Here is a 72089-nt window from a genome sequence, read left to right as displayed (position 1 = left end):
ACAGTGGGGTATTGAGATCCCCTACTACAATTGTATTTGTGCATATATGCCTTTTCATGTCCATTAGTATTTGTTTTATATAATTGGGTGCACTAGTGTTTGGTGCCTAGTTATTTATGATTGTTATCCCTTCCGGGTGGATTTTTCCCTTTAAAGATATAGTGTCCTTTTTTGTCACTCATAATTAGTGTTGGTTTGAAATCTACTTGATCTGCCAAGAGGATAGCTGCTTCTGCTTTTTTGGGGGGTTGCTGTCAAATGGAGCATTGTTTCCACCCTTTAACTTTCAGTCTATGAGTTTAATTTTTAATTAAGTGTGCTTCTTGTATGCAGCATATTTCTGGATTCTGCTTCTTGACCCATTCTGCCAGTCTATTTCTTTTGATTGGTGAACTGAGATCACGGATATTGATGGTTATAACAGATACATATTGAGTTATCGTTGTCATGCCTTTTTCTTTTTGTTGGATTCTCCCCCTTTACATTTAATTTCTTGTTGCATCTGATGGATTCATTCTGCTGTGCTTCCTGGGGTTGTGATCTTCATTGTCTTTTCTTGGGATATTGTCTAAAAATATTTTGGAGTGCTGGTTTGGTATTCACGAAGTTCCTAGGTGCTCTTTGTCATGAAAGTATCTTATTTCTCCATCAATTTTGAAAGATAGTTTTGCAGGGTACATCAATCTGGGTTGGAGGACGTTTACCTTTATGGCTTGGAATAAATCACTCCAAGCTCTTCTTGCCTTGAGGGTTTGTGTTGAGAAATCTGCTGTGATTCTGATGGGTTTTCCTTTGTATGTGATTTGTTTCTTTTCTCTAACTTCTTTGCAGAACTTTCTTCTTCTGTTGGGTTTCTGGGCTCTTCACAATTATATGCCTATGTGTAGATTATTTTATCAAGGCTAGTTTGAGTCCTATATGCCTTACTTATCTCTATGTCAACTTCTTTTCCCCAGCTTGTGAAGTTTTCTGCCATGACTTCTGTGAAAAGTTTTTTTTATGTCATCTGCACCTTATCCTGTTTCTCTCTTGACTCCAATCAGTCTTATGTTGTTCTTCCTTGCATCATCTAGCAGCTGCTGGATTGATCTCTCTTGGTCCCTTACAATTTTGAACCAATATTTCTTTTCCTGGTCACTAATTGCAATCTTAACTTCTATATCTGAAATTCTGTCCTCACATTGGATCATTCTGCTGTGGAGATTTTAAATGGAGTTTTAATTTCCTGGAAATCTGTTTGCATCTGTTTTATGGATTCCATTTGTTTCCTATCTTGGGATTCCACCATGTTCCTCAGCTCCTTTCTAGATTTATTAATCGAGTCTTGCACTATGAGCACAATCTCTGCTGTTATCTGAGAAATTATTTTTGATTTCATTTTATTCAGCTCTTCTTTTGTTGCCAGTTCAGGGAGTCCAAGTTGTTGAGCATAACAGTGTTCCATCTAATTTCCCTTTGGGATTGCTGTAGATGATCTGCAAGTTTGGTTTTGAGACTTGTTTGCATGTCTTTTCATTCCAATGGGGGACGGGCTGTGCTATTGTCGCCCAAGCAGCTCATCTCCTCTGCACTGGTAGTGGTGGAACTGTGGCCCAGAAGTCCCTTCCTCTGTGCTTGGAGGGGTCAATCCCCAAATATATATTTTAATAGCTGTATGGATGCACTCATTCTTTATTGGTGTGCTATGGGGTGCTGTTAAAATGAAAGTGTCTTCAGCCAGCAATATTTGCCAACGTAACTGGAAGTAAGGGTCATGCAAGGAAAGACTGAGAAGTAAACTGGTTTTCAACTCTGTTGTGGTTTGAGTATTGCTTTACTGCCTAGTGCTGAATTTAAACTTACTTGGAAAGATTTACAATTAAATAATTTTGTACACCTGGTGGCCCAGGTGGTAGCACAAATAAATATGAATTGTGTTTCCTCAGTTAAAACAAAACAAGCCAGAGTACAGAATGAGAACTTGGACAAATGAATGTGTGAAGACCTTCCCAAGCTCTTCAGTGCTCCAGGATAAATCCAATCTCCTCCTCCAGCCTTGTAGACCCTGCCCAACTGAGCTCTTCATCTTCTCTCCTTTCCTAAGCTACACACCAGAGCTTTTTACTTTCTCAAATGCACCATGAAGACTGCACCTTCAGTCTCCGGGCCTTTTCACTTACCTCTGCCTGGAATGCTCTTCCCAGTGGCTGATCAAGACTCACACATGAGGTTTCAGCCTAGAAGCCAGTTTCTTAGATAAGTGTTTCTTCATCAACTCGCCAAAATTAGTATTTCCTATTTTGTTGTCCCCAAAGCCATCTTTAGAGCACTTGTTATGACAAATAATAGTATTGTCCCTGTAAGAATTTGTCCCAGGCAATCCTAAGTATACGGTGGGCATTACATGATTTAACTATATCATCATTTGTGACTATTTGATGAATCTCCATCTCCCCTACTGCACTTTACATTTTCTGGGTCAGACTCTATGTGATTTGCTTAATGCATTATCTTTAATCTCCATTAAGGTATTGGCTTCAGAGTAATGCCAATAGATGAGGTTTGCTTGGTACTATTCTCTTTAGTTTTCTTTTTTTATTAGCATGTGTTTTTAGTACACGCAGTTTACTATCATCTTGACGAATGAGTACATGTACATAGTACAGCTTTGTTCTTTTTTCCATCCTCTTCTCCTTTCCTCCCATTTCCATCTCTCCTTCCTCATTTTTGTTCTTCTTGATATTATTAATTATATCTCACTTTTATGACCTATAATGTTAACATTCATTTTGGTTATTGAAATTACTAGGTTCTTACACATGGCATATGTTTATTCTACTTATTTCCCTGCTGCAGACCAGCTGCAGTCGATGCAGGGTAGGAAGGGGAGAGGTCTCAGGCCAGCGAGTGAGAAAAGAACCTTTGCAAGCAATGTGCAGGTTCCCTCTCAGAAGTCTCAGGGTCTGATTTATTTTTATATCTTTAAGCACTAGCTAAGGAGCATTGGGCGGAACATGTTTACATTTTAGGTTGCCTTAGCAACATCTAGTGAGATAAAGGTTATTTTTACTAAACAATATATTTTTCTAAGCTGATTCATATCATCGAACATCATGAATACATTTCTTAAAAATCACAATTGTCCCCTTATTTTCCCATACCTAAGTAGAACAGAATGTAACTTAATCAAAATCTCCAGAGGGTAACTTAATTAGAATCTCTATAGCAGTAGGGGTACAAGCAAGATTTAATTAATTAAATGTCAAACTTGTGGTCACCTGCTAGCCCTTGAGAAACTGCACAACAGTTAATATAGTTTGTTATTAGCTCTCTACCTCTCTATACCTCTATTTATCTTAACTGTCATTTGGGTTCATAGTTCATGAGCAGGAGATATTTTCAGTACTGTGAGAAATATTGAATAACTTGCCTCCTTAATGTATTTACCTGTCCCAACTTTCTCTCTATTTCTTATTTCTCACTATTTCTTACATCTAAAGTCTGTCCTATCAACCTCTTCATAAGACTCCTTTAGTAATAAGAAGGTCAGCAATAAGAGGGGGTAGTTATAGTAGTGGGAAAACAGAGGGCGTTTCAGGAGAGGTTTCTTTAGAAGTGGATGTGGCAATAGAACTAAGAGAAACTGGAATTTTGGGACTCTTGAGCCAGATCAGATTTCAATACATTGTCAATTTGCCTTATGGAGAGTTTGTTGTTAGTCACAAACACAATGATTCCTGTGACCAGAGTAACAATTTTAAACATTATGGCATAGAAAAAAAAAAAATGAGGGTACGATGTGTTCCACCCTTCTTTTCCCCAAGCTGGAACTTTGTCAAGCAGCCTTGGAGGTCGGTTGGGCTTCGCCATTTCCCCTTCCCCTCATATTTCCCTTTGCCTTTGGTCTCCTATACTATTTCCCACTTCCAAGAGATCTATCCTCTGTTTTCTTCTATCCATCTTTTATTTTGCTCTTTGTCTGTACTTTGCCTTACTCAAATGGGAGACACATATATTTTTGACTTAGAATACTTTTCAGTACTAAGAAGTGAATCCAAGTCTTTATGCATACTAGACAAGCAGTCAACCACTATGTGACATCACTAACCCCTTTTTATTTTGTTTTGAGACAGGGACTTGGTAAGTTGCCCAGGCTGGTCTTGGACTTATAATCCTCCTGCCTCAGCCTGTCAAGTAGCTGAGATTACAGGTGTACATTGCTATGTCCATTGGGTTTAGAAATTGTGTACTTGCCAAGGTTCTGCTTTTCAAGATGTGTCTTTAGGACATAATATCACACTCAAGTCTCCTCAAAGGCTATAGTGAAGATGGACCTGGGTACTCTGGTTAAAGCAAGTGGAATACATTAAAGAGCTCAGTAAACAAGTGCTTGTTATCCTTTCTCTCAAGGACAGAAAGGGAAGCACCCTCTATTGTCTGGGAGATGGGTAATAGGTCAACTTACCTATGGAGAAGGGCATAAAGGCTTCACTCTTCTTCAGTGCCCCCTTGGCATCCAGAAAATGATCAGGGTAGAAGGTGTCTGGTTTTTCAAAGTGACGTGGGTCATGGAGAGCAGTGGCCAGGACTGGCAAAATTTCAGGGCTCTGAGGAAAGGTTACAAGATCAAAAGTTATTGCTATTGGCCTGAGGATATAGCTCAGTGGTTCTGTTGCCTGCCTCACAAGTTAAAAGTCCTGAGTTTGACACCCAGTACCAAAAAAAAAGTTATTGCTATTTCCTGACCTCCAGATGCAAAAACATAAATGCATAGATAGAACAAAAGAAAGCTGAAACAAGCTTTCTCTGTTGAGATACCAAGAGGTTGAGATGGGGGTTTAGAAAACAAAAGAGGCTCACACAAAGATGTGGGAGCCCAGCTAGGCTCACCTTGGGGATGATGAACCCTTGGAAGTAAGTGTCTTTTCTGACCATGTGGGGCAAACCAATAGGTATCAAGTCTGCAAATCTCTGAATCTGACAGATGACTGCCTTGGTGTTTGGCATCTTGGTTCTGTCATCCAAGGCAGGCTGGTGGTGTGAGCCAATCACCTGTTTAATTTCCTTATGGATACTCTCAGCTCAGAAAAGGAGACAACGAACACCACATCACAAAGTCCCTTCAGCAATGGCCTTGTTTTCTTTGGAACAATGAGCCAGAAAAACCCTACAGAAGAAGCAATCACCTGCAGCTGAGGGAAAGAGGGAAAAATCAACAAGAATGCTCACCCTTTAAAATCTATTGAATGTTACAAATTATCTCTGCACATCCATAGGTACACACACACACACACACACACACACACACTCCCCACAATTTTGTGTGGAATTTTATAAGTACTCCAAAACTCCTCCTCTAAAATAAATAAGATATGAACTAATACTTATTATGCATGGAAGTGGGTCACTGCTATGTCCTAAAAACTAGAACACTGGAATAAATCAATAAAGTAATCCATGAAAAACCAGATGATAAAATGAATCCATGAATCAATCTATCAATCAATGGGTAAATCACTAAATGAAAAGACTGGTGAATGAATGAAATGAACAAATCAGTGAATGCATGTATATATTCGAGAAACCTGGAGGTCACCAGTCACGCTAAAAACACCGAATCAGCCCACTGCAGACAGGCAGGTCTACAGACACGGTCCTGAGGTTACCAGTCATGCTGAAAACACCGAATCAGCCTGCACCCCCAGCAATCCACTGGAAAAGCGCCCCCCCTGCACCTATGGTCTCTTCTCCGTACATCTACCTGGTTCCACACTACAAAGATGCAGATGACACTGGACCACCAGAACACTGTACTGCAGCTAATCAAGTTCTCAGCATTTAAAGACTTCCTGCCCAGTGGTACGGGCTTTTGGGCAACCATCCCACTGCTCCTGGTCCAGAGAAAAGGGCTTCTGGGCCGCAAACCATCCCGCCACTCCCAGACCAGAAGAAGGGGCTTTCAAGCCACCATTCCTACTGCTGATCACAATCCCTGGCCCACCTCTCCCAGCTCAGAGGAGGTGAGCCGTGTGGGTGCCAACAGCACCCCCCACAACACCCACAATCGAAATGAAAAAACATGTAAATAAGTCTCAAAACCAGACTTCCAGATCACCTACAGAAAACCCAAAGGGAAATGAGATGGAACACTCTGATACTCAACCACCTGGACCCACTGAACTGGCAAGAAAAGGGAATCTGGAAAAAATGAAATCATAAATAATTTCTCAGATAACAGGAGAAATTGTGCTCCTAGTGCAAGACATGATTAAAAAGTCTAGAGAGGAGCTCAGGAACATGATAGAATCCCAAGATAGGAAACAAATGGAATCCATAAAACAGACACAAACAGATTTCCAGGAGATGAAAAACTCCATTGAAAGTCTACACAGCAGAATGAGCCAATGTGAGGACAGAATTTCAGATATAGAAGATAAGATTGCAATTAATGACCAGGAAAAGAAAAATTGCTTCAAAATTATAAGGGAACATGAGAAATCAATCCAGCAGCTGCTGGACGATGCAAAGAAGAATAACATAAGACTGATTGGAGGAGAGAGTGCAGATGACATAAAAAATTCTTCACACAAGTAATGGCAGAAAACTTCCCAAGCAGGGGGAAAGAACTTGACATACAGACAAGTGAGGCATATAGGACTCCAACTAGCCTTGATCAAAAAAAATCTACACATAGGCATATAATTGTTAAGATTCCAGAAACTCAACAGAAGAACAAAGTTCTCCAAGTAGTGAGAGAAAAGAGACAAATCACATACAAAGGAAAGCCCATCAGAATCACAGCAGACTTCTCAACACAAACCATCAAGGTAAGAAGAGCTGGGAGTGACATATTCCAAGCCGTAAAAGAAAACAGCCTCCAACCCAGATTGATGTACCCTGCAAAACTATCTTTCAAAATTGATGAAGAAATAAGATACTTTCATGACAAAGACCACCTTAGGAACTTCGTGAATACCAAACCAGCACTCCAAACAATTTTACACAATATCCTAGGAATAGATATTGAGGATCACAACCCCAGGAAGCAAAGCAGAATGAACCCATCTGGCAGGACAAGAAATTAAATGTAAAGGGGGAGAACCCAGCAAAAACAAAAAGTCACGGCAATGATAAGTCATTACCTTTCAGTTATAACCATCAACATTAATGGACTCAATTCACCAATGAAAAGAAACAGACTGGCAGAATGGGTCAAGAAGCAAAATCCAACAATATGATGCATACAAGAAACACACTTAATTCAAAATTAAATTCATAGACTGAAAGTTAAAGGGTGGAAAACAATACTCCATGAGACAGGCCACACAAAAAATACAGGAGTAGCTATCCTCTTGGCAGATCAGGTAGATTTCAAACCAACACTGATTAAGAGAGACGAAGAAGGACACTACATCCTTGTAAAGGGAACTATCCAAGAGGATGACATGACAAGCATAAATATCTATGCACCAAACACTAATGCACCCAACTATATAAAACAAATACTAACGGACATGAAAACTCATATATGCACTAATACAATTGTAGAGGGGGACCTCAACACCCCACTGTCACAAGTAGATAGATCAACTAGACAAAAAATAAGTAATGAAATACTAGAACTCAATCGAACTCTTGAACAAATGAATTTAACAGATGTTTACAGAGTCCTCCACCCCACAAAATCAGAATACACATTCTTCTCAGCTTCACATGGGTCTTTCTCCAAAATAGACCACATACTCACACATAGAACATGTTTAAGTAAGTGCAAAGGAATTGAAGTTATCCCCTGTATATTATCAGACCATAGTGCGATGAAATTGGAGATCCATAGCAAAAGAAACTCAAAAAATTTCATAAACACATGGAAATTGAACAGCACACTTCTGAATAACCAATGGGTCACAGAGGAAATTAAAGAAGAAATCAGTTCCTGCAATTAAATGACAATGACAATACAACATATTGGAATCTATGGGACACAATGAAAGCAGTCTTATGAGGGAAATTCATAGCAGTGAATAAGCATAGTAGGCAAACAGAACAAGCCCAATTAAACAACCTGATGCTGAACCTCAAGCTTCTAGAAAAAGAAGAGCAGGACAACCCCAAAGCTCATACAAGGGAGGAAATTATAAAGACCAGAGGAGAAATCAATGCAATGGAGACTAAGAGAATGATACAAAAAAAATCAATGAACCCAAGAGTTGGTTCTTCGAAAGAATTAACAAAATTGACAAACCTTTAGCCAACCTTGTCAGACAAAGGAAAGAAAAGGCTCAAATCCATGCAATTAGGAATGAAAAGGGTGAAATTACAACAGACTCAGCAGAAATCCAGAGGATCATCAATACCTACTTCCAGAACCTATACTCCAATAAGATGGACAACACAGAAGAAATGGACAGATTCCTAGACACATATGAATTACCAAAGTTGAACGAAGAAGACCTAAAAATTCTGAACAACCCAATATCAACCAATGAAATTGAAAATGTAATTAAAAACTTATCAACTAAGAAAAGCCCGGGCCCTGATGGCTTCACTGCTGAATTCTACAAGACATTTAGAGAGGAACTGCTGCCACTACTGTTTAAACTCTTCAATGAAATTGAAAGGGAAGCAATACTCCCAAATTCATTCCTGGAAGCAAGCATCACCTTCATCCCAAAGCAGAGAAAGACCCAACTGAAAAAGAGAACTATAGGCCAATCTCACTAATGAACATAGATGCAAAAATCCTAAGATAATGGCAAACAGAATGCAGAAGATCATCAAGAAGATCATACACCCTGATCAAGTGGGATTCATCCCAGGGATGCAGGGATGGTTCAATATACGAAAATCAATTAATGTAATACACTATATCAATAGAGCCAAGGACAAAAACCATATGATTCTCTCCATAGATGCAGAAAAAGCATCTGACAGAATCCAACATGCATTTATGATAAAAACCCTACAAAAAATTGGAATAGATGGTCTCTACCTCAAACTGATAAAAGCCATCTATGAAAAACCGACAGCCAATATCATACTAAATGGTCAAAAATTGAAATCCTTCACACTAAAATCAGGAACAAGACAAGGATGCCCACTATCACCACTCTTGTTCAATATAGTTCTGGAAACATTAGCCATGACAATTAGACAAGAGAAAGAAATAAAAGGAATAAAGATAGGTAATGAAGAGGTCAAATTGTCATTATTTGCAGATGACATGATACTCTATATAGAAGACCCCAAGAACTCCACCAAAAGTCTTCTAGACTTAATAACCAAATTCAGTCAAGTAGCTGGTTACAAGGTCAACACACAAAAATCAATTGAATTTCAAACCAACATTGATTAAGAGAGATAAAGAAGGACACTACATCCTTATAAAGTGAACAATCAAAGAGGAAGAGATGACAATCATAAATATCTATGCACCAAACACTAGTGTGCCCAACTGTATAAAACAAATATTTTTTCCCATTAACTTTATTGGAACATTTCAGGTATAAAATACAGTTACATTCATCATTGGGATCTTGTACCATTACATGAGTATCTTGGTTCTTGTATTTTTTTTCCCCTTCCTTTGCCCTCCTTTCACCCCCTCCACCCTTCTCTATTTGCAAAGACTTTGTTTCCATTTTTTTTCCTCTTCTCATATTTTTTCCTTTCACTTTTTTCCCTGCTCCTACCCCTCCCAATTCCCTTGCTCTTTTAGACCTTTTCTTCCTGTTACACAATACCAGTTATACATTTTTTAAATTACAATATTAAGATCTAGGAGACATTACCACAGATTTTACAGAATTTAAAAGGATATAGAAATCATATTACAAAAATCTTTTTTGAAATAAATTTGACAACTTCTAAGAAGTACCTTGGAAGACAAATTAATGAAACTAACTCTGGAGGAAATATAAAATTTGAATAGCACCTATTAAAGAAAGTATATTCTTAGCTTGAAAACCTACCTATATGACAACAGCAGCCTCATAAACATTTTAACTGATAAATTATATCAAACAATTAAAGCAGAAAAAAGAAGGAACACTTCTCCCCTCATTTTAGGAGCTCAATATTGTGCTAATCCTAAAACTGGATAAAGATAATAGAAGAAAAAAGTATGAACATAGATAGAAATTTGTTTAACAAAACAAACCATTGGAAGTCAGATCTGGCAGGATGTAGAAAGTGGTTTTGTTATAGGGATGGCAGTGTTGGTTCAGCATTGGAAGATCCACCCCCAAAAGTCGTCATTTAAACAGAGGAAAGGCAAAAGCCATATGATCCTGTCACTAGTTGGAGAAAAATTATTGGATTAAATTCTACAGCTGTTCATGGTAAAAGCTATCAGGAGACTAGAAGTAGAACAGAAACTTCTCAACAGATTTAAGTCATGTACTCCCCACCTCCAGCGAGAATGCCTTATACAAATGGAGAAGAAGATACAATACTTTCTCCTTAAGGTGGGAAACAAGGGCAGATATGCCCACTCTTTGTCCATTAAACTTTGAAACCCAGTCCCCAACAAAATAGTCTGGCAATAAAATGACACAACTAGGATAGGATTGGCACGGCAGAAGCAAAATCTTTATATGTAGATGAAATGATCATCTACAGAGAAAATACTAAGAAATCTCTAGAAGTCCCTAGAACTTGTACTTGAATTTAGCAGGATTAGAAAACACAAGGTATATATAAAAATTCAGGTCGGTGTATACTTGCTATAAATGAAGAATTGGATATTGAAATTTAAAAGTTATGTAGGAGTACAAAGGACCTAGAAAAGTTAAAAACAAAAACAAAAACAGTGTTGGAAGACGTTTAGTACCTAATTTTAAGACTTCTTCTAAAGCTACAGTAATCAAGGCAGTGTTGGTGTAAGGAAAGACATATAGATCATTGGAATAAAACAGAGAATCTAGAAGTAGAACCACACATATATGGTCTACTGAGTTTTGAAAGATTATTTAACATTAACATTTTATAGAATATAAACTCAATTCAAGAGCCAAGGAAGAGATAGTGTTTGCAGCAAATGGCACTAGAACACTTGGTATCTGTATACAAAAAATTAACCTCAACTCTTTTTTTCCATACAGGAAAATAACTTGAAGGGATCTATGAACCTAAATAAGAAAGCCTAAAAGTGTACAACTTTAAGAAGAAATTATAAGGGAAAACATTTATGAATTCAGGGTAGGCAAGAACTACCTAGGATACAAAAACTATGATGTATAAAAGAAAAAACTGATAAATAAGATTCCATCAAAATTTAGAACTTTAAATGACATCATTAAAATGAAAAGTAGTCCTAAAACAGACCATATTTACAATGCATATAACCTATGACCAGAATATATAAAGAATTCTTAGAGCTCATTAATAGACAACCCAATTAAAATGTAGACATAAGAAGATGACAAATAGCCAGTATAGCACGAGGAATGGTGTGCAACTCTAGAATCAGAAAAATACTAATCAGTACAATAATAAGACTGAATTATACACTCATTAGGGAGATGAAGTCAAAACTTTTAAAAGCCTTGTCAGGACTTTTTCTTTTCGTTGGATTCTCCCCCTTTGCATTTAATTTGTCACGCCCAATGGATTCATTCTGCTGGGTTTCCTAGGTTTGTGATCCTTATTGTCTTTTCCTAGGGTATTGTCTAAAATTTTTTGGAGTGCCGGTTTGGTATTCATGAAGTTCCTGAGGTGCTCTTTATCATGAAAGTGTCTTATTTCTCCATCAGTTTTGAAAGATAGTTTTGCAGGGTACATCAATCTGGGTTGGAGGCTGTTTTCCTTTAGGGCTTGAAATACATCACTCCAAGCTCTTCTTGCCTTGAGGGTTTGCCTTGAGAAGTCTGCTGTGATTCTGATGGACTTTCCTTTGTATGTGATTTGTTTCTTTTCTCTCACTGCTTGTAGAATTTTGTTCTTCTGTTGGATTTCTGGAGTCCTAATTATTATATGCCTATGTGTAGATTTTTTTTGATCAAGGCTAGCTGGAGTCCTATATGCCTCACTTATCTGTATGTCAAGATCTTTTCCCCTCCTTGGGAAGTTTTCTACCATCACTTCTGTGGAGAGATTTTTATGTCATCTGCACTCTCTCCTCTTTCTTCATTGACTCCAATCAGTCCTATGTTATTCTTCTTTGCATCGTCTAGCAGCTGCTGGATTGATTTCTCATGTTCCCTTACAATTTTAAAGCAATTTTTCTTTTCCTCCTCACTAATGGCAATCTTATCTTCTATATCTGAAATTCTATCCTCACATTGGTTCATTCTCCTGCGCAGACTTTTGATGGAGTTTTTAATCTCTTGGAAATCTGTTTGTATCTGTTTTATGGATTCCACTTGTTTCCAATCTTGGAATTCCATCATGTTCCTCAGATCCTCTCTTTTTTTTATCTGTGTCCTCTCTAGATTTATTAATCATGTCTTGCATCATGAGCCAAATCTTTGCTATTATCTGAGTAATTATTTCTGATTTCATTTTTCCCAGATCCTCTTTTGTTGCCAGTTCAGAGAGTCCAAGTGGTTGAGTATCAGATTGTTCCATCTCGTTTCCCCTTGGAGTTGCTGTAGGTGATCCAGAAGTCTGTTTTTGAGACTTGTTTAGGTGTCTTCTCATTTCCAAGGGAGGAGGTGCTTCTGGCACCCATGTGGCTCACCTTCTCTGCCCTAGGAGCTTGGGATGGCATTGGGGAAGCTTCCTTCTGTGTTTTGGGACCGGCTGAGCTTCTCTGCCCTAGGAGCCTGGGATGGAGGGGGGGAGCTTCCTTCTGGGTTCCGGGAGTTTCTCATTCTTTGTGGCTGAGTAGTATTCCATTTTATTTTTAAAAACCACATCTTCTTTATCTAGTTTCCAGCTGATGGGTACTTGGGCTGTTCCCAAGCTTTAGCTTTTATGAACTGTGCCACTATAAACATGGGTGTACATATATCACTGTGGTATGATTCTTTTAATTCTTTTGGGAAGATACCCAGCAGGGGAATAGCTGGGTCAAATGGCACCTCTAGTCCTAGTTCTTTGAGGTATATCCATACTGATTTCCACAGTGGTTGCACCAGTCTGCACTCCCACCAACAATGGAGAAGAGTTCCTTTCTCCCCAAACCCCTGCCAGCATCTGTTATTTGTTGATTTCTTGATAGCAGCCATTCTTTCTGAGGTGAGGTGGAATCTCAGTGTTGTTTTCATCTGCATCTCTCAAATGACCAGTGACGCTGAACATTTTTTCATGTTTCTCTGCTGCTTTTACTTCTTTGCCTATGAAATGTCTTTTCACTTCAGATGCCCATTTTTGAATTGGGTCTTTGAATTTGAGGGGTATGATTTTTTTCAGTTCTTTATATATTCTAGATAGTAGCCCTTTAGCTGAGGTACAGCGGCTAAAAAATTTTTCCCACATTGTAGGTTGTCTCTTAGCTCTGTTGATGGTTTCTCTTGCAGTGCAGAAGCTTTTTAATAAGATGAGATCCCAGTTGTTGATTCTTTGTGCTAGTTCCCACGCTAGTGAGGTTTTGTTCATAGTCTTGTCCTATGCCAGTGTCTTCAAGAGTTCTACCTAACTCATTCAAGATAAAATTTTTTAAAAATTAAAAATATAGGGCTGGGATGTAGCTCACCAAGAAGGCCTGGGTTCAATCCCCAACCCTCCCCTCACAAAAAAACCCCACCTCTGTCTCTTAGGAAGACGGCGCCCTCTAGTGGCAGGAGGGGAAGCCTGGCCTAAGACTACACGAGTGAGAAAGCTCTCACCTTTGGTCATATTTTCAAGAGTTTTCTCTGTCATCTCTCCCGAATTTCACAATCACCTGGACAGGTAAGACAAGGACAGTGAAGAAAATGCAGCCCCACAGAAAGGGGTCCACAAGGGTATGCACCAAAATCTACACTAGCCAATTTACATTGTTGTCTCTGAATCGTCCTGACAACTCGGAAGTTGTCTCCATTTTAGAAATGAATCAAATGATGCTAGACTAGTAAATGTCTCAGCAAAAAGATAGGAAAAGAGCTCAGTGAGGCAGAGGCAGAGCCGTTTTCAAGCTTTTAGGGTTGTCTGAGACTGAGTTCCCGATGGAGCTGGGACATATCGCCACCTGCTGGTGATTTGTCTGCACTGCTTCTGGACCAGAAGGATGCATGGAGAAACAAATGTTTTTTAAATTAATTTTTTTGGTACTTTTTAGGTATACAATACAATGACATTCATTACTGGAAATTTGTACCTTTAGCTAATCTATCTTGGTTCTTATTTTCCCCATTCTTCTGCCCTCCCTTCAACCCATACACCCCTCCCTATTTACAAAGACTTTGTTTCCATTTTTTTCATTTTCTCATATTAATTCAACTCCCTTCTTTCCCTTCTCCACCCTTCCCACTTCCCCTTCTCCTTTGCTTCTTTTCTTTCTATTTCACAAATTCTAACCAAGGGGTGGAAGAAGGTGTAGCTCAGTGGTAGAGCACGTGCCTCTACAATGCTGTGGGTTCGATCCTCAGTGCCACAGCAAAAAGGGAAAGAAAAAGAAAACTCTTTTCAAAATGTGGTGATTCACACCTATAATCTTGGTTTCTCAGGAAGTTGAGGCAGAGGATCACAAGTTCAGACCACTGGGCCATTTAGCAGACACCATCATCAGGCAGACGATTTCAACTTCTTTCTTTGGAATGGGCAAGGTTTGAGTGCCCTAAACTTTTTTTTCAGTACTGGATAATAAACCCAGGGTCTTCACACTGAGCTAAGTCTTTAGTCCCCCCTCCATTTATTTCTTGACCTAGGGTCTCACCAAATCGCTAAGTTGCCCAGGTGGGGTTCAAAATTGCAATCCTCCCTCAGCTGCCTAGGGTACTGGAATTACAAGAATGCACCACTAAGCCCTGCCCAGGTTACCTGTTGAGTTTAATCCCCCTGCCTCTGTACTCAAACATCTGGGTCTCCCTAGCCACTATTTCTCTATCTATCTGTCTATCTATCATTCCAAGGTCTTACTAAATTGTCCAAACTAGCTGGTCTTGCACTTGCAATCCTCCTGCCTCAACCTCCTGAGTATTTACTACTACAGGCATCCACCAACATACATGGACTTGAATTTGCTCTCTCCTTGAATGCCATTTTCTCATCTGCATAGATAGAATAAGATGGTTGGCACAGTGCAAAAAAACAAAAACAAAGCATCAAGCAAAAAATGAAAAAAAAAATTTAAAAACTGTTTTCCAGAGGGCTGGGAACTGGCTGTTCTTAAGATCTTATTGTATCCACATGAAATGGTCTGAATCTTGTGACTCTTTGACAACTAGAAAAGTCCTACAGTGTTCGGTTCTAAACACTTAACACAAAGACTAGAATTGTAGAGTTACCTGGATTTTTCCCTTTCCTGCAATTTCATCTCAAATTGGGGTCTATGGGTTCAAGGGCCGTATTTATGAACCAAAATTTAGGACACATACACTAAAGTTACCGGTATATTCCCAGGGCTCATGCTAAAAAATCCAGGATACCTGGCTGTTGAAACTATAGCCCTCTCAATGAATCTTGCAAGAGATTAAAAGAATTCATTCCCAGAGATTTTATATACAGAAATATTAACAGCAGAATTGAATTTTGTTACTTTTTTTTTTCAGTACTGGGGATCGAACTCAGGACCTTGTGCTTGCAAGGCAGGCTCGGTGCCACTGAGCTGAATCTCTGGCACAAATTTCATTACATTTTTAAAACACAGTTTATTTTTAAATCAACTGGGCAGACAGAGGAGATTTCAGTGACGCCTGAGGTCACTAGGATTAAAGGATCCCCACTCCTGGGAGCGACGGGCCTTTTTATGCCTATAGGATTTATCTCGGCTCCTACTTCTACTTCTATGACTCCGCCCTTCAGAATGCCCGCTACGCCGGCTAGAATGTGTATCTGAGCTGCGCCCTCTGTCTGGATCCTTGTTCTTGTCTTCTCTCCCTTCCTGTTTGAGGGCTTGTGCTCATACTTGAGTTTCTCCTTCTTTGGATCCTTCTCTGGGTCCTCTCCTCCACCACGGCATGAGGACCTGACCTCAGGGGAGCCTGGGTAGTGTTTCCTCCCCTCTCTGGACTCGGGCTTCTGAACCCTCTCCGATTTCTTGCTGCTATGCTTCTTCGGACCAGGGTCATCCTTTTCCTTTATCATCTTGCTTCTGGGAGGTGAAGAAGAAGATGGCTGCTCTGCCTGTACCTCCTGGTCAGTCTTCTCTTTGTCTTTCTTTTTTTTCTTTTTTTCTTTTTTATCTTTTCTGTGACTTTTTGTAGGTCTGTCATCTTCAGAGCCTTCAGATGAACTCGGAGGGAGGGTGTTAGCCCCACAGCCCTTCTCCTGGAGCTGTCTGGTCACATCATCCATTTCATCTGACTCCTTAGGAGCCCGATAGTTAGACACATGATCCACACGGATAGTTCTCCCTTTGATCTTAATTCCATTAAAATTGTCAACAGCCAGAATTGTGCTCCTCTGGTCTTCATAGCAGAGGAAACAGAATCCTTTGGATTTCCTGGTCTTCTTGTCTCGCACAAGATTAATATTAACAACCTCCCCATACCTTCCTGGGAGTTCCAGTCTGTTCTAGTTTAGACTCAGGCAAAACAAGGTGTGTAAGAAGACACAGATGAAGTCCCCTTCAGTCAGTTCATAAGGAAGCCCTCCCAGAAAGATCCAGGCGCTGTCCTTGTACTCTGAATGCCAGGATACCTTCTCGGCCACCCCAAGCTGGATCTCTCGCTCATTCAGCTCCTTGATCAGCTTCACCTTAGTCAAAGGGCTGTGGGGCGGGGGTGGGAGGGGAGTGGACAAGTAAGATAGGCCTGCCCAAGGTAAGGGGAAGCGAAATTAGGGAAGGAGACGCTCTAGTCTCCAGGCGGCTGCCTTCCCTGGCCGGGTAGGCACTCTACCACCCAAACCCGAGTGGGCCACCCCCTGCGGCCCACTCCCCCTTCCTCAGCGGCAAACTGAAACCTTACTTCATTTTCCGGCTAGTTCGTGCTCCTCACTCATACCTTGCATATTCTTTTGTTCCTATTTCCCTCCCCTCCCTTTGAGCCCCTCCCCACTTTATTTACAAAAGCCGTGTTTCATTTTTTTCCTTCCATTCTTTTTATTTCTTGTCCCTTTTTTTCTTTTGCCCTTTTCTCTTAAATATCATGTCTTTGAAATTTACTGCGAACTTTTGCAATTATAGCATATTTACCATAGGGACCCTAAAGTTTCTTCAGAAATCTTTGATTTGGACCTAGATTTTTATGAAATTTACCACTGAAAAAGATAATTCACATATCTAAAATGTTTCCAAACCTACATAAAAGTTTTCCAATAGCTGAATTGAATATCAACTTTTAAAGATAAAATTAAAGTTAAAATTTGATTTAGCTGGGCATGGTGTGCATATCTAGAATCCTAGCACTTAGAAGACTGAGGGAAGAGGATCACCATGAGTTCAAGGCCAGCCTGAACTACATAGCAAGACCCTGTCTCAAAACAGAACAGAACAAAACAAAACACACACACCAAAAAACCCCAAAAAATTCAATTGGTCACACCACAAGTGCTTAATAGCCACATGTGGCAATTAGTTAGCATATCAGACAAATATATCTCTAGCCCACTGTGTGACCTTGAGTGAGACTCTCAACTTCTCTGGGCTTCACTCTCTCCATCTAGAAAATGGGGGAGGATGATAACACCTCCTTCAAAGTGTGAGGATTCTGTGCAAAGTACTTCATGCCTGTCCACCAGGAAGTCTCAGGCTGGAATGAAGACCCATTCTCAGTGTCAGATGACCCAGCAGATCAGGAGCCAGGTCCTGAGATCAGGAAGGTCTGTGATGTCGCCACTCCAAGGTCAGAAAAGTGCAGGTTCCACCTCTAAAAGATTGTGTTTCTCTGTCCCATCCTCTTGGATCAGTGGAATATGACTCACCTGTCCAGGTCAGAGTCCTGGGTTAACCAAGAGTTTGCTTAACATGGCAATAATGAGGCTCACCTCATTCCCTTTAAAGAGAGGGAGGTGTCTTTAAAAAGAGAGAGTTCAAAAAGTAAGAGAGAGATCAAAACTGGTATGGTGGGACACACTGGTAATCTCAGCACTTTAGGATACTGAGGGAGGAAGATTGCAAATTGAAGCCCAGCCTGGGCAACTTTGTGACCTAACAAGACCCTGTAGCAAAATAAAAGATAAAAAAGGGCTGAGGATGTAACTAGGTGGGAAGGCTCTGGATTCAATCCCTAATACCAAAAAATAAATAAATAAAATGGTTGAAATCCAGGCCAGGCCACTACAGATGGACATGGGAAGTGCCATTCTCTTATGTGCCAGATCTATACTGCTCCTCCCATGAGCTCTATAGCTGTGGGCTCACAGTGAGTGTAGAGACAGACTACATGGGACCACAATAAAAGTGGGCCCATTTGCTGTGGTGTAAATGTCCTCTCCAAAGCACATGTTGGCTTTTAATGGCCATTGGAACAGTCTTAAGAGATTGGAACTACGGTGTTACCTCAGTCATGAACTTAATTTGTTCTATGATTTTGGAAAAGATGGCCATGTTTGTGTTTGTGTGGGAAAGAGGGCCATAATTGTGTTTGTTACCTGATGCAGAGTTTGCAGACAGAAACAAAATTTTGCCAAACACTTCTGTTTGAGAACCAAATAGTTTGCAAACAAAAGCTTTTATGAACCAAGGTACCAATCTATCTACAGCATCCCATCCTTGTCCATGAGGGGTACATTCCAAGGCTCTTTGTGGAAACCTGAAACTTTGGACAGTACTGAACCCTGTATGTACTATATTTTTTCTAATATACATATACATATATATATCACTGTAGAATAACATTTAACTTATAAGTTAGACACATCCAGAGATTAATAAAAATTATAATAAATAGAACAGTTATGTCAATGTAATGTACTAAGTTAAATTAGTATGTTCTCTGAAAATATCTTATGGTACTGTGCTTACCTTCTTCTCCACGTCATGATATGATGTGATCCAATCCCTACCTGATCAGATGAGGTGACATGAATGATATAGAAATTGTGATGCACCGTGGGGCTCCTATTGACCTGACAACACACCAGAAAGAAGATTGTCTGTTTTGGGTGATCCTAGATTGTTGGGCCATGACGATGTTGGTGTGTAAGGGTTGGGGGAATGGATATCACTGCCTTGCAGTAGGTCCCAGCCTCCTGTGAGCCACCACAGCACTGGGTAAAGGTTAAAGAATAGACAGAATGAGACCTATAGTGAAGCTGAGTCTTGGGACCTAGTCAGTGCTACTTATGGCAACAAAGACAAAAACCCCCGACCACATCCAGCATTTATTGAATACAATGGGGAGAAGAAATAGGAGCCCGGGAGCTTTGAAATCATCTAGTGAATTACTGCTGAACACCTGGCAGGATGGCACAAGGCAGGGCTGATAGGGAGTAAGCACATCTTATCTGCTTATCTTGCTACAGTTAAAGAAACCAGTTCTGGGAACAGGCACAATTAGCAAGCAAGCCACAAGGTCAGTCAAAAGCGATAATGCAGGGAAAAGGATTTTAATTAGGGTCACATTGACCTCGCCTGCAAGTAATTCACGAGGGCCCTTCCACTTCACAGACCAGGACTTAGGCCTAAGTGACAGCAATTAGCGAAGGAGCAATACTAGCCCAACTCTGCTAGCTGACAAGCCCATTTGAGTCATGCAGGACTTCAGTCTGACTCCTGATATAAAACAGTATAGCCAAATTAGGGATGGCAAGAAGCACGTGCCACATATAGCCCTCTAGGACTGGGTAGGGATGTCACCAACATTGGTGGTTACACATCAGGTGCAGACAATGTTGGTAGTAGAGGGTCTGTGATAGTTGAAAGTTCTTTTTTTCTCTCTTTTTTGAAAGAACTTTTGGAAAAACATTGTAATCAAAACTCATCTCAAGGATGGGGATTTACCTCAGTGGCCCTGTGCCTGCCTAGCAACTGCAAGGGCCTGAATTCAATCCCTGGTACCAGAAAAACAAAAAGTTGTCTCCTCTTCAACTCATCAGAGTGTATCTGCACATGTTGTCATCCTTCAGTGACTGGCTAGGTGGCTTTAATGCTGTGTTCCATTAGCATCATATTCCATAATTTTGTCCTTCAATACCTGTGTACTTTGCAACACTCTGCAAATTTCAGTAATGTCTCTATTGCTGGCTTTGCTTCAGGTTCTTTGTCTTCTTCTTCTTTGGCAGATGGTTTCTTTTTTTAAATTTTATTGGTACATTTTAGGCATACAATATAATGACATTCACCATTGGAAACTTGTACCTTTACATAATATATCTTGGTTCTTATTTTTTCCCCATTCCCCTGCCTTCCCTTCCACCCCTCCACCACTCCCTATTTACAAAGACTTGGTTTCCATTTTTTCATTTTCTCATATTAATTCCATTCCCTTCTTTCCTTTCCACAATCCCTTCCACTTCCTCTCCCCCTTTGGACCTTTCCAATTCCTTATTTGTTAACACTTCTTGACAGCCTTCAATATGTCCTTCCTCTTCTTCATCAAGCATGTTGACAAATCCTTCTCCACCAATATGTCTTGTCATCTTGCCATTTCTAGATTTTTCTGTCCAAACTGACTCCTGACTCTGTAAACATCCCTGACTTGCAGCTAATGGTTTGGTGTCACTCATTTCAGGGGATCCATTGTTGAACTGCTCTTATTGCCACTATGCTTTCTGGTGCAACAGGGTGCCTTCCACCTATGAGTTTAATGCCTCTCCCATCTTCATTAAGCACCTATCATACACTGTGGAGAATATGTTTTGCATTTTGAGGTCCAATGGCAAACCTGGCGTGAATTTCCTTTTCTTTCTGTACTGTTTCATAGATAGAACATTCAGTTTTACCATAGATCTTAGCAACTTCACCATATGATTTTTTTCCCTTTACTCTTCCTCCTTCTTTTTCCTCCTCTTTGCCCTCCTCTCCTTTCTCTTCCTCCCCCTTACTTCTTTGCTGATTAAACCTGGGGAACCTCTACACTGAGCTACATCCCCAACCCTTTTTAAAATTGTGAGATAGGGTCTCACTTAATTGCCCTGGCAGGGCTCAAATCTCTGACACTCTTGTCTCAATTTCCCTTAGTGCTGGGATTACAGAAATGCACCACCACATCCCCTTTCCCTTTTTTTCTTAAGTTGAGACTGTTTCTCTTTGGCATATCTGAATTGCCAGCATCAATGCTCTTATACTTTGGGACCATTATTCAGCAAAACATGTGTTACTCAAACACAACTGTCATAGTGCAACAGGTACTCTAATAACCAACATGGCTGCTAAGGGGCAGATAGCACATACAGTGCAGCTAAAGGGGTGATTCATGTCCTGGGTGGGATGATGTGGGATTTCAGCACACTATTCAGAAGGTGAACAATTTTTAAATTTATTATTATTGTTTTTGTATGGGAGATTAAACCCAGGGCTTTTCAACTGAGCAATACTCTCAGCCTCTGTATTTTTTTCAGTTTTGGACCGTGTCTTGCTAATTTTCCCAGACTGAGCTTGAAATTGCAATCCTTCTGCCTCAGCTTCCCAGAGTGCAGAGATTACAGGAATGTACCTCCTTGCCAAGCTTGACATTTATGAATTTTTTATTTCTGAAATTTCCCATTTAGTCTGCTGCCATACCACCCTGCATATGCCCAATCTTGTCTGAAATTTGACATTTAATAATTTTGGACTGCAGCTGAGCATAAAGCACTGAAACCTTGGGAAGAGGTGACTACTGTATTTTGGAAGTAGATAAAATTGTTATGATTTCACAGGCTCATGGCTGGAAGGAATTTGCCTCACAATGAATCATGTCTTGGGTCTAGTTTACATCTGATTATGATGAAACTTTTGATAGTCAAATGGCTTTGGACTTTTGAGTTTTGGGTTAGCCCCATATGGTGGTACATCCCTGTACTTACAGCAACTCAAGAGGCTAAGACAGGAGGATCAAAGTTCAAGGACTTCCTGGGCATTGTCTCAAAATATAAAAGCACAGGGATGTAGCTCAGTGATGAAGCACTTGCCTACCATGTGTGAGGCTCTGGGTTCACTTGCCAACACCTCAAAAAAAATCTTTTGGGCTACTGGGAAAAATGAACATGTTTCATATGTGAAGACATGACTTTTAGGGAGCTAGGGGAAAATGTTGTGGTGTGAATGTCCCCTCCAAAACTCATGTTCAAATGTAATTCACATTGTAACAATATTAAGAGGCAAGGCTTTTTTCAATTCTTATTTTTTAATTAGTATGTTTGCAGTACATAATGATTACATTCTTTGTGGGAAATTGGTACACAAACACGACACATCTTAATTCTTTCATTCCCTTCCCCTCTCCTCCATCCTTCTCTTTGTCCCCTTTATCTTTGTAAAAGATCTGCTTTCATAGTTCCTATTATCTATGTTCTATTTTGTTTTCTTTGTTTATATTATGGGTTTTTCATATAAAAGAAATAATATGATATTTAAGATTGTGTGTTCAATTTATTTTACTTAGCATTGTGGTTTCACACTGCATCCATTTTCCTACAAATAACTCAAGTTTATCCTTCTTTATGGCAGAGTGGTACTCCATTGCATATTAATGCCACAATTTTTTTCCATTACTCTGTTGATGGATATATGTGCTGTTTCCAAGATTTAACTATTTTGAAATGTGCTGCTATAAACATGGGTATGCACATATCACTGTAATATGAGGTCTTTAACTCTTTACAGAAGATACCTAGAAGGGTAACAGCTGGGTCTAATAGAATTTCCAGTTTTAATTCTTTGAAGAATCTCCATGATTTCCATTGTGGTTTCATTAGTTCACAATCCCATAAGAGATGAAATTTTTTTATAAAAGAGTTGATTAGGTAATGAGGGCTCTGCTTTCCTGAATGGATGATCATCATGGGAGTGAGACAATTGGGGAGAGAGTCTGACATCTCCCTTCTCCCATCTCCCTGACTTAGACCTTCTCCGTGCTTTTCAGCAATGCTATGATGCAGCACAAAGGCCCTCACTGGATGCCATTGCACACACTTGGACTTCTCCACCTCCAGAACCATGAGCTGAATGAATTTCAGTTCATTATCAATCACCCACTCTCTGGTATTCTGTTACAGCACACAACACACTGAAACACAGTGGACTTCAGAATCTAAAGGGGAAACAGACACTGAGTCAGAGAGAGTGAGAGAGACAGAGAGAGACAGAGAGAGAGAGAGAGAGAGAGAGAGAGAATTCCTGCACTATGCACACAGCCAGGTACTTGGTGTGAACCACCTAGCACTAATGGGAGTAATCAGAGACCAAGAGGATCAACTCCACCTCCACTGCTGGGTATCACCAGCCCTGAATCTCTCATCCCCCCCCCTCTGCTTTCTCACCACTCCCACCTGTGGCTATCAGAGAAGGGAGTGGGAGGGTAACTGGAGAAGTGGACTCTGGACTTCTGCAGACCTTACAGAGACTGGCTGGGAGTTGCACACATATACCAGCACAAGTGCAGCCAGCACATGCAGACTCACCAGCAGGCGTGGAAGTTCCTACAATGTCCACTGTTCCAGAAATCTCAGAAAGAAATACACAGAGACACAGAATTCAGGTAAAATAATAAAAGTTCTACTTGCAAGCCGCCAGGACCACCACAAACCAGTCTGGTCAGTATCTGCATGCCCCTTTGTTCAGCATTTCCTTTTTGTACCCTTTTTAGCCATTATCTCATCCCTAGTGGTCTTTGATATATAAATACAATTCCAGTTCCTATTTACAAGTCACAAACACAAGATAGGCACACATATACATTGTAAATTCACCCAGGCATTGCAACGTTGTTAGGTTAATGAAGTTACTGGTTAAAGAGTCAGGTAAGTGTCACCTTAAAGTCGCCTTAAACAACAAGAGTTATGGGAAAAGGAAATCTTAAAGGAACACATTACATATTTTTCTTCTACAACTACCTTAATATTTGATCTATTAAGTTATCTAAAACTTTTCCCTATCACCACTACTCAAATGCCAACACACCTTCACATGTGAAAGGAAATCAGTACACACGTGCCCCACACATGCAAGAATATACCCAGGACCACCCTTGGACTGATTCACAGACACACATAACAGCACATTCACACTGACATATAAAATAGGCCCTCATACATAAAAAATATATAGGCATACATAGCGTCAAGCTGACCTGGACAGACTAAACTAAAGAGACAAAAGCACACTCACAATATTGACAACACATGCACTGAGCACACAGACACACACTTGTGCACCCTGGCATCTCTTTCACAGCATCCATGCCAGTGTCTAAGCATAGGCTAAAGGGCTTGGAGTAAGCAGTTACTAGGCTGCCCAGAGAGGAAGTATGGGTGCCTCATAACTCTCTTTTTTTTTCTTTGGTACCGAGGATCAAACTCGGGTCCTTGTGCTTATGCAACAGGCAGTGAAACCACTGAGCTAAATCCCCAGCCCCTCCTAACTCTGTTTTTAAGATTACATTCCTGGATAAAGATGAGACAGGAGGTAGGGCTTGGATGCAGTTGCATAACTGGGCGAGGACACAGGCTGAGGATAAAAGGTTCAGCTCCAGGCTACAGAGGGGTGGACAGCAGTCAGAACAGGAACATGGAACTCAGTGTCCTCTTGCTCCTCACTCTCCTCATGGGCCTCTTGGTTCTCCTGTTCAGGGGCCACCCAAAGACCCATGGCCACCTCCCACCAGGCCCACGACCTCTACCCTTCCTGGGGAACCTTTTGCAGATGAACAGAAAAGGCCTGGTCAAATCCATCCTGCAGGTGAGACACAAATGGACAGGGCCCAGGGTGGGCTGCAAGAGCAAAGTCTCCTTTCTGGCTGTGGGTGGGTGGAGAAGATCAGTGTGTAAAGGATGTGATCCTGGCTTCTGGTGGATGGTGGTCAGATTGCCACAGGTGTCCTGTCTTTGATGGAACTGTGTAGGGCACTGTCCATGGTCGGGGGGGCGGAGAGCATACAGAACTGTCAGGGTGAGAGCCTCAGGTGTAGATTTCACTCTCCTCTGACCCATCCTGTGTGTCTGCCTAAAAGAGAGAGAAAGGGCTGTGTCACCAGTCCAAAAGTTTTTCCCTCTGTCAGCAGAGAGAACAAACATTGGCCTGAGTCACTTCACAGACAAACAGGAGGAAAGGGGAGTAAACAAAGGCAGCAAGGAGTGCTTATCAGGGAGGGGAGAGGAAGGGGAAGTAAACAGGGTCAAGATGTGATGTGTCATGCACCAGTTCCCCATGAGGAACACATTTATCATGTATCAGAAGTATACTAATAAGGCCAGGAATGGTGGCACATATCTCTAATCCCAGCACTCAGAATGATGAGGCAGAAGGATTGTCATGAATTCGAGGCCAGCTTGGCCTACACAGTGAGGATAAGACCAGCCTAAAGTACATAGTGAGACCCTGTCTCAAAAATAAAATACTAACAAAAATAGGGGGAAATCTTCATTTCTTCATGGATAGAATTCATTCATAGGATTAAAACTTTTAATAATAAATTGTAATAAAAATTCTAATGAATAAGAAATTCATTGACAGAATAGAATCAGGCTCCTTCATTACATGGTAAATGTTCAGTATGAAAATTTTTATTATACTTGAGCAATTTCAGATGACAATAAAGGCATATAATGCAAAAAAAAGTAGAAGGGTTATCAAGCAATTACTAGGCTCTGTGCCACTGCTTTGCACATATGATCTCAGGTTTCAGGATCTAGTTTTATTGTGTGTTTATTTGCAGTAGTGGAGATGGAACCCTCGGCCTCTGCCCTGAATTACATCCCCAACCCTTTTGCATTTTGAAATAGATTCTTGGTACATTGCCTTGGCTGGCCTCGACTGTGCAGTTCACCTTTCTGAGCCCTGAGAGTGGCCAGGATTGCAGAGCTCTGCTACCAGACCAGACTAATCATCTACTTAACTATTAATAATTCATCAGCATCAACTGCAGTGGGAGAGATGGAGCACTGACAGCAATGCCCTGCTCCTCGTCTTCTGCTCCCTGCTGTGGAGACCACACTCTGGGAACCCTAGGATTCTTAGCCCTTTCCTATCAACAGTGGTTTTTTTTCTGATCAATGATTTATTTATTGATAATATTGTCTCTTTATTTTTAGTTTTTGGTTGCAGGGATGGTGCTGGGGACAGAATCCTGGGTGGTAGAGAACACAGGAGAGGAAATTGGAGTTTTACGATCATTCCAAGTCCTAGAAAGGGTTGATGTAGGAAGTAGGACTTAGACGCTTAAAGACTGGGAGAGTGAGGAGGAGTGTGGAGAAGAAGGCATTCTTGATGGGTACTGGGTAAAGGTGAGGATGGAGGCCCAGGTGAATGGAGAGCATGGCATGCACAGCAGAGAGCAGGCACTGCACTGTGGTACCAACATGAGGAACTGGCTGAAGTGAAGAGGAGCAGTAGGCAATAAAGTGGTCCACCCTAGTAGCAAAATGGAGGCTCTTGGCAACTTACCCTGTTTTCTGTTGCTATGAGAAATAATTGAGGCTGGGACTTTATTAAGCTATTTATTTTTTGCCCTTAAATTCTTTTATTGGTACATTTTAGGTATACAATACATTTGCATCTATCATTGCATGCTTGTACCTGTGCATGGTGTATCTTGGTTTTTATTCTTTTCCCCATTACCTGTGTGCCCTTCACCCCTTCCCCCATAAAGAGATTTATTTAGCTTTATTTAGAGGCTGACAATTCAAGACCAGGCAGTACCAGGTGTTCAGCCTCTGGTGACAGCTTCCTTAGCTGTGTCACCTTATGTTAGAAGAGGAGAAAGGGAACCTCCAACATCCAAAAGGGTCCAAGCAGGCCAGGGAATTAGCTCAGGGCCAGGGATTTAGCTCAGTGGTGCCACTGCCTGCCCCACAAGCACAAGGACCTGAGTTTGATCCCCAGTACCAAAAAAAAAGGGGTGTCCAAGCATGTGAGGTGGCCCTAGTTTGTAACAATCTGGTTTCTCAAGAACTAGCTCTTTCTGAAAGACCAGCATTAACCTGTTCTAAGGGTGCTGCCCACATGATTTAATTACCTTCCATAGGCCCCACCTTTCAGAGGCTCCACCTCCTCTTAACGTAGCCATGTAGGGAATCAAAACCCCAACATATAAAACCGTGGGGGACTCACACAAAGCATATCCAAACTACACACATGAAGCAGGCAAGAGAGAGAGAGAGGTAACTGGTCCAGATAGAAGACTGAATGTGACGGTTTTGTGATCCCCTGAAACAACCAGCATGGGTCTCCCAGGCACCTCAGGTGGGAAGTCTGGAGCTTGGCTCACATATAGGCGCTGCTGGGCACTTTGGTGAGGTCCAGCTCAACTCCAAGGTGCTTAACTCACCAGCCTGGGATGTGCAGACCTGCATCTCAGAATACTGCCTGGAGGCTTTAGTTTGTGGCTCAGGAAGCCTAGGCCTGCTCTCCTAGGCAGCTGTGGTGTCTGGAAGGTGGCTGTGTGAACTTTTGTCCAAATGTGAGTGTTACCAAGATTAAAGACACAGCACCAGTCAAAAGTCCAAGGTCTGGAAGCTCGCTGTAGAGTGTCCAGTGCGAGTCTGCATTAGAAGACTGAAGAAACTGGAGACTGATTTCCAAAGGCATTGGCGAAGACTGTAGCTCTCCTGAAACAGGGACCCTTCTTTCTTCTTTCCTTTTTATTTTGTCCACACTACAAGCCGATTGGCTGGATAGTTCTTCCTCCCTCAGTTTGCTGGCCTACCTGTCAGTCACCCACATACACACCCAGAACCCTGCTTTCTTAATCAGCTAGGCAGTTCCAACTCAATTCAATTGACCAACGTGCCACAGTTAAAGGCGGTAAGTAGGATGAAATTCAGTTGGTCCAGGGCAGAAGAACAAAGACAGCCTACAGTGTCTAATAACTCTTCACATTTGGATTGTACAATCAACTTTCTACAATTTCATAAAAATGTTTTAAAATTTCTAGTCAAGCCTAAGGTTGATGCTACTATAAAATGAGATTTTTTTGAGACTTAGGAATGGTTCTGGGTATTTTTTCATGTTGGAAGAATATAAATAATTTTGGACCAAGGGTAAGTGTTTGACTCTTGGGAATTAAAGGTGGCCATGAATTCTTTAAAAATATAAAATTTCTAACCAAATTAAAATTTTATGTATTAAAATGATGTTCTTTTTGGTATCATTTCAGTATTATTAAAAAACTCAACTTTTGAGCTCCTAAAATGAGGGGAGAAGTGTTCCTTCTTTTTTCTGCTTTAATTGTTTGATATAATTTATCAGGTAAAATATTTATGAGCCTGCTGTTGTCATATAGGTAGGTTTCCAAGCTAGGAATATACTTTCTTCAATAGGTGCTATTCAAATTTTATATTTCCTCCAGAGTTAGTTTCATTAATTTGTCTTCCAAGGTATTTCTTAGAAGTTGTCGAATTTATTTCAAAAAAGATTTTTGTAATATGCTTTCTATATTCTTTTGAATTCTGTAAAATCTGTGGTAATGTCTCCTAGATCTTAATATTATAATTTTAAAAATGTATAACTGATATTGTGTAACAGGAAGAAAAGGTCTAAAAGAGCAGGGGAATTGGGAGGGGTAGGGGAAGGGAAAAAAGGAATAGGAAAAAATATGAGAAGAGGAAAAAAATGGCAACAAGGTCCTTGCAAATAGGGAGGGGTGGAGGGGGTGAAGGGAGGGCAAGGGAAGGGGCAAAAAATAAGAACCAAGAGACTCATGTAAAGGTACAAGATCCCAGTGATGAATGTAACTGTATTTTATACCTAAAATGTACCAATAAAGTTAATGGGGAAAGAAAAAAAAAAACTCAACTTTAGGGTCAGGAATTTAGCTCAGTAGTAACTCCACCTGCCTTGCAAGCACAAGTTCTCAAGTTTGATCCCCAATACAAAAAAAAGAGCAAAATCAAAACTAAAAAAACAAACAAAAAAATCCCCAAAATACAAAAAAAAAACCTTTATTTTTTGATATTTCTTCTCTTTCTTTTGCTTTTCCTTTGAGCCTCCCTGTTTCATCTATTCCTTCACATCTCTGCTGTGGTGCAGACTCACCTGGAACTCACTATGTAGCCCAGGCTTGGCTCAGATTCACAGCAATTCTCCTGCCTCAGCCTCTCAAGTACTGGACTACAGGTGTGCAGCACCACACTCAGCATTGTCCATTCTTCCTTGCAGCAAATGTTTTTGTTTCCTTGCAGGAAAAGCTTGGGGCAAAGTGAGATCCTTTATGGATTCTCCCTTGGCTAGTGGTCAGTGCCTCAGCCTCATTGTTGAGGTTTCTTAGATGTACAGGTAAGGATCATTTCTACTGAGAAGTCTTTCTTGATCCTCAGATATGGTCAAGTCCCCTCCATACACTCTTTTTTTTTTTTTTTTTTTTTTTGAAACAGGGTCTCCCTATGTAGCTAATGCTGGACTTACACTCATGGCCATTCTGCTGCCTCAGCCTCCTAGTGCTGGAATTACAGGTGTGTGCCACCTTGCCCCAATGCCAACATAAGCTCCTGTGAATCACTTGCCTCTCCTTGTTGACAATGTAACATTTACCCAAGCACAGTGCTGAACATAGTGCCTGGCTCACAGCAAGGGCTCAGTGAATATGCACACACAGGTTGGCAAAAGAGCAAGTAAATAGAGGCACCAAGGGAAGCTCAGCAGGATTTTTGTTGGCCAGGGCCTGGGAAAGGCTGCCTGGCTCTGAGGGCCATAGACCCAGTGCATTTCCCCCTCAATAGAGTTTTATTGCATGCTTGGAGGCCCCAAGTGTAAAGTTTTTCATTTTAGTTGCTTTTCATATATCACATACACACTATATTGTTTTCCTTGCTGGATTTTGCATTTACTTGGGACCACTCACCCCTTTCTTCTTTCCTATTTCTCCCTTCCAGAATGGAAATGGCTATCCCATGCATATCTCAACATTGTATTAAGTTCACAGCTCAAGGAGAATTTGTCTTGGGAGAAGTCATGCCTTGGTTCCATGGATGAGACTCCTGATTTTTGAGTTGATGCTGGAATGGGTTAAGACTTTTGGTGGTATTTGGGTGGAATAAATATATTTTGCATGTAAGAAAGACAGGAATATGGGGTGCCAGGGGTCCAAAGTTATAGTCTGAATATGTCCCTTGAAGTTCATGCATTAGAAACTTAATTCCAGTGCAACAGGGATGAGAGGTGAGACGTTTGAGAGGTGATTAGGTCATGAGAGCTGTACCTTATGAGTGGATTAACGTGATTATTGCTTGAGTGGGTTTGCCATAAAAGTGAATTTTGTTCCCTTTCTTCTGTGCATGCTTCTGTGCTCTTTTTGTGTGTGTGTGAACAAGTGCACATTATTACTGAGCAAGTATTTGGTGGTGAAGTTGCTGAGTATGCCTATGTTTAGATTTAATAAATAGAGCTGGTCTTCGATATCTGTGGGATCTACCTCAGCTTCGGATTGAAAATACTTGAGAAAATTGTGCTTGTATTGAACATGTACAGACTATTTGCATGCTATTAATCACTAAACAATAGAGTACAACTTTTTATATAGCATTCCTATTGTATTAGATAAAAGTACATTAGAGATGGTTTGAAGTATACAGGAGGAAGGACACAGGTTACATGCAAATACTATCAAGGAAGGCCTGAGATGTGGTCCCTGTAGATGCTGAGGGTTGACTGTCCTGTCTAGCAGATTTCCATGGAGCTGTACTGAGTAGATTTTTCAAATTTCATGATCAGGGGTAGAGGGCTATAACTTTCCCTTCCTCTCTGCCAAAAGAGTAAGTCATTGTTGTTCTCCCGGGAAATTATTTAGTATCAGAATGCAGGTGGAAGTTAAGACAAAATGATTCTTTTGGTTGAGATGGCAGGGAGATGTGCCCAACTCCAGGGTACAGGTTAAGAAGAGATTAGCAATATTCAACCAGCTGTACTAGGGGCAGAGCCTGGCTGGGTCACAGGTTAACCCTTTAGTTGCTGGGTTGTGGGAATGAAGCAAGGCAGCTGAGGAACAAATAAAGGTCCTAGAGTTGGCATCTAATTACAATGTGTATTTAAGTGTTTCAGTGGTTTGACAACTGGTGTGAATACTGACTGATAGTGACCCTGGCATGGCTATGCTTGGCAGCTCTGAGAGAAATATGGAGATGTCTTCACTGTGTACCTGGGGCAGAAGTCCGTGGTCATGCTGTGTGGGCCAGAGACCATACGGGAGGCCCTGGTGGACCAAGCTGAGGCTTTCTCTGGCCGGGGGACAATTGCTTCCACAGAGGCTATCTTCCAGGGATACGGTGAGGATCTCAAAGGCACTGGGGTGGGGCAGGATGGAGGATGGGACATGGAGAAGATGAGTGTAAGATAGGAGGAAAAACATGGGGAGGGATCCTACCTTCTTGAACTTCCTCTGCATCCCATGCTGCCTCTAAAACCACTAGGTTTGAACTTTGCCAATGGGGAACGCTGGAATGTCCTTCGGAGATTCACTTTGGCCACCATGAGGGACTTTGGGATGGGAAAGTGGAGCATGGAGGAGCGGATTCAGGAGGAGGCTCAGTGTCTGGTGGAGGAGCTGCGGAAATCCCAGGGTGAGTCTTGAGGCATGGAGTGGGTAGAAAAGAAAGACAAACATACAGAGAGGGGGTAGGGTGCACAGCAATAGAAACACAGAGAGGTACACATAGGCAGGGAAAGGTAGAAATAGAGACAGACAGAGTGATAAGGACAGAAAGAGATGGAATAGAAGTGAACAGAGACAAGCAGCAGAGCAACACAGATAGACAGGGAAGGAACCGTGAGGTTTACAGTGTCCAAGAACAACTCAGAGAAAGAGGCTGAGCGACTGATGCTATTCATTTGTGTCCAGAGAAATCAATTCATGGGTTAACTGCATGCATCAAAAGCAAAGACAAGCCTCCTGTAAAATAAAGCAAAGGGAAAGGGAGGAACAGCAGATGTGAAAATAGTGAACTGTGTTTTCCCACCCTTGGTGAAGTGCTGATGAGCAGGCAGTGAGGAAAGAGGCCAATTGGCACTCAGCTCTTGGGGAAGATTTTCAGTTCCTTTTGGATCCTTTGTGACAGGGATGTAGAGGTGACTGTGCTCCTTGTTAGCACCTCCTTGGTCAGCATCCTTTCATTCATATCCGGTCTGCGTCATGTCTGGAGAGTCTGAAGCTAGGGAGAAGCCATAGGGACAGAGAGACTGAGAAGAAAGACGGAGGCAGAATAACATGGAGACAGAGATGGGGAAAGAGGAAGAGATGGACATGGGCCAAGCAGACAGAAGGAAAAGAGAGACAAGAGAGTAAAGGAGACTCAGAGTGGCAGAATGAAATAAAGACAGAGAAAAACTGAGACAGAAAATTAGAGCGACAGAGAGACAAGGCTCAGGCAAAGGTCTGCAAAGGAATGACAGTAGACAGACATGAGAGACCCAGAGATACAGAGAGAGAGACGGAGAGAGAGAGAGACCTGCGTGATGTTCTCAGGCTCAGAGCCTCCCTCCTTCTTGCCCAAACCCTGGAGGAAAGAGAAGAGGTGAAGGGGAGTGACAGATAGGAATGAAGTGATGAGGTGATCAGGCTTTTAAATTTGCACATGCTATTGATTGGAAATGGCTCCACCCCCCTCTGTCCTGGGGATTAATTTTACTCCCTTACAGAGTGGGAGCTGGGACCAGGGTGAGATGAAAGGTAGGGACCAACTGCCCTGGCTCTGTCTCTGGGCTGCCAGGTCTGAATCCTTGCCCCTGTGTTAACTTGGTCAAATCATTTAACCATTAATCATTCATCCATCTATAAAATGGGGGGGGGTGTAATAATAGAACTATATCTTCCTTACAATGCTGTGGAGGAAATTAAGTTAAAATAACACATGAAGTGCATAGAATACAGCCTGGCACATAGTACAGGCCACTGAGTGTCAACATTTATTGCTATTTTTATGTTTTATTACTAAGCAATGGCAGTCACAGAGACAGGGTAGCATCCAAATGCTCCCCAGCCTCTTGAGTCTGTGTCCTGTGAACTGCTGCCTTTCCTCCTAGGAGGCCTTGTAGACCCATTGTTCCTCTTCCAGTCTGCCACTGCCAACATCATCTGCTCCATTGTCTTTGGCAAACGCTTTGACTACAAAGACCGCCAGTTCCTGAGGCTGCTAGACCTCATCTATCAGTCCTTTGCACTCATCAGCTCCTTTTCCAGCCAGGTCAGAGGAGGGAGCAGGAGGGTGGGGGTGAAGGGAGCAGCCAGGGCAGGGGGGAATAATGGCCTGCTTTGGGGAGCCCAGAAATACACTTAGGGCTGGAAGAAGGGTGGAGACAGCACAGAGGGACAGGGACACTGAGAACTGAAGTGTAGGAGAGACAGTGAGAGGGACCAAGAACCTGAGAAAAAGGAAGAGAAGTGAGGGGGCTGCAGAATAAAGTGGGAGAGACCATGAAGATGAATACTTGAGAAAGAGAAGGGAGGAAAAGAGAGAAGACAGAGAAAAGGAAAAAATGATAGAGATAGATTCTGGGAGACAGAATGTTGTGTGTGTGTGCACGCGCGGGTGCGCGCTCATAAGTAAGAAGGAAAGAGGTGGACTCAGAGGATAGAGAGACAGAGGGATAGAGATTCCTCATGGAGGTTTGGGGCCCAGGACAGCTTCCCAGCTCTCTGATCTGCTAATGGAGCCCCAGGTGGGCCTCACTGCCTCTTCTTTCTTGCAGATGTTTGAGCTCTTCCCCAGCATCCTGAAACACTTTCCTGGCACCCACAGGGAAATCTCCAAAGTTTCACAGGAAATCATCACTTTCATTGGCCACAGTGTGGAGAAACACCAGGAAACCCTGGACCCCAGTGCTCCCAGAGACTTCATTGATGCCTACCTGCTCCGCATGGAGAAAGTGAGATCTGGGAGAGGGGAAGGGACAGGAGGGGAGGAGGGAGAGGTGAGCAGAAGGAAAGGAAAAAACTAGGAGAGGAGAAGAGGGGAAGGAAGAGGATTGGGAGGAGGGAATATGGAAGGGAAGAGAGGAGAAGCAGAAGCTAAAGGAAGAGAAAGTGGAAGGGAGGAGAAGTTAGGAAGGAGAAACTGAAATGGGGAGGGAAAAGGAGAAGAGGTAAGGGCTGGTGGAGGAAGAAAATCAGGGGAAAAGACCAAAGAGTAAAAAATAAATAAATAAAAAATTTTTCAAAGACCAAAAAGTAATAAGTGAAAGAAACCCACAGAGGAAGAAAGAGAATGGGGAGATCAAAAGTGAGAAACAAGCCAAAGAGATAAAAAGAAGTGGAAACAGAGCCATGTGGACTAAAGAAAAGCAGAGGGTGGGGAAACAGAGAGAGAGAGAGAGAGAGAGAGAGAGAGAGAGAGAGAGCCAGGTGAAGGACAGAGATGTGCAAAGCAGCCAGATACCTGAGTCACAAAAATATAGGGCGGGTGCTCAGAAGGACAAGAGACCCTTCTGCAATAAGGCTTTGGTCTTCCCTGACCCTCTCCTCTCTCCTTGCTCTGGACCTAGGACAAGTCTGACCCCCACACTGAGTTCCACCACAAGAACCTCGTCCTGACCTCACTTTCACTGTTCTTTGCTGGCACGGAGACCACCAGCACAACTCTCCGCTATGGCTTCCTGTTTCTGCTCAAATATCCCCATGTTGCAGGTGGGTGAGGGACGGGCAGTTGGGAAGGTCTTGTGACCCCCTTTTGGGCAGCAGTGGTAGGGTGTGGGGACCTCATGGACAAGAGGCAACACTGGATACTTATGCCAGGAACTCTACAGGCTTTGCACTAGCTCCCGACTAAACCAATCCTGGGGAAGTACAGGTGAACAATCAACAGATTGTTTTTTCACTGCTTTCTCCCATCACATGTAAAAATTGAATGATTCATCCAGCCATCCATCTGTTTATTAATTCACCCGTGTACTTACTGATCCTTTTATCTATGATTCATCAAAGAACATACACTTTCATCCATTTACTTGTATTGATTCAAGAGCTGACTCTTTGAATATTAATAGTTCAATGAACTAGTTGTCATGGATTCATTGGCTCATTAAACCATTATTCATTAGCTCATTAAATTATGCATCTATCAATCCATCTATCTCTGAACTAGGTTTTATTCATTAATCAGCAGTCTTTTAGTTTATGCTTCATTTATCCATCATTCCTTCATTTATTCAGATAATAACTCATTTATTCATGCCTGATTTATTTATCACTCAAGCCTTCCATCCATTTATTTACTCATATTTTCACTGCTTCATTCATTCATATATTCCTTGATAAAGCTACCATTCATGTGATTATTGATAAATTGAGTTTATTGATTTGTCTCTGAACCATTTATTAATAGGTTAATTGATCTATATATGATTGGTTTATTGAATATATACATCCATTCACTGATTTGTTCATCTCATTCATTCACCAGTGTTCATTTATTGATTTAGCCATTGATTGGTAGATAGATTGATGGATTCATTTTATCATCCAGTTTTTCATGGATTAATTTATTGATTTATTCCACTGTTATAGTTGTTAGGACCTAGGAGTGACCATTTGCATGCCTAATAAGTACTAGTTCACATCTTATTCATTTTAGAGGAGGAGTTTTGGAGTACTTAATATAAAACTCCATGCAAACTTATGGTGTGTGTGTGTGTGTGTGTGTTTACCTGCGAAAGTGTAGAGATAATTTGCAACATTCACTAGATTTTAAAGGGTGAGCATTCTTGTTGATTTTTCCCTCTTTCCCTGAGCCACAGCTGATTGCTTCGAGGGTATGAATGGTATAATCCCTTTCTGTAGGGCTTTTCTGGCTCATTGATCCAAAGAAAACAAGAGCATTGCTCAAGTCTTGTGATGTGGGGTTCATTGTCTCCTTTTCTGGGCAGAGAGGGTCCATAAGGAAATTGAACAGGTGATTGGCTCACACCGCCAGCGAGCCTTGGATGACCGAACCAAGATGCCATACACTGAGGCAGTCATCTGTGAGATTCAGAGATTTGCAGATCTGGTACCTATTGGTTTGCCCCACGTGGTCACCAAAGACATTCACTTCCGAGGGTTCATCATCCCCAAGATGAGCCTAGCTGGGCTCCCACATCTTTGTGTGAGCCTCTTTGGTTTTCTAAACCCCCATCTCAACCTCTTGTTGGTTTCTCAACAGGGAAAGCTTGTTTCATCTTTCTTTTGTTTTATCTATGTATTTATGTTTTTGCCTGTGGAAGGCAGGGAATAGCAATAACTTTTATTTTTTGGTAGCGAAGATTGAACTCGGGACCTCGAGGTTGTGAGGCAGGTGGCAGAACCTCTGAGCTATATCCCTATCCCAATAGCAATAATTTTTGATCCTGTAACCTTTCCTCAGAACACTGAAATATTCCCAATCCTGACCACTGCTCTCCATGACCCACGTCACTTTGAAAAACCAGACACCTTCAACCCTGATCATTTTCTGGATGCCAAGGAGGCACTGAAGAAGAGTGAAGCTTTTATGCCCTTCTCCATAGGTAAGTTGATCTATTACCCATCTCCCAGACAATAGAGGGTGCTTCCCTTTCTGTCCTTGTGAGAAAGGATGGCAAGCACTTGTTTACTGAGCTCTTTAGTATATTCCACTTGCTTTAACCCAACTACCCTAGTCCAGCCTCACTATAGCCCTTGAGGAGACTTGAGTGTGATATTGTGTCCTAAAGACACATCTTGAAAAGCAGAACCTTGGCAAGTACACAATTTCTAAACCCAATGGACATAGCAATGTACACCTGTAATCTCAGCTACTTGACAGGCTGAGGCAGGAGGATTATAAGTCCAAGACCAGCCTGGGCAACTTACCAAGTCCCTGTCTCAAAACAAAATAAAAAGGGGCTAGTGATGTCACATCATGGTTGACTGCTGGCCTAGCATGCATAAAGACCTGGATTCAACTCTCAGTACTGAAAAGTATTCTAAGATAAAAACATATGTGTCTCCCATTTGAGTGAGGCAAAGTACAAACAAAGAGCAAAACAAAAGATGGATAGAAGAAAACAGAGGATAGATCTCTTGGAAATGGGAAGGTGTATAGCAGACCAAGGGCAAAGGGAAATATGAGGGGAAGGGAAAATAAGTAGAATAAAAATATGCCATGTATAAGAACCTAATAATTTCAATAACCTGAATGAATGTAAACATTATAGGTCATAAAAATGAGATATGATTAATAATATCAAGAAGAACAAAAATGGGGAAGGAAGAGGGACAGAGATGGGAGGGAAGGAGAAGAGGATGGAAAAAAGAACAAAGCTATACTATGTACACCTATTCACTCCTCAAGATGATAGTAAACTGCGTGTACTACAAACATGTACTAATAAAAACAGAAAACTAAACAAAACAAAAGAACAATAGTAGCAAGCAAACCTCGTCTATTGGCATTACTCTGAAGCCAGTACTCTATTGGAGGCTAAAGGTAATGCATTAAGCAAATCACATAGTGTCTGACCCAGAAAATGTAAAGTGCAGTAGGAGAGATGGAGATTCATCAAATAGTCACAAATGATGATATAATTAAAAGACGTAATGCCCATCTTATGCTTAGGATTTCCTGGGACAATGTAAATTCTTACAGGGGCAATACTATTATTTGTCATAACAAGTGCTCTAAAGGTGGCTTTGGGAACAACAAAATAGGAAATACTAACTAATTTTGGTGTGTTGATGAAGGAACGCTTATCTAAGAAACTGGCTTCTAGGCTGAAACCTCATGTGTGAGTCTTGATCAGCCACTGGGAAGAGCATTCCAGGCAGAGGTAACAGCCAAGGCCCAGAGACTGAAGGTGCAGTCTTCATGGTGCATTTGAGAAAGTAAAAAGCTCTGGTGTATAGCTTAGGAAAGGAGAGTAGATGAAGAGCTCAGTTGGGCAGGGCCTACAAGGCTGGAGGAGGAGATTGGATTTACCCTGGAGCACTGAAGAGCTGGGGAAGGTCTTCACACATTCATTTGTCCAAGTTCTCATTTTGTACTCTGGCTTATTTTGTTTTGTTTTGTTTTGTTTAACTGAGGAAACACAATTCATATTTATTTGTGCTACCATCTGGGCCACCAGGTGTCCAATATTATTTAAGTGGAAATCTTTCCAAGTAAATTTAAATTCAGCACTAGGCAGTAAAACAATACTGAAACCACAATAGAGCTGAAAACCAGTTTACTTCTCAGTCTTTTCTTGCATGAACCTTACTTCCTTCCAGTTATGTTGGCAAAGATTGCTGGCTGAAGACATTTTTATTTTAACAGCACTCCATAGCACACCAATAAAGAATGAGGGCATCCATACAGCTATAAAATATATCTATTTGGGCCAGGGAGTTAGCTCAGTGGCACTGTACCTGCCTTGCAAGCAAGCACAAGGTCCTGAGTTTGATTCCCAGTACCAAAAAAAGAAAAAATATATCTATATATATATATTTCATCATGCATACAGCCAACATATAGCTCTTGATTTTCTATTTCCTATAATTTAACTTCCTGTACACTTTAAAAATATTTATTGAACTTCAAAGGTTTTCTTTTTGGAAGAAAACTATGACTCACAATATGTTATCTGACTAAATATAATAAGAAATGACTTTGTTGCAGATGAGTTATAATTTATGTCCCTCATTCTCGCCAAAGTTAGCAGCTTGACTGCTAAGACTTAATATCTTAATTCAGACTTAATATCTGAATCATGCAAAATCAAAGAAACCAGAGAATCTCTTTAGTTATCTTTCCTCCAACTTTTGAATACAAAATTTTTTAGATCTGCATCTTCACAGTAATGTTTTATATGTATTTTTTAAAGCTTACCTGGTTTTTATTCTTCTTTTAATATTTATACTTATACTCTTTAATCTTCAGAGCTAGACATTGTCTTCTCTACCTTTTAACTTAAAATCTTATTTATGGAAATAACAATTTCTGTTTCTGGTCACTTATGGAGTTTCCTTTTGGAAATCAAGAATTAATAGTGATATTTGAAATGTACATGTTTTCAATTTCTCAGTCAAATCTAGTGTCTCTTCATTTTGATGTAGTACAAAAATCTGTGAAATACCACATGAATAGTGCTTAACACTTTATATAAAGTTTCTGGTGATTTGCTAAGCCGTATTTTAAAAGTAATGAGCCACATAACTAAAAATATTCTGTAGGATTTTACAGAAAATCACTCATACTAGAACTTCTGCCACTGGTAACTAAGATCCATTTGAAACAACCCTTAGAACTTATGGTCTCTTTGAATAAAATTGTGTGAATTGCCCATCTCTGAACCAGTGTCTGTGGTTTCAAGAGGGATGAAACATCAATAATCTTAGACCCCATCTCAACCCCCTTTCTAGCAATGACATTGATCCTTTGGGCAGGAACAAAGTCCTTGCTGTACCTTGATGGCAGAATGTTGGATAACAGGTATAGAGCCAGCACAAACGACCTCCTCCCTCTGCATACTCTTTTCTTCCTCCATTGGCTTTTGCTGGGAGATGTGGGGATAAAAGAAATAGCTATGTAGATGTTGGCAGCCTGTTTGACTGCTTTCATATCTGTGTTCTTAACAGTAGCCTGTTGTCTCTGGCTATTTCCATAGAGCAGGACATGTTTGTACTCCTCTGGTGAAGTAATTCATTCAGTTTTATATTATTTCATTCATTCATTGCTTCATTTAGAGTATATTTATGTGCGTGGTGTTGTGCTGTTCTTCTCTTCCATTAGGGCTGTATGAATCTTCTGGGCCTGATTGAAAGAGCTGAACCCAAGCTGAACAAAGATGCTTAGAGAGGTTGGGAGCAGAGAGGACAATCTGAGTAATTTTCCTTGCTAATCTCTACTCTGGCTTGTTAAAAGAAACTTTAGATAAATTAAATTTGGTAGAGTTTATTTTAGCAAAGAAATCACTTGTGATTGGATAATATATTAAACCAGTAATGACTAAGAGAGCTCTACCCAGCAATATGGGCAGGCAATATTTCTACACAGGAAAAGAAAGTGACATATAGAAAGAGCTTATTGGTTAGCTCTGCTTATGCCTTATTTGCACATGTCTGAGCAGTTTGCAGCCTGTGATTGCCAGAAGCCTGACTGCTAAGATTGGCTGAGATTTGGTTACCTGTTACAAGGGTATATTCTCAAGTCAGCTGCAGTTTGTTTACATATTGGGTTAGGTTTCAGTTTGCTATATAGGTAGGCAGCTTTAGATCAAATTTAACAGGCTTCACCCACGGAAAACCCCAATGGTGTTTTCTTATCTTTTGGCAGGAAGGAATTCCCCAGTAACAAGTCGTTAGTCATGAGTTTCATTAGTGGCTTCAGTGATGTAGTGCAATAGCCTCTTCCCTCACTTTGTTTTCAGTGAGAGTTGGGAACAGTGGGTGGTAAGATGAGGTTCAGTTCCTATACTCATCAGTCCTATCCTCAATTTAGAGAGAGCAGAGATGTAGAGAAGTGAGGACAGGGACGTATAGATAAGCAATAATGAAATATGAGAATCATACAGAAAGAAAGAGCGGCAGAGACAGAGAAAAAGAGACAGGGTGGTGAGGGAGATGAGAGAGAGAGAGAGAGAGAGAGAGAGAGAGAGAGAGGAGTAGAGGAGTCCTGGAAACTCCTTATCACTATGAAACACAAAACAGTTACTACAATATAGATTGTTATTATGAGCCGAGTATTAGTCTGACTTCCTATGAATAGTAACTCAACCCTCACAATAGCCCTGTGAGATTGATAATATTCTCTCATGTGAGAAATGACAACACCAAAAATCTTAAGTCCAATGTGCACAGACTTTTGTACTTACACATACACACAAATGGGTCCTTACCTCCTATGGGGTCACTGAACCCTTTGGAAATCTAACAAAACTACAAACTACTGTCTCTCCTAGAGAAGTGAACATGGAATATCTACCCAAATGTATGTACTCGGTATCACAAGGATTGGGAGCCTCCTCCAAGTCCACTCCAAATTGCAGAGTAACGATCATCCCTGTGCAGTGGCCACAGGTATCTTTGATTAGGGATGTGACAGGGCAAAGAATGTCTCCCTGACCCTTACCTGTGATCTGTGTCCACAGGGAAGTGTATTTGTCTTGGAGAAGGCATTGCCCGGGCTGAATTGTTCCTCTTCTTCACCACCATTCTTCAGAACTTCTCCATTTCCAGCCCAGTGGCTCCTGAGGACATTGACCTCACACCCCAGAAAATTGGTGTGGGCAGAATACCCCCATCATACCAGATTCGCTTTCTGCCCCACGTGGTGGAATGAGGGAAGAGGAATAAAGGTTTACAGGGTCATTAAGTCCCCTAACTCTGTAGAGAATGGCCCTTCACTTCCTGCCTCTGAAAAATCTGTTGTGAATCAGCATCCTTCCCCCTAAGTGGTTACTACTCCATGCAAAAGTTATTTCTGTAGTCTTCCTTTCATGCTGCTGTGGTTCTTCCAAAGCTCAATATTGTGTTCCTTTCCCATGTGAATAAAGCTGCAGAAGTTAGAACTAGATTAGCAATAATCAAGCCCATTGTTTGGTGTATATAAAGAAGCTGGGGATTAAAAGGAAGAAATTGACTCAAAGACCTTCTGGAGTTCTTCTTTGAAGGCTACAGCTCATGTTGAGTGACTTCTCCTGTTGTAGAATTTAAGAGACTGAAGGAACCACTAGGAAACAGGTGGATTTCATTTTAGGTGATCACCGGCTCAATGGACTCACATACAGAGCATCAGAACAAAGGAAAGCCTCCAGTTTTATACATTTGGTCGAAGGGGGTTGACCTTTCCAGTGGCAAGAAACAAGTCGGGGGTGGGAAGCAAAGTTACAGAAGCAGGACAAAGGTAGATTTGCACATTAGCCACGAAAGAAGACAGCCTTGTGAATCTTCTGATAATAAGATGACATAAGCTTTGTTTAGAAGACATACTTGCCAATTTTTTCTGTAACAGAACAAGGAGTTACAGCTACAGGGTGGGGAGGGGCAGAGATCCAAGATGAGTGAACTGCCCAAGGCTGGGAAAAACTTGTTTTTCTTTAAGTCCTCTTTCATTCCACCCTTTGATGCTTTCTGCAAGTCCTAACACACAATATCATCATCATTATCATGTTCTTTTCATAAGGGGATGGCTCCATACTGAGCAGAGGTAGGTTCTTGGTTAGAGCCATTAACTGGTTGGTGGTGTGTCTGTCTGTCAGATTCTCTATGGCAGATTGAATGTTTTTGACCAGTAGAGAGAATTATAACAAAAAGGATAAGGGACTTATGTTGTCATTGTGACTCTATGTTGATGCTCAAGCTTCAGCCCTGTGTAGACTTGTCAGCTTCTGGAGTGACCAAAGCAGGGCTTTCAGTTTCTCAGACTTCAGCTCTTCATAAACTAATCAGCTTCTGGGATGACTAGAACAAGGCTGCCATTTCCAGTGGTGGCCCATTCTCATTGCAGGATCAGCCAGTTCAAGTGGTCTGGATCCTGCTGGCTGGTCCACTTCTCTTGGCCCACTGTCTTTAGCTGACTGTGTTGGTCCAAGGCACAGGTCCTATAATTTTAATGGCAATAGGGATGGACAAGATAACAGTATGGGGCCCATCCCATATGGGCCTTAGGGTAGAGGGATCTTATTTCTTCACCCAAACAAACTCCGTAGGTTTGAATGGCTATAGTGGTTCTCTTCAGCTTATGGGCATTTTCTTTTGTATCCAGCTATGGATATCTTGCAGGGCTATTTCCAAATCCTCTATTTGTTTCCTCAAAGTCCATTTTCCTAGGTCATAGAGATCACCTTTAATTTGACTTATGACTGGGGGTGGCACACCAAACAAGATCTCATATGGGGAATACCCAGTTTGTTTGGGTGGGGTGCACCTGACTCTGAGGAGGACCACAGGCAGGTCTTGTTCCCATCTCAGGTGGGTTTCTTGACAATATTTTTTAAATAATTGTTTGAGTATCTGGTTCATGTGCTCTACTTTTCTGAGCTCTGTGTCCAGCAGGCTGTGTGTAGTTTCTACTTTATTTTTAATATCTACAGGGAGCAGGAAAGAGGACATTACCATTACCTTGTCTCAGGTTGTTTTGAGCACAGCTTAAGTATTGCTCACATATAGTTTGGGTATGGCAGTAAGCTGCAGCATGTAGAAATGACAGCTTAGCAATATCTCTAGGGCTGCTTTTCCCATATGAGAACCACTCCATCCCACCAGATACTCCCATGAGATAAGGACTTCCAGGAGCCTGTTTCTCCATTCCCCAACCAGAATTTGTTGCTATATGCCCTAACCACAATCACCCACCCCCATCAAAGGACTATGTGCTCTCCCACGTGCAAAAACCCCATATAAGCCTCCAGCTCAGCTCATGGGACCGCTGGTCTCCATTTTGTGAGTCAGTCCCGGCAGTCTGTAGACTGCTGCCCCAATAAAGCATGTGTGAACATATGTGTGCCCCTTCCTTTTGGCTATGCTTTCAGTAGCCCATTTTATTATTTGTGCACCCTTTGGTTTCCTCTGGCTTCCTATGTTCCAGTCTTCTAGTTCCCCCTGCAGTGTATAACAGCCACTTTCTTTGGGGCCCATACAGCATCTAGGAATTGTAAAAATTTTTTCCCTGTGTTTTATTTCCTCCCAGCAGTCAAAGTCATCTTTCCCTGCATATAGCCCCATGTACATGCAATGTTGCAAAGGCATTTTGGAAGCAGCATAGATGTTATCTTTCTTGTCCTTTGTTATCAAAAGAGCCCTTGCCAAGGCTATTAGCTTTGCCTTTGGGGATGAAGTCCCAGTAGGCAGAGGCTGGGCCTCTACCACACAGTTCAGTGTCACTACTATACACCCTTACCTTTGGACCACTTCCAACACAAATCTATTTATATCTGTGAGGTATTCAACATCTGGATCTCTGTGAGGGAAATCTGTGAGATGTGTGCAGCTCAAAAATACTTTGTCAGGGCTGGGGATTTAGCTCAGTGGCACTGTGCCTGTCTCACAAGCACAAGGACCTGAGTTCAATCTCCAGTACTTAAAAAAATAAAAGAATACTTTGTCCATGATTTCCATATAGTCACAAAGGGGGACTTCCAGTTTGACTGGGAGCAAGGTAGCTGGATTAAGAGCATTCACTGTCTCTAGGCTTAAGTGGGGATTTTCACATAGGAGCACTTGATACCAGTCATCCTTGGATTTGACAACCAATGGTGCCCTTTCTGGTCCATTAAGTTTATAACTGAGTGTGATATTCAAATGGTCAGTTGTCCCAAGATCAGCTCTTCAGCTTCCTGTGTCATCGGTGCAGTGGTGGCAAGTGCCCTGAAGCATGGAAGACATCCTAGAGCCACAGAGTCTAACTGGTTTGAACAATTAGGCCACTAGAAAATGCCAGGATCCTATGACTAGAGTTGAGACTCCTATGGCCATTCCCTTTCATTTGTAGACATATAGGAAGAAAGGCTTGGTTATATCTGGCAGTCCTCAAGCTGGGGGCTGAATCAAGGCTTCTTTGATTTGTGTAAATGCTCTCTCCTGGTCAGCTTCACAGAGGATTGGCTCCTTTCCCCCCATTAAAGCTTCATGTAGGGGCTCAGCCATAAATGAGAAATTTGGGATCCAAATACAGCAGAATCAGGTCACCTCCCAAAATGCTCTTATTTGGTACAGGTGGTTGGGAGGGCATAGACCGCCTGCTTCCACTCTTTCTACTTGGTGTTTCCTGTGGGCCAGTATGAAGCCTAGATATTTGATATCTTATAGACAAATTTGTACCTTTTTATTGGATACCTTATATTCAGCCCTCCAAAGTAAATGAAGGTGGTCTCTGGTGTCTTGCTAGCAGTCCTCTCAGGTTGGGGCTACCAAAAGGAAATCATCTATATACTGCAGTAAGATGCAATTGTCCCCTGGTAGGAGGAAAGCTTTGGAGTTGGTAGCCAGCACCTCTCCAAAGATTGTAAGAGAGTTTCTTTTTTCTGGTACCAGGGACTGAACTCAGGACCTTGTGCTTGTGAGGCAGGCACAGCACCATTGAGCTAAATCCCCAGCCTATAGGAGAGATTTTAAACCCTTGGGAAAGCCTACTCCAGGTTAGCTCTTCTCTTATGCCTGTGACAGGGTCCTCCCATTGAAATGCAAAGATGGGCTGACTGACTGGTGTGAGGCACAGAGAGAAAAATGAATTGAATCTTTTAAATCTAAGCAAGTAAACCAGACAGCACTTGCTGGAATAAGTCCCATCAGTGTGTACAGATTTGGTATCATTGAATAAATAGTCTCAGTGGCCTGATTTACAACATGCAAATCCTAAACTGGTCTATATTCATTTGTCTCGGGCTTACATACTGGCAGAAGTGAGGTGTTCCAGGATGACTGGCATCTGGCCAAGATTCCATGTTCTAAAAGCCACTTTAAGTGTCCTTGAATGCCTTGTATGGTTTCCTGGGGGAGGAGGTATTGGCTGATTCAAACTGAAATTGTCCCTGGTTTTCATTCCACAATCCCTGATGTTTGATTTTCACCCAGCCAGGAGGATTATCTTGAACCCATGTCCCAAGAATCTTATGTGCCAGCCCATGTAGTTCATTTGTTCCCAGTTGTGGTTGCTTATCTAAATACATTCTGCATTCCTCAGCATGTGAGATGATAAGGGTCAATACAGTGGCCTGGCTAAGTCAACCTTAAAATCATTTTTTTTCTGTGGGCCAAGGGCAGTTTGGGCCTGTAACTTGTGGAGAAAGTCTCTTCCCAGCAGGGGACTGGGCAGTTTGGAAGATGCAGGAACTCGTGTTGGACCTCTTTTCCCCCTATGACACACCCCTTAGCCTGGGAAAATGGTCTTTTTTTCTGGAACTACAGTGGTTCCACCAATAGCCACATGATTTTTGGATAACAGCCTAATGGGCTGTGTCACTACCAAGTGTTAAGCTCCACAATCTACTAGAAAGTCCATCAATTGGCTCTCTAATTTCATTGTGATTATGGGCTCCTGGGAGCCTAAGGAGATGGAACTTGGTCTTGCCTAGTACTCATAACCTTCAATTACTGCCAGTCCAATGAAGTCAGCATCTGGTTCCTCTTAGAAGCAATAAACTTTTGCAGGTGGCCTCCTAGTTTTGGAATTTTTATCATCTCTGTTATCATTTTCTGGGCTCTCATTTTTCCAGTGCTCATACTTTTTACATTTTACACATTGATCCCAATCTAGCTTTGGTCAACTGGCTAATCATGCCTTAGTTTGGCCCCTGATTTTCCTGCATCCATGCCCCCACTCCTTAGTGAGCTCTGTCTTTTTTCCATGAGCACTGGTGCCAACAGGTTTGCTTTCTTTTTGAGTCTCCATTCTGCCTCCCACTTTGCTTCCTGGTTGCAATTAATGCACACTTTGGTGGCCACCTCTAAAAGTTGGGTTCCATTCCTACCAGCAAAACTCTCTAACTTCTCTAGTTTATGCCTGCTTTCTCCCTGGGCCTGCCCCACAAAAGCTGTGTTTACTGTATGCTGATTCTTGGCAGTCTTGAGATTAAATTGAGTGTAGAGCTGGAATGCTTCACAGAGCCGCTCCTAAAACTTGCTAGGACTTTCATGTGTTCCCTGGAATTTTTCTAACATCTTTTCCATATTTGTTTGCTTTTCCCACACTTTGGGACCATATAAGAGAGCCTCTCAGTATTTTTGTATGGTTTCTAATTGAGCTGCAACATTCAGGCCCCAATTGGGGTCAGCTTCTGAAAATTGGCACTGAGCATAAGCTTGAATATTTATGACACCCTCTGGGGCATTGTTTTCTCTTTTTTAAAATTAATTTTATTGGTACATTTTAGGTATACAATATAATGGCATTCATCATTGGAAATTTGCACCTTTACATAATCTCTCTTGGTTCTTATTTTTTCCCCAATCCCCTGCCCTCCCTTCAACCCCTCCACTCCTCCCTATTTACAAAGACTTTGCTTCCATTTTTTCATTTTCTCATATTAATTCCATTCCCTTCTTTCCTTTCCCCTACCACTCTGACTTGCCCTTGGGGCATTGTTTTCTTACCAGCAGAGAGCTGCATGGGTCATTATCTGGCAATCTTCCATGTTAAACAGTATCAGTTGAGGCTCTTTGTAGTCTGGTCAGGCTAGCTTATGCCTCAGGAAAGTGGATTCCTTTACATCTATAAGGGTTTGGGGCTTTTCCATATAGGAGGGAGCATGAGTTTCCAGTTAAGGAAGTCAGTAATTGAGAAAGGCTGGTAGACAATGTCAGGTAAAAGGGCTGAAAACCAAGACCAGACCAGGCCACAACAAGTCTTTGTTAGGGGACTAGATCTGCCAGGCTGCCTCTGAACAAAGGAGAGATAAAAGCAATATGGCCAGGGCAGAGAGTCTTTTATAGAGACTGAGGTGGGGTTTGTAGGGGCTGAGGCGGGTTGAGTGAGGTAGTGACTAGGGAATGGAGGAGCCGGTGATGTCATTAGGTGGTAGGAGGTGAGCAAGTATTAGGTTACTTTCTAGGTGGGAACAGGGGCATGCTGGGAAGAAGGGTTTATTCTTTGGTGGGAGCAACCATCTTGGCATGATGTCACACAGGGGAGGGGGCGAGACACGAGAGGAAGAGGGCAGCTACTATACATAATAGCTGCTGAGGTAGTGGGAGACCTATCATTCCAGGCTTTTGTTTTATGATAGTTGGATGAAGGTCTCTTCTTCTGGAGCTGCTTCCTGCTGACAAGGGGTGAAGATCAGGGCTAGACCTGGATCTGATGAGGCCCATGGCAAGTGGGGACCTCTTCCTTTTGTCGTACTGGCTGGTACCCTGCCATGATGAACTCCATGACTGTCTGATTAGTGAATGCCCTCCATCGTTCCTGCAAGAAATTTTGAAAACAGCAAACCAGGCACAGTCCAAAACAGAGAATTAAACAGATAATACTGAGGGGTCCCAAGAGTAGTAACAGCCAGGGGAGCCATGAGCTCCAGGAACCAAATGTACCCCACCATTGATTAGTACCTTGGGGGGCATATCTATCTGGCTCATTGAGTTTTAATTTTTTTTCATTTGACATGTAATTTTTTTTTCATTATTTACATAGGTTTTACAGAGACAGCTCGATGTTTAGGGGCTTATTTGTTATAGAAGTAAGAGACTGTTATGGAAGAGATCATAGCTCCTGATCTACGGGCCCATGTGTCATGTCCTTGCTCTTAGAGAATGAGTGGAAAAGTGATAAACACAATTTATATAATCTTTATAATCCCTTTTTTTTTTGGAATATAAAAGGTGTACGTAACTGAGCAAATGTCTTTTTTAGGCCAACATACTGATGAGCGTAGTGTTACTATGAACCTGACTTGTCCTTTAAATTCAAGGCCATGAAAACACATTTTAGGTTGATAGCTCCAGCAAAGCCATGGAATAGTTGTGTAAAGGACAGTTTTATTCCTGTATCTCTCAGTTTTTGGAGGCCTCCTAGATATATTAAAAAATAAAGAGAACTGATAACCTCAACAAGGACACTGGCCAACTTAAGCCGATCAAGTGTAACATAAAAGGCTTGATCTTTTTAGACACAGGTAGGTATCCAGGAAATACGAGCACAATGAAAGAAGAGACATCATAAACAGACAACAAGGATGTACATTATTTTAAAAGGAATAAATCTTGTATAGAGCTTGGTATAGAACTTACCCTGACTGTGGCTGACAAGCAGGTGATTTTTTCCCAATACTCTTATGTTATGGTTTTTTGATTTTTTTGTTTTTGATCACTACACGAGAGTTAATTAGTTATCACAGAATCAGAAAAATACTTATCTAAAAGGAGAGATCTGGAGACCAGTGGTTTCTAGGTTTGGACACCTGTAAAGAACTTCTTTTAATTTTTCTGAAAAGAATCTATACACACTTGTAGCTAATTAATGATTTTCCCTTCTATTTAGTACCCAACATTCTGTCTTTTTGAAATGGCTGTGTCATGAGTAAACCAAAAGATTTTAATGGGTGGGCTATGTCTTAATTTTTCTGAAGTCTAGCTTTATTGTTATGTTATTGTTTTATAACTCTTTTGGTTATTTTTTCTGCTGGGTGTTTAACACCAAGTTAAAGTGAGACCTGTGTCAATCAATATGAACCTCTTGTTATCTATCAAGGTCAGTTAAGTCTCCCCAGGCCATTACTTTGGAACCATGCATAGTGCCTCTCTACTTTTCTGTCAGTGTCAGCCATCAGGATGGGTCATGGCCTTGCTTGACTAAGTTGCTTTCAGTGAAAGCATTGGAGATTTTTTTCTCAGTGGCCTTCCTTTGGCACATAGTACATTGTCCTCTGGTGTCCAGCAATCTCCAATTTAGGAGGCTGAGTGACTTACCAAAGATGTAGGACCCTGTAGAGAAGGTCGCCTCATGTCCTGGAACTTTGTTGACCTTGAGGGGCCAGGGCCAAAATATTGGCTGACCTCATAGCCGAGTTACCTTTTAGTTTTGGTCTCCAAACTTTAGTTGTTGAACACCCAGAAGAGAAGGTCAATAACATTAGCATTGCTACAAGAGTAATGAACTTAACTATTATAATTTTACCTGAATAACAAGCATTTTGGAATTTAAAATATAGAGAACTGTTACTGTTATCAGTCATGGTTGTTTTTTAGTAGTTGAATTCCTGTAGAATATTAACAGAAGAAGAGCCACAAATAATATTTTAATATGACAATTATGATGACTTTACCTTTGTAACACATTTAAATGTCCATCTTGATATAAAATAGCCATTGTTAAACGTACTCATTTTTTTAAAACACCAAAAGTTATCTAAATTATTATCTTTTAAAAAATAAATTAATTAATTATCTTTTGATAGGATACCATCTAAAGAAAATATCTCAGCCCATATATATATCTGTTGTCATAAATAGCTGGAGTGTATGAAAAGGCAAATACCTGAATCAAAAAGAGGTTATTATCATAAACAAATATTAGAAAACCTGTACAGTCAGAAAGTACAAATACATTTAGTACACTAGAAAAAATAAAACCTTGTTATTGTTGTTTTTTAAAGGATATTTAGTCCTTTGAAAATGACCAGTGTAAGTATACCATAATAACATATTTAGAATTTATCCCTTTGATGACAACTGATGTAAACATAGTATAATAATATATTTAAGTAATATTTACTCCTGTAAGTCTTTTATAAGGCTATGAAAACTATCGGGTCAGTCTGTTGTAAGATGAAAACTGTTGAGGTCCCCCTAGTGAACAAAGACTGAAAAATATTTCCATGCGGCCACTCCTTTGTTCACCAAGGGGAGCATGCCTTGAACTTAATAACCTTTATCTATAAACAAAACAGCTGTATGATTGGATGAAAAAAACAAAGATATAAGACAATTTTTAAAACTAGAGTGCACTCAAATATATTTAGCCCAATGGAATTATAATCTCTTTATAATTTTAGGTTTATAATTATAAATAAGACTGTTTAAAACGTTTTGTATGTCAATTAAGAGATCTCTTGTAGAATTAAAATCAGAAGCAATCAAACCTCTATTTCTGCAAACCTTTTATAACAAACTTGAAACCAACAAGTAAACCTATATATTTCCTTTATAAATCACTTCCGCACACCTCCTTGATGTACCTAGGCCTTTTGGTCTTGTCCTGCTAACAAAACAAACATATAAAATCCTTTTATATCAAAAATATATCTTTTACTTATAGCTTTTAAAATATTTTGTCTCCAACTCACTATAAACATTTTATACTTTTGTCAGTCATTATCTCATCCCTAGTGGTCTTTGTTAAGTAAATAAAGTTCCAATTCCTGTTTAGTGGTTAGACACAGGTGGTTTCTGTCACTGATTACAGCCCTAAACACATGACAGTTAAGGCACATATATCACAAGTTTGTTCAAGGATTCCCACTCTGTTCTTTAGAGCTAGGATGTTATCTATAGTGGAGCTACAAATCAAAGAAGCTATGTAACCTTCACTTTAAACAGCAGAAGCAATGGGCTAAGGCAAGTTTTTAAAGGGATACACTACCTAGTTTGCTTCCACAACTACTTTAATAGCTAATCTATTAAACTTTAAAACTTTTTCCTATCAACAGAGTTATAAAGTGGGGGAGGTATGAGCAGTGAGTGATCGGCTCAGGCTAGGAGTACTTGAGAAGGAGAACAGGCTTGACAGAGGGAGGGTTAAAAGCATAGTTAGGAAAGGCTTGTATGTAGGGGATTTCTGACCATTTGCCCTTGCACCGACAGAAGTTGTGTAAATCACACAGTATGTTAAAATTGAAAGTGCTATTTTTGGACCATGGAAACCCATTATCTAATTTATACTGAAGCCAAACCTGATTACAATAGAAAACAAGTCTTTTTGGCTTAAAGTCTGGTCCCAACAATCCAAGGGGTTTGAGTTGTGCCAGAAGGCAGCCCGGAGGCGTTGAGGGGCAGGGTTTGGATTGTTGGGCCCCCTGGTTAGAGCGGCTGAGGAGGAGGCAGCTCCTGGGGAGAAAGACAAAAGGGAGAAGAGTCCTTTTCTCCTTTGACAATCTCCGAGTGAGTCTCCCAGAGGGAGAGAACGAGAGGAGGCAGGCCGATGGGAAGTCTCCCAGGGGCACGGTCCTGGGCCCAGAGGCCGTGGGGGTTTCTCTGACCAAGCACTTGGATTTCTGAGAAGTCCCCAGAGGGAGAGAGAATGAGACAGAGAACCCAACGAGAGGGAGGCTGAACTCCCTACTCACCCAGACGTTGGTGACCAGTGTGGATGTGTAGCGTCAGCAATGGCAAAGGTAGAAAGTCCCAGAGGGTCCTGGCAATGGCAGATAGGGTCCGATGGAGATGGCCAAAAGGTCAATCAACCCTGTCCTGTGGGGGATCATCCATTAATGGACCATCTACCATCCGAGTCACTGCACCAGAAATGTCAAGTAAAAGGGCCAAAGACCAAGACCAGACCAGGCCACAACAAGCCTTTATTAGGGGAATAGATCTGCCAGGCTGTCTCTGAACAAAGGAGAGACAAAAAGCAATATGGCCGGGGCAGGGAGAGTCTTTTATAGAGACTGGGGTGGGGTTTGTAGGGGCTGAGGTGGGGTTGAGTGAGGTAGTGACTAGGGAATGGAGGAGCCGGTGATGTCACTAGGTGGTAGGAGGTGAGCGAGTATTAGGTTACTTTCTAGGTGGGAACAGGGGCATGCTGGGAAGAAGGGTTTATTCTTTGGTGGGAGCAACCATCTTGGCTTGATGTCACACAGGGGAGGGGGCGAGGCACGAGAGGAAGAGGGCAGCTACTATACATAATAGCTGCTAAGGTAGTGGGAGACCTATCAACTTTGAGCTCCTATAAGGTCAGACCCAGGCACAATTGAGACCACTGAGCCAGGCAAAGTCTAAGCAGCATGCGATGAGTTTTTGGCCATCTGGGTGCAGATGGGCCAAGTGCGAGAAGGGTGTTGGCACTGAGAGGAGGATGCCCATGGTTGATATAGGGCATTTTAGGTAAGGGAGGGCACTGCCCAAGAGGGTGGAGAATTTTAGAGTCCCATGGGTGACAGGCCTGGGGCTGAATGATAAACAGGGCAGTAGTGAAAGCAGCAGGCCAGCTGCTGGCTTCTTGCTATCTCTATGCTCCTGTGGATGTAGATATCAGGTCTGCTTGGGCTGGGGTCCAACTTGGGGCACCTGTCATCTACCTTACCCAGAAAGAGATTGTGTAAGGGTGGTATTATTCCTTAAACAGTTGATAAAACTCACTAGTGGGATCATCAGAAATATTGGAGGAAAGGTATTTAATTATAGATTCAGTTTCTGTAATCATTCTGGGATTATTCATATTTATGTCTTCTGGTGTCAGTTTTGATGACATTTCCTTATTTATTTACTTCTTTATTATTTATTTAGTTTGCAGTACTAAGGATTGAACCCAGGGCAAGTGCTCTATCACTGAGCTACATCCACACTCAGTATTAGATATTGTACCTAGGCATTCACACTGAGCCACATTCCCAGCCCCTTTTTAAATTTTTAATTTTGAGACAGAATCTCACTAAGTCCCCAAGTTGCCTAGGATGGGCTAGAGCTCATGATCCTTCTGCTTCAGCCTCTTGAGTGCTGGGATTGCACTAGACCTAGCTCTTTCATTTCTGTTGCATCTAAATTGAAAACAAAAAAACCAAAAAAAAATTGAAAAAACAAAGCCTTTCAGGAAGATTATATGAGACACAGAAAGAAACAAATGGTGTTTTTTCTACTTTACATTTTACAACACAGAACACTTCTGTGACCCCCAACATAGGTTGTTCCCCCAATCAATTCTTATGGTTCTTATAATTCTCTTATCTGCCGGGTGTAGTATCTCATATGCTCAATGAGTTTCAAAACAACCCTGGGAGCCTCCAGCAGCCTGCAGCCTTCTGGCCTCTTGCCTCCTTCCCATGGCTGGTCCTCCTCAACTTGCAGGGCCACCTGCTATGCCAAGAAGTGGGTGTCTCAGCACGCCTGGCCCAGAGGCTGCCTTCCCTGGGCAGCATCCTTACTCGGAGACCCTGCTCCCCATCCCTGCCCTCTAACTTCCTAGGGTTGAATAGACCTCAGAGACCTCCTCCACAAAGCAAAGACAAACAAGAGACAACCCTAGGTGAAGATATTTGCCCAAGTTCACACAGCTCCTCATCGGCAGGTCCAGAATCCAAATGTAGAGCAGTTACCTCAGATCCAGTCCCCTCTGTATGGCTTCCCTACACGCCACTCTCATTTTATAGGTGAGAAACTGGGGCAGAGGGAAGGGAGGGGGTCTTCAGGAGGACCACACTGGTAAGCCAATTTAAACACAATTCTCCTCTTTATTTTTGTTTTGTTTTGTTTTGTTTTGTTGAGGCAGGTGTCACTGTGTAGTTCAGGTTGGCCTCAAACTCACTGTGTAGCCCAGACTGGCCTGGAACATGAGGCGATCCTCCTGCCTCAGCCTCTTCACTGCTAGGATTACAGGTGTGCACCACCATGCCTGGCTAGTTCTCCTCTTCAGAAGGCACAGAGAAAGCTGGGCATGGTGGTACATGCCTGTAATCCCAACACTCTGGGAGGCTGAGGCAGGAGAAACACATGTTTGAGTGAAGCCTGGGTAACTTAGTGAGGCCCTATCTCAGACAAAAAAAGCCACAGAAAAGCCCTGTGGTATTGGGCTGACCAGCTGGAGGCTCTGGTTCTGGCTGCCCGGTGCATGGACCAGGCAGGTGTTAGTTTCAGGAGATCCCCTGAGGAGCTTAGGGCTCATGTCCAGGGTGTTCACTCTGGAAGGGCGTGAAAGTGACTCACAAAAGAATGTCTACAGACACAGGGCTCTGAGCCCAGACCCCTCCCTCCTCCTCATGGTGTCACCCAGAGTGTGGGGCCCATGCACCAGATCCTTCTTCTCTGGGCCATGACTCCTTCAAGTGTCGGGGAGGAGAGGGGATCCTTCGGCTGTCTCAAGGTGGACTCTGATGACAGCAGGCTCTTGCTGCAGGTGACTTGCACAAGTGGCTTAGCCTCTCTGAGCCTCCATTTCCTTGTGGAACAGGAGCCAAGTTATTCGATGCCTGAGGAACACCTCAGCAGCGCTGGCTCACAGTAGGCACTAGAATGAGAGCACTCTTATTATTATGACCTTTGTTCATTATATTAATACTGGGCTTGGCACAGTGGCACATGCCTGGAGTGTTCCAAACTCTGAATCAGCTCAAGACCCTGTCTCAAAATAAAATTTTTTTTAAATGAAGGGCCGGGGATTTAGCTCAGTGGTGCTGCCGCCTGCCTTGCAAGCTCAAGGTCCAGGGTTCGATCCCTGTTACCAAAAATTAAAAAAATTAAAAATTAAAATGAAAATTAAGGGCTGGGATGTAGCTCAACAAGAAAGCCTGGGTTCAATCCCCAGTACAAAAAACTCTGTCTCCCAGGATGGTGCCCTCTAATGGCGTGAGGGGAAGCTTGGACTAAGACTACAAGAGTGAGAAAGCGCTCACCTTTGGTCTGACGTTTTCAAGAGGTTTCTCTGTCATCGCTCCCGAATTTCACAATCACCTGGACAGATAAGAGAAGGACAGTGAAGAAAATGCAGCCCCACAGAAAGGGGTCCACAAGGGTATGCACCAACATCTACACTAGCCAATTTACATTGTTGTCTCTGAATCGTCCTGACAACTCGGAAGTTGTCTCCATTTTAGAAATGAATCAAATGATGCTAGACTAGTAAATGTCTCAGCAAAAAAATATAGTAAAAGATCTCAGTGAGGCAGAAGCAGAGCCGTTTTCAAGCTTTTAGGTTGTCTGAGACTGAGTTCCCGATGGAGTTGGGACATATCGCCACCTGCTGGTGATTTGTCTGCACTGCTTCTGGACCAGAAGGATGCAGGGAGATACAAATTCTAACCAAAGGCTGGAAGAAGGTGTAGCTCAGTGGTAGAGCACTTGCCTCTACAGTGCTGTGGGTTCAATCCTCAGTGCCACAGCAAAAAGGGAAAGAAGAAGAAAACTCTTTTCCAGATGTGGTAATTCACACCTATAATCTCAGCTTCTCAGGAAGTTGAGACAGAGGATCACAAGTTCAGGCCAACTTGGGCCATTTAGCAAAACACCATCTCAAAATAAAAATATAAGAAGGGCTGGAGTTGTGGCTTGGCATTCCCTGGGTTCAATCTCCATTACTGCCAGAAAAAAGAGAAAGAAAAAAGAATCAGCAAAGGAAAAAGGCACTTACTATGGAGTCCAGGGGAGGCTTGGTGCCAGTTTCCCCTCATCCTTTTACAGAGAAGCCATGCAGACATGCTTCCTTCTTCTGGCAGCTGTGTGGGCCACCAAAAAAATCGCAGCCTGAGAAGCTCACAGCCTTTGTGTCCAAGGTGTGCAGGTTGTCCCTGGCATCAGCTACATAGGCATGGAGCACCAAAGGCCGGACCTTAACTCCTCTTCTCCAGCCACAGAGGACACGCTTGCACAGTGTCCCAACCCTGGGCATTCCCCATGAACCACACTGTTAACATAAATAATCTGGTACTGCTGAGTACATGCAGAAACTCTATCGGGCCAAATGTTTCAAGTGCTTTCTTTGGAATGGGCAAGGTTTGAGCACCCTAAACTTTTTTTTTAGTACTGGATAACAAACCCAGGGTCTTCACACTGAGCTAAATCTCCATTTTTTTTCTTTGAGCTAGGGTCTCACCAAATCACTAAATTGCCCGGGTAGGGCTCAAACTTGCAATCCTCCTGCCTCAGCCTCCTGGGGTAATGGAATTATACACCACTATGCCCTGCCCAGGTTACCTCTTCAGTGTAATGGCCCTTACCTCTGTACTGAAACAGCTGAGTCTCCCTAACCTATTTTTATCTCTCTATCTATCTACCTATCTGTCTATCTTTCCAAGGTCTTACTAAATCATCCAAACTAGCTGTCCCTGCATTTGCAATCCCCCTGCCTCAGCCTCCAAATATTTACTACTACAGCCATCCACCACCATACCTGGCCTTGAATTTGCTCTCTGTGAATGCTATTTGCTCATCTGCAAAACACAGATAAAATAAGAGGGTTGGCACATTGCCAAGTGGCACACTAAAAGCCCCAATAACAACCAATACAGGTAAGTAGTTAATAGTAATATATATTCTGTTAATTTTTTACCATGTAAATTTATAAACTTAACAAAAAAAATGAAGGAACATTGCAATCATCACCTGTGTGCCCTCAGCTAGACTCAACAGTTAACATTTTGCTACATTTATGTCTCTGTGTTTATCCACAAGCAAGAATATACAGAGATTTCATAATGTTCTGGAGAGTACTTGATTTGTCCATCTAGACTCATGTTAATAATGTATTATATACTGGAAAATTGCTAAGAGAATAGATTTTAAATGTCCCTCAAAAAATAGTAAGTATGTGGGTCCGGGCACTGTGACACACACCTGGAATCCCAGGACTCTGGGAGGCTGAGGCAGGAGGATAGAATGAACCCAGCCTGGGCAACTCAGTGATTTAGCAAGAGTCTGTTTCTCAAAAAAAAAAAAAAAAAATTAAAAAGGCAAGCATGGTGGTGCATGCCTGTAATCCCAGCACGCAGGAGGCTGAGGAGGAAGGCTAGCCAGAGCTACATAGTGAGTTCAAGGCCAGCCTACGCTACATAGCGAGACCCTGTCTCAAAAAACAAAAAAACAGCCGTGGTCAGGGTTGGCGGGGAGGCTCAGTGGTAGACCACTTGCCTGGCTTGCACAAGGCACTGCAAATTAAAATAATAACAATAGTAATGGTCTTTCAAAGAATCAGGCTGTGACACTTTACAGCTGAGGGCTGTTCCCGGGAGAAATATTACTTCCTATTAACTTTGCAATGGGCTTTATCCCTGCCTCTTATTCCAGCCTGACAAAGGGCACGATGAAATTTTGCTGTCTCACAATAAACTATCCTTTTACCTATTTCATTTAAAATGGAAATGAAACGCTGCCAGCTTCTCAGAGTATCATGAAAACTAAACAAGATAAAGTAGGGAAAGGACTTAACACAAGGCGTGGCCTGAACAACGCCCTCCATAAATATTAGCTATTGTTGCCACTGTTGTTATCAGTATCCTTATTTTCACACAGATTTTTACCCCCTTGGTGTTGGGGGTTGAACTTAGGGCTTCTCACATGCTCATCATTTGCTCTACTACCCAGCTACACCCCAGCTCAAACAGCCGAGCTGGACCCGGACACCCCCGCCCTCCCGCACACAGTGACCCTGAGCTGAGCACAGCACCTCAGGGCTTTGCCCGGACCAGTTGCGTCTGAACCTCAGTTTCCTTATTTGTAAACCGGCTCTCCTAGTGGACTTCCCTCAGCATTTTTGAGACCTAAAAGGGGTCATATTATTCTTATCTATGCCTCCCTCCTCCCGCTCAACGCTTTTCTGTCTTCTCCCATTCCTGCCCTCACCTTAGCGCCTCAAACAGAGCTGTAGGCATTTGTGGGTTCACACCGCCACCTGGTGACCTGGAGGGCCTCATCCTTAAAGGAGAACTCGAGAGAAGGGCAGACAAGTGGGAGAGTGCTGGGGTGGAGAAGGTTGCAGAACTTCAGGCTACAGACTCCAGCCATTTCAGACCTTCAGCTGCCCTTTAAAGCTTTACACAGACACACCCACGCATTCACGGAGGCTCGGACATAGCATGCACAGGGGAATAATAACCAAATGCTCGTCTCTCCCAGAGTCACCTGGTGAGATTGAGAGGGCTGAAATCTGTCACCTGAGTGTATGAGTATGCAGGACTGAGTGCAGCGTATCCAAGATAAGCACACACCTCATCCCAGCTACTTAGGAGGCTGAGGCAGGAGGACTGCAAGTTCAAGCCTAGCCTGGGCAATTTAGCAATTTAGCCAAACCCTGTTTCAAAATTAAAACAAAAAATAAAAAGGGGCCAGATACATAGCTCAGTGTGAAGGCCCTGGGTTTAATGCCCACCACTAAATGAATAAATAAGTAAATAAATAAATAGGGCTGGGTTGTCGCTCAGTGGTAGAGCACTTGCCAAACATGGGGGAGGTCCTGGATATAATTCTCAGCAGTACCAAAAACAACAACAACAACAACAACAACAACAATGGTATATATTTTAGTACTTAAAACCAGCCTGGGCAATTTAGCAAGACCCTGTCTCAAAATAAAAACAAAAACTAAACCTAGCATTAACCAGGCATGGTGAAACATGCCTGTAATCCCAACACTAGGGAGGATGAAGCAGACAGATCACAGGTTCAGTCATAGCCTGGACAATGTAACTATTTAGCAATACCTTGTCTCAAAATAATAATAATAAAAAGAAGAGGAGGGACCAGGGATGTAGCTCAGCACCACAGTGCCTGAATGGCAAGCACAAGTTAGATCCCCAGTAACAGAAGAAGGGGGGGGGGGGACGGGAGAGGGGACGGGGCAGGGAGGAGAAGAGGAGGAGCAGGAGGAGGAGGAGGAAGGAGCTAGAGACTTAGCTCAGTGGAAAGGCCTGGATTGGTTGCCCAGTGATGGGAAAAAAAGTTCGTAGATGATTCAAATATACGGTATAAATATGGTAACAGCTGAGCATTGTGGCACACACCTGCAATCATAGCAGTCTTGCTGGCTAAGGCAAGAGGATTGCAAGAGCAAGCCCAGCCTGGAAAATTATTGACTTAGGAAGACTCTGGTATTTTAAAATGAAAGAAAATAGGCTAGGGATGTAGTTCAGTGTGAGGGCCTTAGGTTTGGTCCCCAATACTGCCAAAAGAATTTAAAAATTAAATAAATAAATGACCTGACTTGGGTATAAAATAGATAAAAAATATTCTAGGTGTGGTGACACAGGCCTGTAGTCCCAGGTAATGGAGGAACTGAGGCAGGGAGGGTTGCTTGAGCTCACAAGTAGGATACTGGCCTCAGCGACATAGAAAGACCCAGTTTTGTTTTTTTTAAGAAAAAACAGGTATATATGACACAGAGAAGATAAATTAGACAATTATGTTAATATCATTAAGACCTAAGATCTTAAGATTAAGGAACAAGGGACCTGATGTTCAGTTTGTATAGGAAAAACAAGAGATTTGAATATTTTCACCATAAAGAAAAAGAGCCAGACATGGTAGTACACACCTGTGACACCAGCACTTAGGAGGCTGAGGCAGGATTGCTTCCAGTCTGAGGTCTACTTGAACTAGAGAGTGAGTTCAAGGCCAGCCTGGACTGCATAGCAAGACCTTAGCTCAAAAACTTTTTAAAAAGATAAAATCTGGGGCCAGATCAATATGCTTAGCCTGACTTAAACATTTTACAATGTATACATGTACTAAAATAGCACGTGGTATCCCATTAATATGTATAATTTTTGTTTCTGTGAAGATTTAAAGATTTTAATTCAGGGGTGCTGGTATATAACTCAGTGGTAGACCACCTGTCTGGCATGCACAAGGCCCTAGGTTCAATCCCCAACATGGAAAAAAATAACTTAACTGTAAAAAATACATATATAATGGAAAAAATAAAGAAAAAGAAAAGGCAAAAGACATGCTTGATTCTTCTTTTATTTATCAGTTTTCAAAACAAGGGGCTGGTTCTTGGCATCCTTCAAAGAGGCCCCTGAGTATCATGGTGATTCTGAGTATCATGATGATTCCAACAAGGCTGGTCAAAGAGGTTTTTGTTTGTTTTGTTTTGTTTTGTAGAGACAGGGTCTTGAACTCACTCTGTAGGTCAGGCTGGCCTCAAATTCACAGTGATCCTGCTGCCTCAGCCTCCCCAGTGCTGGGATTACAGCCAAGTGCCACCATGCTCAGCTTGGTCATTGAGTTTTATGGCAATGTCAGAATCTAGGGATGAAATACTAACAAGTGCTTGGAAAAGTGAGCAAATGAGTGGCAAGGCAGTTGTCAACTTCAGGAAAACATTCGTTTAGGGGAAGGGAAATGTGGTTATAGGTCGATGCACAGCCTGGCTGGGGACTCCGTCCACAGTCATGATCATGTAAATGTGCGATTCTGAGTCAATGAGAAAAAGCAATACTAAACTGAGCCACTGCAGAGAGGGGAGGAGAAAGCATGCTGGGGGGAACTCTCACCCGAAACATCCCAGGATCATCCTGGAGGAACCTGTAGGAGACAGGGGTCCCTGAGTTTCCTGTGTGTGCTGCCCACTTCTTAATGCTCAGAACCTGTGATGGCTTCCCTGATGTGATGAAGACTTTGCAGAAATGATCAAGTTAAGAGCCTTGAGCGGTGTGTAGTGGTGAGTTTTTTATTTTGTTGGGGGGGGTATTTGTTTGTTTGTTTGTTTTGGGGGGAGGTTGTTTTGTTTTGTTGCGGTGCTAGGAATCCAAAGCCAGGCCTTACACATGCTAGGCAAGGGTTCTACCACATACTACCAGTGACATCCTCCAAGGCCTTTTGTATGTTGGGGGGTGGGTTGTTGTTTTGGCTTAATTTTTGGATGTTTGTTTTGGTTTGGGTTGGTTTTGTTTAGACCAGATCTTCCTAAATAGTCCAAGCTAGCCTCAGTAAGGGATCCTCCTGCCTCGGCCTCCGAAGTATCTGGGATTGCTCGCATGCACCACAGCCTAGCGTCACAAGGGTCTTTGTAACAGGGCCCCAGAAGGGCAAGTGAGAGAAGGAGCCGTGACATGAGACCAGCATGGCGCAGGCCAGAGCTAGGAGCCAGAGAACCCAGCAGCCTCTAGATTTTCCCCTGGACCCTCCAGAAGGACCCAGCCCTGCTGACAGCTTGATTTTAGCTTCTTACAATTCCTTGCAGACTCCTGGCCTCCAGAGCTGTAAGAGAATAAACCTGTGTGGATTTCTGCCTCTCAATCTGTAGCAGTTTTTTACAGCAGCCCATGGGAGCCAAAACACCAGAGAATCCTGCCCCTCTGAAAGGGAAGGCCCAGCACCTGTGTGCTCCCAGGCCTCAACCTCCTCCCCACTGCAACCTGCAGTGGCTTTTTCGTGACAATAGTGAGATGGCGCACCTGCCAGACTGACCATCCAGACCCCGCCTTTACACCACACATTATCTGCCCTGGGTCTTTGCGGAGCTCTCTGCCTCCTTCTGTGGCTGCATTTAGGGTTCAGGGTAGGTCCAAGGTCAAGCTGGGTTCCAAGGCCTGGGTCAGCAGTCAGCTTGTGCCTGGGGACAGAATGCAGATTGCTGAACTTCACTGTCCTGGGATGTCCCCCAGTGCCGTGGGATTGTCCAGCCCTGCTCACTCAAGCCCTGGCAGAGGATGCAAGCTGTGAGGGCACCTGACTGGGGCTTCCTCAAGGTCGTCTCTGCACCGTGCCTGTCTTTTTTTTGGAACCGGAAATCAAACTCAGGACCTTGCTCTTGCAAGGCAGGCACAATGCCACTGAGCTACATCCCTGACCCAGCACTCTGTTTCTCTTATAAAGGAATTTCTCAAGAGAATAAGAAACTCATTCAACTCAGGAAAGACCTCCATTCCCCTAGGTCCTCTACCCCACCCCTCCCTCCTCCCCCCTAATTCCCCCACCCAACCCAGCCCTGGTACTGGGGACTGAACCCCAGACCTTCAAGCTGAGCTACTGTCCTGGCCCTAATTATTTTAATTTTGAAAGGAGATCTCTCTAAGTCATTACATTTCCCAGAATGGACTTGAATTCTCCTGCTTCAGCCTCTCAGTGCTGGGGTTTCAGGTGTGCACTACCACACCCAGCTCCCTAGGAGTTTTTTTGTTTTGTCTTAATCTTCAAAAGAATGTGTGGCAAATGCCTGGCTATCAGAATGTTCACAGGGAGGGCCAGGGATTTAGCTCAGGACTCCCCAATGCAAACCCAGTGACCCTGGGGACACAGAGCTGAACACAGAGTTGGCTCAGCTCTGCAGGTCAGGAGCTGAGGTGAGGCATCTCCCCAGCCTTCCCCACTTCACCTTCTCCATCCTCTCCCTCTGATCTCCTCCAGCCCCTCCTGATTCTGAAAGCCAGGGTGTTTTTAAATAAAGAATGGAGTTTACTTTAGCACTGGAGACATGGGTGTGTAAATGGGCTAGTCAGTTCCCACAAAGCAACACACAGGGTCCAGTAACCTTTTGCCTGCTCTTTAAAGATGGGTCTTGCCTTCTAGAAAGATGGAAAAGAACAGAACCAGCCCAGGCTGGTTGAGGCAGCTGAAAGAGAGCATGAGTAATCATAGGAGTTGCCCATGAGGACTGAGGGCGGAGGCTGAACTGGCCAGCCACCTGTGAGGGAGGGGTTGGAGGGAGAAAGGGAACTTTAATGCAGTCTTTGAAATGTGTTACTCACCCATAATCACCTACAACTTGTGTAACTGATTTCTATGAAAAACCACAATGAGGTGGAGATAATGACAGCATCAATGTCAAGGCCATGCCAGACACTTAACAAGCAGCCAGAACTTTAGCTGGCCTGTGGACTGTGTGTCAGGATTTGCCTAAAGGCATTGCAGGCATGCATCAGACGATCTCTGTAATCCTGTGGAGCAGGTGCTAATACATCAATCATACTTGCCCATGAGGGAATCTAGAGCTCAAGTCACCTGCCCAAGGTCACACAGCTCCTCCTGGTCAGTGCAGGGTTTGCCCTGGAAGCAGGGAAGGAGGAGGGGATGATTCTGCATCTCTGATTTCCTCCACCAGCCTCCTCCTCAGCATTTACAGGTGCTCCCTGGGCCATCCTCCTCCTTGTCCATCACACCTGCTACCTGCAATGCTAGAGCCCAGATCAGTGGCCCTGAGCCTGAGGGCGCCCCCTGGTGAACACCGTGTGTGGCGAAGTAAGCCCAAGAGGAGCTAGGCTAGAGGGCACAGCTAGCCCCAGTGGGAAGGCGGAGCTCAGCATGGAGCTCCCCTCTTTTCGTCATCCATGCCAGTGGGATCATTTTGTTCTGTGTGGCCAGAAGTGGAGCAAAACAGTCCTAGAGACTAGTGGGAGTAAAAGAGAGGGAAGGTGGGCCGGGGATTTAGCTCAGTTTCACTGTGTCTGCCTTGCAAGTGCAAGGTCTTGAGTTGGTTCCCCAGTATCGAGAGAGAGAGAGAGAGAGAGAGAGAGAGAGAGAGAGAGAGAGAGAGAGAGAGATCCCAGAACACTGAGGAGTCCTGTGACCATGGGCAAATACTGCTGCCCTTGAGCCTCAAGTTGCACAATTCAAGATGTGATGGTGGATTACTTTGGTGTAGCACACACCTATAATCCCAGCACTCTGGGAAACTGAGGCAGGAGGATCATAAATTCAAGTTCAATCTGGGCAATGTATTAAGACCCTCTCAAGATAAAGAAATAAAAGGGGCTTGGGATGCAGCTCAGTGTGAAAGGTCTGGATTCAGTTCCCCGTATCTGGAGAAAAAGCAGGCATGGATAGAATTGTGACCCCCCAGGAGGAAAGCAGAAATTGAACAACTTGGCCAAAGTGCCACAAGGAGGCAGTGGGAGTGGCAAGGACAAAGAGTTGAATTTAGGCAGCTCCTGGACAATAAGGTTTCCAAAACCAGGGTTCTACCCTCCTCTTCATTTTTACTCCCAAACATTAGCTGTCTCTTTCAAAAGTGAAACCATTAAGCTCACGCCCCTGTGCTGTCCTTTGAAACTGCCTCCAGCCCTCTTGCAGCCAACCAGCTGATGCACACATTTTCATCCATCAAGACAGTTCTTGCCCTTTGAGAAATCCCAAGGCAGGTGTTGATATCGAGAGGCATTGGGGGTGAGGAAGACCTGGCCCTCCTCTCCCCAGCCCTGGTCTAGGCAAAGAAGACAAAGTTAGACAAATAGTGGCAGTTGAGCAGTTTCCGGAGTAGAGGGTGGTGTGGGAGAGCAGGCCTAGGCCAGGGGATCTCGCAGCAGCCTGGGTTGGAGCAGGCAGAGGGGAGGAGCCTGTGGCAGATCAAAGCCTGAGGCTAGAGTCAGAAATTAGACTTCCATGACTCAGGCTTTAGAAATGAAGAAAATCTCTAGAAAATCTCTAGAAATGAAGAAAAGCTCTACCCAGAGAGAGAAGCTGACTGTAAGGAAAGGAAGGGGCTTACAAATCAAATCTGTCTTGGGGAGGGGTGGGGAGGAAGGCTGTGTGTCAAAGCCACTCTGTGAAACATCTTCTGGGATTGAAAACAGAGACCCAGAGCCAGATGAATGGATATGGACAAGTTGCAAAAATGGAAGAAAATGTCCAGGTGCAACAGAATGGGTGTATCGTAGATACGGGCTGCCCTGTGTATAAAGTTTCCTTTCTTTGGTTTTGCATTATTGAACCCAGGACCTTTGCGGTGAGCTATGTCCCATTTGTCTTTTGGTTTTTTTGAAAGAGAGTCTCACTATGTAGTCCGGGCTGGCCTTGAACTCACCATGAAGCCGTGGCCGGCCTGGAACTTGCAGCAGTTCTCCTGCCTCGGCCTCCTGAGTTGAGGGATTACAGGTATGTACCGCCACACCTGGCTGCTTTTTCATTTTGTAGGCAAAATCTTAAATTGCCTACACTGAGTTCAAACTTTGGGTCCTCCTTTTTCAAGATTTTATTTTTTACAGCACAACATTTATTTATTATACATGACACATCTTGTCCCTGTTTTCCCCTTTCCCCACTCTCCTCAAGCCCCCTCCCCTCCCTATGTTCAAAAGCTTTGTTTCTATTTTTTCCTTCTATTTTCACGTTTTTTCTTGTCCTTTCCTTCCTTTTTCCGTCTCCTCCCTTGTTCCCCTTCCCATTTGAACATTTTCTTCCCATTTACCATTATCTATTATACATTTTAGTCCTTATTTCCATTTTAAGTTTCTCACACCAGAGAAACAGTGCAGTATTTAAACATGTGTGCATGATTTATTTCACTTAAGAATATGGTCTCAAGGTTCATCTACTTAGCTATAAATGTCTGAAGCTCATCCTTCTTTATGTCGGAGTAGTACTCCATTGTATTAAAAAACCCCCACATCTTCTTTATTCATTCATCAGTTGAAGTTAAGATTTATATATATATATATATATATATATATATATACACACATGCACACACACACGCACACCTGGGATCAAACTCAGGACCTTGTGCTTGCGAGGCAGCTGGCGGCACCACTGAGCTAAATTACCAGCCCTTACATAATTTTATATAGAAATATTTTACAAAGATTTCACAATGTAACAAGTCATTATGCAGTACTGTAGAAAGATGAAGAAAAAGAATGAGTCTCAAGGATTAAAAAGTGCACCTAGCAACATATTGCAGTCTCCATGAAAGTATGTAAAAGGCTAAGGCAAGGTGCCATGTTGGTGCTGGCATGTTGTGAACTGACTTATAAAACTATTTTTAAAAAATATGTAGTGGACTTGGCACGGTGTTGCACGCTTGTAATCTCAACACTTAGAAGCCTGAGGCAGGAGGATCGCTGGGAATTTGAATGATTCTGGGATGGAGCCTGGGCTACATAGTGAGTTCAAGCCCAGCCTGAACTACATAGTGAGACCATGTCTATAAAATAAACATATATATATATATATATATATATATATATAATCAAGGCCAGCCTGGGCTACACAGTGATATCCTGTCTCAAAAAATAATACATAAATAAATACAAACTTTCTTGTCTATTCTTTTCAAAGACAGTTACAAAGAAAACTACTCGGCAATTCTTGCTCTAGAACAATGTAAAGATAACTCCTGGGCATAAACAGAGTAAAAATGTTCTACTCAAGTGTGTTAATAGTAAATCAAATGATTTCTGAAACTTCCAAGTGTGGGCTCCCTTTCTATATGTAGTTTTCCAGGCCAAGTCTTACTCTTTCACAATCTAAGAGAGATATGACTAATGATAGTGGTGGAAGCCCAGCGTGGTAGTTCAAAACTGTAATCCCAGCACTTGGGAGGCTGACACAGGAGGATTGCTGTGGGTTCAAGGCCAGTCTGGATTACATAGTGTGTTCACACCTGACCTGAACTACATGGTGAGACCCTGACACAAAAACAGACACAAGAATTAATGATAGTGGCATGGGTTAAACTAGGATCTCACTTGTGTGTAAGTTTTAGCTTCTACTTTCTATGGCCAAACTACTAACACACCTAAACTTCTTATACATTCACTACATTATAAATCTACTTTACAATTTTGCTTCTTTTTGTAGCTTACAGGATAGCCATTTATGAAGAACTATATATGCTTAATATAATATTGTGCCTATCTGATAATAAAAATATAAAAATTCTTCTAAAGTTAAACAACAAACATTATCAAAGGATTCTAGCTAAGCGTTTCATTTTTCATACATCAAATCCTTCAAGATCAATAGAATAAATAAGGATAATAGTAGTTATCAAAGAGTAACCTTCATAATTGGAGAAGAACTTTTGTATATAATGTTTAAAATGTAATAGTTACAATATAAAACAAGTCAATTAACCAGGTTTGAACAAGAATGAGTTTTACCCTGTGAGTATGGCACTCGTTTTTTGATAAAGGCACATAAATGTGGCTCTGTCAGACCCACATTTATTCTTTGGAATATTTCTATTGATGGATTATTAATTTTAATTTTATGAGTTTTTATTGTATTAAACAATGAGTACTTAATAGGAAAAAAATCACAAAAATTAAGTATTGAATTTTTAATATTGAATGTTTATACAAAAGCATCAAAACTTTCAACATTGACTTATTTTGGTGTGCGAAATCTAAAAAAGAACAACAAATAAATTCTTATATGAACTGCAGTGAAAATATCAATAGCACTTTAGAAGAAAAATAATCTTTACTTCAATTTTCACACCTAAGGCAGTCTGCACACATGACAACTGCACATTCCACACCTACATATTGCTTACACTGATGGCATGTGTGTTGTGATTTCCTGGCCTTTTTGTAGGTCATCCTTGACATCTCACTGGTCTTGTTGTTTTGTCAGGAGTTTCTTATTATATTATACAATGTAGTTACCAGGAAAATAAAATATCAATAAAATAAAGTATTAAATTCTTCATATGTCTTGTGAGTTTAGAATACATATCAACATTTTCACATCAACTATGTACTTGCTTATAAACCTAAAAGAGAACATCAGAAATAAAAACCTATGTGAACTACAATGTAAAAACAATCAAAAATCTACCATAGAAATAATCTTTGGTTTAACTGTCTCTCAAGGCAGTCTTCACACATGACAACTGCATGATCCATACACAATTATCACTTACAATGATAGCATGCATGTTTCATTTTCCTGTTCTTTCTTGTAGGCACATTGACATGCTTTTGGTTTTCCTGTTGTAGTAGCTCTTTGTGATGTTGTGCCTGTGCATTCACCTGTCAGCTCACCAGTGTGCTCCACAATTTTTTTGTGTAGTTCCCTGGCAGAAATATTTCATTTTTCTTCTGCTGTGAATATGATCTCTTATGAGTTCCAGTCTCAATCCTCTAAGAAAATTTCTCCACGATATCTTATACTTGTTATTTACTTTGTAAACTATCAAAGTATTTATGCCATATATGTTCAGGATGGATTAAAACACAACCATTGGCCAATGCTTTTTGTTTAGAGTAACATCATAGTTGCTGCATAACTTAACAACAACATCTACTCCACCTTTAGTTTTGTTGTAGAAAATTTCCATCTCAGGGTTCTGTTTTGTCAAGGTTTCCCTATCAATATTTCCATCATGGTGCAGTGTTGACATCAACAGTGCCAGTTTGTTTTTCTCTGCCATATACAAGGCCAATGTAAATCTTTCTGAAATCCAAGGATTGTAATATACAAGACTCTGTTTTAAAATTACAAGATTTCATTTGGAATTTCTGCTTTGTTCCTGTATATAGTTAGTGCATGCACTCATCAACTTGTGCTCTGTTAGCAGATGTAACATCAATAGGAAATTGGTAAATAAATTATGAAATGTCACATTTCTTTTAGTTTGGGAGATGGGAGCAACAAGTCTGTTCACAACATCATTTGGTTTATTACTATATGATGGTGACTTCCTGGCTGAGGTTCAGGATAAATGCCTAAATGGAAAACATAAGTCTTCACATCTACAAGGGCATAATTTTTTATGCCACATTTTGACCCATCACTCTTTCATAAGTCTTTTACATTCCTGCAATTACCATGAGAAATCCTTGCTAAGTACAGCAGATCTTTGAATGCTTTAAGTTCAGCTAGTGAGGTGTCATAATATATCCATTTTTGAATATGGCTACTGGTGCATACAGAACACTGTACTTGCATTTCAGCCCTTGTGTGTTTTACAGGATCTTGTATCAATTCATCTATTACAATTTTCAACATTGAATGAGAGTGCTGGCATTCTGTCCAATACATTTCATCCCTTCCAGGACCCTCACTATATTTTCAGACCTAGTTCTAACATTGTATCATTTCATTTGGTTACATGGCCATTTTGCAACATTTCAACTAGTCAAATATGTACTCACATTGGTGTTTTCTTTGTCATCTGAAGCAAGGAGGCCTGCATTTCCTGTGTCTGTTTCAGTTGATTCTTGCTCCATTTCACTGTCACAGGAACTTTGGGTCACATGGCCGATGTCAAAGTCATCATCATCATCAGCCACTCACACCACTCTTCTGTTATGAAAACTTGTATTTTACCATAATGGATCATCTTCATCATCCATACATGAGTAATCTGATGAGTCACTTTTGCCCTTCCTCAAAGTTCGCAAATCTGGTTTTTCATGTGCCATTGTACTGAATTGGGCTACTTCTACAGAAAAATCAAAAGAAAACTTTCTTTTTTACAAATCCTTGAGTGGTGGGCTCTATTGAACCCTCAGTGATACTGGAGTAAACATGCACAAAACCAGTTAGAAAGAGCATAACATGGGTAAAAATCCTACTTTGCCACTTTTGCACACATGCACACACCTTTGCTTTTGACATACCCAGTGAGTAAATGCACAGAGGGCCTCCTGTATTTCTCACGGAAAGGTTCTGAAATGCACAACTGGCTACTATCACATTAAAGTACAAATTTATAATAGAAAATAAGGAATGGGTGCACTGGACCCAGTGTCATGCTGAGTGAGTTAGGGAAAACTGACTTATGTGAATTCTAATACAGAGAATAAATAACAAGCAAAGTATAATTTAATTCACACGATTAACCATTGGTTAATGTAAAATTTTATCTACTCAGAAGAACAGGGAAATTTAGTCTAATCATTATGGTCTTATACTTAAACATTTTATTTTTTTTGTCCACTACTAAACATAACATGACTTAGTTTTCCTAAATACTTCTTAGCTTTCAAGGCATAGCTGTGATGAAACCAGAGAGAAATACCCAGGCATTTATTGGAATTCTGAAGTACAAAATAAGCACATGTGTTCTATGCAGTCTAGTAACAGGAAGAGCAAGAGTAAAACAGTTTTTTAAAAAATTGTTTTGATGGGATTTTCTTTGGTTGGTTTGCTGGCTGTTTTTGTTTTTTGTTTGTTTTTGTACTGGGGATCATTAACTTGGGACCTTGTGCTTGCAAGGCAGGCAGCAGAACCACTGAGCTAAATTCCCAGCCCCTGTTGGCTGTTTTTTTGAGATAGTATGTATCTCATTTTGTAGCTCAGGCCAGCTGACTATGTAGCCCAGGCTGGCCTCAAACTTGGGGCAATCCTATTTCCTCAACCTCACTAGTGGTGAGACTGCAAGTATACATCACCATGACTGGATCAAGGTAAACCTTTTTGTATGACAAATGTATTGGTTAGATTTTTCACCTGAAACTTCTTTTTCCTGAGAACCACAAAGAACTGCTTGCCCAGAGTTTTGGGGGGAAACTGGAAATATGTCATGTGGCCCTTTGCCAAAAAGAGACTGATCCCAAAATGAGCAAGCCACAACTTCAGGACTCAGAGCCAAGATAGGAACAATGAAATGCAGAAGGTCAAGAAAATACTTCTGTACGCCATTTATAATGCTTCTTTCAGACTCATTTATGTTCTCTTGCAACATCCGTGTCATTATGAAATCAAAGACCAAGTCTAGCAGCAACACCCAGAAAGAGCAGACTGATGGAGATTTGGGCCACAGATTTAGTATTCATCTCTAGAAGAGTATTATCAGTATCAGACTCATTTCACATGTGTGCTTCAGAGGTAAAGATGGTTTCAGTCATTTCCATGCTGATGGGCATTCACACTGTCTCCAGTTTTTCACTGTGCTCCAGTGTGCATAGCTCCCAATGAGGTTTGGGCTGTTATCCATACAGGACAAGAATAGGCCAGGACCCCATATATTTCAAAGATGTCCCCATATATCTCCCACAGCTGTGGAGACAGGGTCCAATCTCACTAGCACCCCTAAGAGAAGGATTGTCCACTGTCACACCAGGATCATATTTTCCACTTTGACTGTAGCCCCATCCAGAAAGAACAGAGACGAATTCTGTGGATCCATTCAAGCCCCACAAACGTTCCCAATAATAATAACACTTGTTTTTGATACCAGGTTTGAACTCGGGTCCTTGTGCTTCTAGGGCAGGCAGCAGAACTACTGAGCTAAACGTCCAGTCCAGCATTCCCTTCCTCAGTGTTCCTGTCACTTGGCTCTACCAAGACCTTCTCAGCCTTGATTTTTATTAATTGCATTAACTCTCCACATCCAATCTCCAGAATATCTGCTTTTCTCACCGCTGGAAGAAAATCTAAACCTTTAGCTCTGTGAGAATTTCTCCTCCTGTCTTCGCTCTCTCCATCCATTCTATAGGAATTCCAGAAGCTTTTTTTTCCAGAAGCTTTTGTAAGTGGGTTGATTGGGCCAGGTGGTAGCTGGAAGAACAGAATTCCCAAACTCATCTGGAGAGTGCAACCCAAAGTTGGAACCTCAAACTTCCTTGCTACTTGTGAGCTCTGCTTCCCTCATGCTCCCCACCTGCCATCCTCCCCTTCTCCACTCCATCTCAACTTTTGGAAGTAGTTGAGAAAACCCTTGGAGTCTATTTGCAAAATGTTCCCCAGGAATGGTAGAGGCCAGGGTCCAGGTGGAAGGCTGTGGTAGGAGGTTGGAGGCCACCAGATCCAGAGTAGCAAGAGGCTAATCAGGGTGAAGAAGAAAGTGAAGCCAGACTATACCATGGTCCTTTCTACCTGCCATCCACATGTCTGTCTTCCTTGAAAGGCAGGGTGCTGTTTGTTGTTTTCTTCCTGTAGTTGGTGAAAGAGTGTGTGCCATGAATCTATATTAGCAGAAATCCTGTAGGTCTCCAGAGGATGCAGGGAGTCCAAAGTTTATAGGCCTTGCAGAAGCCCAGTGTTCAGCATTGCAAAGCTGAATCCTAAACCAGCCTCCCCTTCACCACTCACTGGCTGACTTAGTAGATTACATTGACATAGCTGTTCTATTTATTTTAGATAATTTTTATTAATCTCTGGATGTGTCTAACTTATAAGTTAAACTTTATTCTACAGTGATATATATAGATGTATATGTATATATAAAACAATATAGTATGTACAAGGTTCAGTACTGTGCAAAGTTTCAGGTTTCCACAAAGGGCTTTGGAATGTACCCGTCATGGACAAGGATGGGATGCTGTAGATAGATTGGTACCTTGGTTCATAAAAGCTTTTGTTTGCAAACAATTT

At 41.9% G+C, this 72089-nt stretch overlaps 2 protein-coding genes across 2 annotated transcripts; one reads left to right on the top strand and one right to left on the bottom strand.

Annotated features, from left to right (window-relative positions):
• Window positions 1-15745: 15745 nt before the first annotated feature.
• LOC101715735 (RNA-binding motif protein, X-linked 2-like) lies at window positions 15746-20583 on the bottom strand. Its single transcript, XM_087200582.1, is given in 4 exon segments — window positions 15746-15951; window positions 15954-16814; window positions 17926-17942; window positions 20477-20583. Coding segments are annotated over 4 exon segments (1191 nt in total).
• A 4069-nt stretch (window positions 20584-24652) lies between these two features.
• LOC101711936 (cytochrome P450 2B4) lies at window positions 24653-54940 on the top strand. The gene is given in 9 exon segments (XM_021251737.2): window positions 24653-24823; window positions 31179-31341; window positions 31486-31635; window positions 33095-33255; window positions 33761-33937; window positions 34553-34694; window positions 35933-36150; window positions 36409-36550; window positions 41129-54940. Coding segments are annotated over 9 exon segments (1515 nt in total). The 3' UTR covers window positions 41320-54940.
• The last annotated feature ends 17149 nt before the right edge of the window (window positions 54941-72089 follow it).

This window comes from Heterocephalus glaber, unplaced genomic scaffold (assembly GCF_053883595.1).
Source record: "Heterocephalus glaber isolate CG9 unplaced genomic scaffold, H.glaber_assembly_v1.0 deba00001744, whole genome shotgun sequence".
Taxonomy (NCBI): domain Eukaryota; kingdom Metazoa; phylum Chordata; class Mammalia; order Rodentia; family Bathyergidae; genus Heterocephalus; species Heterocephalus glaber.
Note: the sequence above shows the minus strand (reverse complement) of the source record. Positions and strands in the feature narration are given on the sequence as shown.